Source organism: Neomonachus schauinslandi, chromosome 11 (assembly GCF_002201575.2).
Source record: "Neomonachus schauinslandi chromosome 11, ASM220157v2, whole genome shotgun sequence".
Lineage (NCBI taxonomy): Eukaryota > Metazoa > Chordata > Mammalia > Carnivora > Phocidae > Neomonachus > Neomonachus schauinslandi.
The window spans coordinates 56516989-56577936 of NC_058413.1; the positions used below are offsets into that span (position 1 = coordinate 56516989).

The 60948-nt window shown below is 56.9% G+C and overlaps 2 protein-coding genes across 3 annotated transcripts; both read left to right on the top strand.

The window, feature by feature from the left end:
* Window positions 1-8375: 8375 nt before the first annotated feature.
* On the top strand, window positions 8376-60733 carry CAPN5 (calpain 5). Of its 2 annotated transcripts, none has more exons than XM_021704665.1 (13): window positions 8376-8478; window positions 25675-25918; window positions 32351-32482; window positions 47925-48133; window positions 51079-51271; window positions 52042-52235; window positions 52761-52838; window positions 53324-53519; window positions 54136-54258; window positions 55485-55681; window positions 56610-56725; window positions 57282-57418; window positions 58196-60733. In XM_021704665.1, exons 2-13 carry the CDS (start codon window positions 25754-25756, stop codon window positions 58376-58378), a joined length of 1923 nt encoding a protein of 640 aa, XP_021560340.1. In that variant the 5' UTR covers window positions 8376-8478; window positions 25675-25753; the 3' UTR covers window positions 58379-60733. The 2 variants fall into 2 exon arrangements, with proteins under 2 accessions (XP_021560340.1, XP_021560339.1); XM_021704664.1 differs by lacking the exon at window positions 8376-8478 and adding an exon at window positions 9511-9680.
* Window positions 38139-38654, top strand: LOC110593389 (olfactory marker protein). The gene has a single exon (XM_021704666.1). It carries the CDS (start codon window positions 38139-38141, stop codon window positions 38628-38630), a length of 492 nt encoding a protein of 163 aa, XP_021560341.1. The 3' UTR covers window positions 38631-38654.
* Window positions 60734-60948: the final 215 nt, after the last annotated feature.

Genomic DNA, 60948 nt, shown 5'->3' on the forward strand with positions numbered 1-60948 from the left:
TGTCTTGCCTTTAGAGGGAGGAAAACCTCCTCAGACCCACCCATGTCAGTGGCACTGGGAGCTGGAGGCAGCAACCCTCCGAGGTAGGGGGGAGGGTGGAGCTCCAAGGTCAGGCCCACCTCAGCTTCCTCACCTGGGTGCCCCGCACCCCTGCCCCTGGAGGCTGCCAGGGGAAACTGCCAATCTCTCCGAGTTAAATCTACATTAGAACGATTTTTAGAGCTGGCCCCTCTCCATCCTGGGATGGTCATTTACAGAATTATTCTGTAGGGTTGGTGACCCTCTTCTTCCCTCCTGCCTAGACTCAGCCTGGCCTTTGAGTAATCAACAGGTTCATTAACATAATTTATCCAGTAGAAGAACAGTCTTTCCAGAAGGTGAATTCTGATGCTCCCCAAAACCCAGAAATGACATTAGTTTGTCAAATGTCATCCTTTATTCTTTTTTCCTGCTTTCAAGAGTTTGAAGCAATAGAGTAGGAGATTGGATGTGTATTTCAGAAAGTTCATTCGGCTGCAGGTGAAGGGATCTGAGGGGCAGGAGAGAGTCCTGGGGAGAGTGAGGAGATGGGGAGCAGGGGAGCAAGGGAGAGAGGAGTAGAGGGAGTCCAGAGGTCATGGCAGGTGGAATGGGGCTTGGAGCTTTAGAGTGCTAGCAGAAGGCATGAGAGGGAGCAGGGCTGGTTCAGGTCTCACCCAGGAACTTCAGCTTCACAGGCTTGATGGGGAGGGTCAAGGTTCTTATGAGGATGCCCTGGGCTTTTTGGGAAACAGTCTGGCCGTTCCTCAAAAAATGTCACTGGGCGCCTGGGTGGCTCAGTTGGTTAGGCGACTGCCTTCGGCTCAGGTCATGATCCTGGAGTCCCTGGATCGAGTCCCGCATCGGGCTCCCTGCTCGGCAGGGAGCCTGCTTCTCCCTCTGACCCTCCCCCCTGTCATGTGCTCTCTGTCTCTCATTCTCTCTGTCTCAAATAAATAAATAAAATCTTTAAAAAAAAAAATGTCACCTGGAGTTACTCTATGACCCAATAATTCCATTCCTAAGTATATACCCCAAAGAATTGAAGACGGGTTCATACAAATCCTTGTACGTGAATGTTCATAGCAGCATTATCCATAATAGTTCCAAAGTGGAAAAATACCAAAGGTCCATCAACAAATGAATGGATAAGGAAAATGCAGTATATACATACAGTGGAATATTATCCAGCCATAAAATGGAACGGGTATCCTGATCCATGCTACGACATGCATGAACCGTGAAAACATTCTGCTGGGCGAAAGCAGCCAGACACCAAAAGCCACCTGTTATTTGATTCTATTTGTATGAAATGTCCAGAACAGCAAATCCATAAACACATAAAGTAGTTTCATGGTCACCTGGAGCTGGGGGGAGGCAAGGGGGAGTGACTGCTAACGGGAAGATGAAAATATTCTGGAATGAGATCATGGTGATCACTGTACCATTTTGCAACAGACTAAAATCTTTGCAACAGACTAAAATCTTACATTTCAAAAGGGTGAATTGTATGGTTGTAAATTATATCTCAATAATACACATGTACAAAGATACAGCTGGAGACAAAGCACTCTCTCCACTTCCCTGCTCTCTGGTTCCCATTCCCTGTTCTCCCCACCCCTCCCCACCTGTGCCTCAGGAACCAGTCTCCCAGACTGTCTTGCCTGTATTTCCTTTGCCCAAATGAGCAGATCCCTGTGTGTGTTCTTATATTCTCTTCTTTCTGATATGAAGAGCAGCATACTATATAGACACTCTTTCAGCCTCTGCTTTTTTTCACTTAATGGTGTGTCTGGGGCACCTGGGTGGCTCAAGTTGGTTAAGCGGCTGCCTTCAGCTCAGGTCATGATCCCGGAGTCCTGGGATCGAGTCCCGCATCGGGCTCCCTGCTCGGCGGGGAGCCTGCTTCTCCCTCTGCCTGCTGCCCCCCCTGCTTGTGCTCTCTCTTTCTCTGTCAAGCAAATAAATAAAATCTTTTTTTTTAAAGATTCTATTTATTTATTTGACAGAGAGAGAGAGCACAAGTAGGCAGAGGGAGAGGGAGAAGCAGGCTCTCCGCCGAGCAGGGAGCCCGATGTGGGACTCGATCCCGGGACTCCGGGATCACGACCTGAGCTGAAGGCAGCCGCTTAACCAACTTGAGCCACCCAGGCACCCCCAAATAAATAAAATCTTTAAAAAAAAATAGTGTGTCTGGAATTCATGCCATATCAATTCAGAGATGGTCTTTTTAATTTAATTTTATTTTATTTTATTATTTTATTTTATTTTATTATTTTTACAACTGCCAAGTACTGCTTTGTATGGCTCAGCTATAGTTTAATCAACAGTCTCCCATGTATGGTAGATAGTTTCCAAGATTTTTCTTTTTATTTTAATTTTAATTTTTTAAATTAACATATTATGTATTATTTGTTTCAGGGGTTCAGGTCCGTGATTCATCAGTCTTACACAATTCACAGCGGTCACAATAGCGCATACCCTCCCCAATGTCCATCACCCGGCCACCCCATCCCTCCCACCCCGCTCCGCTCCAGCAACCCTCTGTTTCCTGAGATTAAGAGCCTCTTATGGTTCATCTCCCTCTCTGGTTTCGTCTTGTTTCATTTTTCCCTCTCTTCCCCTATGATCCTCTGCCTTGTTTCTCAAATTCCACATAAGTTTCCAAGATTTTGCAATTAAAAATAATGCTTCGATGAAAAACCTTTCACATATGTCTTTTCACATTGCTGGAGGCCTGTCTTCAAGAGAGATTCATGGAAGTGGGATTGTTGGGTGAAAGTGTAAGTGCATATTTAATTTTGTGAGGTATTGCCAAAGTTCTTTCCAGAGGGTTGGGTCAATTTGCATTCCCACCAGTGAGGTACACAAATGTATTCAAATGCTTGTTTCCCCACAACCTCGCCAACAGAATGTATTATGATATTTTTCATTTTTTGTCAGTCTGATAGGTGAGAAATGGAATCTTTCTCAGAGTTGTTTTAATTTGCCTCTCTCTAATTCTGAGTGTCCTTAAGCATTTTTTTCCATATGTTTGAAGGCCATTTTTTATTTTTAATTTAATTTATTTATCTTTTAAAGATTTTATTTATTTATTTGACAGAGAGAGAGACAGCGAGAGAGAGAACACAAGCAGGGTAAGCAAGAGTGGGAGAAGCAGACTCCCTGCCAAGCAGGGAGCCCGATGCGGGGCTTGATCCCAGGACCCTGGGATCATAACCTGGGCCGAAGGGAGATGCTTAACAACTGAGCCACCCAGGTGCCCCGAGGGTCATTTTTTAAAAGACTTTATTTATTTATTTGAGAGAAAGACAGAGCAGGGCAGGGGCGGGGGTGGGGGGTAGGGGCAGAGAGAGAGGGAGAAGCACTCAGCAGGGAGCCAGACATGGGACCAATGACCCTCAGGGCCATTTTTTATATCTTTTTTGGTAAATTGTCTGTCATGCCCTTCCCCTCATTTTACTATTGGATTTTTGGGTTTTGTCCCTCAACTTTTAAGAGTTCCTATGTATTAGGGAGATCTGCCCTTTGTCTGTGGTATAATGTTGGGAATATTTTCTTCCAGCTTGTCACTTGTCTATGGACTTACTTTATGGTGATTTGTGTCATGCAAAGTTTTTTTATTTCCATGTAGTCAAATTTATCCCTCTTTTCTTTTACAGCCTCTGGGCTTTGAATCATCATTGGAAAGCCTTTCCCAACATACACTCAAAGAGGAAGTTACTCATGTTTCCTTCTGATCCTTGTATGGTTTCAGTTTTACACTTAGAGCCCAAACCATGTAGTTTATTCTTTTGTTGGGTGTAACATATGGGTCTATTTATTTCCTTTTCCAAATGGCTACCCAGTAGCATTTATGACAAAGTCCTTCTTTAGTATGTAACAAAGGTGCATCTGAAATCACTGGGGTAATGATGTATTGGAGTCTATTTCTAAATTTTTTTAGTCTATTGCAATTTGTCTCTTCATGCACCAGTGCCACCCATTTTTAATTACAGAAGCTTTTATTGTTTTAATGTCTGGTAAACATTTTTCTTAAGTAAGCTCGATGTCCAATGGGGAACTCGAACTCACAACCCCTAGATCAAGAGTTGCATGCTAGTCAGGTGCTCTGACATTTTGAAGGTCTGGTAAAACCTCACAGTTTTTCTTTTCCAGTGTTTTCTTGCCTATTCTTGCATGTTTATTTTTCATATGCTCTTTGGCATCAACGCGTCTATCTTCATAAAATAGCTTGCCGTTATTTTTAATGGGCATATTTTTAATTTGCATTGAAATTGCAAATTAACATAGGAAGAACTAACATCTTTATAATGTTGACTCATCCTATCCGAGAGCAGGGGATGTATTTTCAATTATTCTTCTTTAGTGTCTTTCAAAAATGTTTCGATTTTTCCTCATATAGTTTTTTTTTTTTAAGAGTAGTTACATTTCAAAGACTTCTTTAAAAAAATATTTTATTTATTTATTGAGAGAGAGAGACACAGCGAGAGAGGGAACACAAGCAGGGGGAGTGGAAGAGGGAGAAGCAGGCGTCCCGCTGAGCAGGGAGCCCGATGTGGGGCTCGATCCCAGGACCCTGGGGTCATGACCTGAGCCGAGGGAAGACGCTTAACCGACTGAGGCATTCAGGTCTCCCTCCTCATATAGGTTTTATACATTTCTAATTAAAATTGTTCCTAAACATTTACACTACATCAAAAACTAATGATGTAATGTATGGTGATTAACATAACATAATAAAATAAAATAAAATAAAATTGTTCCTAAGCATTTAATCTTTTTTGTTGTTATCACAAATAGGGTTTTTCCTGTACTGTTAGGACCTCTGTTTATTGTTTGTATATATAAAGGCTATTGAATTTTATATTTTAATTTTACACCCTGCTACTTTCCTGAACTCTTTTACTGTTTGAATTAGTTTTATCATTGATTCTCTGTGGTTTTTCAGGTATCATATTTTGTCATCTGCAAATAGAGATAGTTTTATTTCCTCTTTACTTATTGTCAGGCCTCCATTTGATTGGTCTTGTCTAATGGCATTAGCTACCTATGTGGAATAGTGGTGGAGGAAGTGGCCATTCTTGTCTGGTTCCTGATCTTCATGGAAATATTTCCAGTGTTTCTTGATTAAATAAGATGTTGGCTTTAGGACTACATTTTATCATTTGAGAAAGTATCTCTCACTTCCTATTTCACTGAGTTTTTTTTTTTTTTTTTTTAAGATTTTATTTATTTATTTGACAGAGAGAGACATAGCGAGAGAGGGAACACAAGCAGGGGGAGAAGGAGGGGAGAAGCAGGCTTCCCGCAGAGCAGGGAGCCCGATGTGGGGCTCGATCCCAGGACCCTGGGGTCATGACCTGAGCCGAAGGCAGACGCTTAATGACTGAGCTACCCAGGCGCCCCTAACTGAGTATTTTTATCATAAATGGGTGTTGAATCTTGTTAAGGGCTTTCTTGGCATCCATAGAGAATATTATATGGTTTTTCTCTTAGATTCATTAATACAGCACATGCTTATTATCGGTTCACTTGTGTCCCCTAAAAGATGTTGCAGTCTAACCCCCAGTACCTCAGAATGTAACCTTACTTGGAAATAGGGTCGTTAAGGAGGTGATCAAGAAATGAGGTCATTAGGGTGGACCGTAATCCAATATGACTGGTGTCTTTATCAAAAGGGGAGTTTGGGACACAGAGATGGACACACACAAAGAGACAACACTTGTGAACATGAAAATATAGATCAGGGTGTTGTGTCTACAAGCCAAAAAATGCCAAAAATTGGGTGCCTGGGTGGCTCAGTTGGTTAAGCAACTGCCTTCAGCTCAGGTCATGATCCTGGAATCCTGGGATCGAGTCCCACATCGGGCTCCTGGCTCAGCGGGGAGCCTGCTTCTCCCTCTGGCCCTCTCCCCTCTCATGCTGTTTCTCTCTCTCTCTCTCTCAAATAAATAAATAAATAAATAAAATCTTTAAAAAAAATGCCAAAGATTGCCAGCCAACCACCAGAAACGAGGAGGAAGGCACAGAACAGATTCTCCCTCTCAGCCCTCAGAAGGACGCAACCCTAATGACACTTGATCTTGGATTTCTAGGCTCCAGAACTGTGAGACAATACGTTTCTGTTGTTTAAGCTGCCCTGTTTGGGGTACTTTGTGATGGCAGCCCTAGTAAGCTAATGCTATTAATGGATTCTCTAATGTTAAACCAAGCTTGCATTCCTGGAATGAATCCCACTTGGTTCTGGATGGTTTTTTTTTTTTTTTTTAAGATTTTATTTATTTATTTGAGAGAGAGAATGAGATAGAGAGAGAGAGCATGAGAGGAGGAGAGTCAGAGGGAGAAGCAGACACCCTGCTGAGCAGGGAGCCTGATGCGGGACTCGATCCTGAGACTCCAGGATCATGACCTGAGCCGTTGCTTAACCAACTGAGCCACCCAGGTGCCTGTTTCTGGATGGTTCTTAATAAAATCCAGGATACTAACAAAATACAGGCGATGTTTCAGAGAGTCATGGGATTAAGAGCAACTGAAAGGTAATCTTGTCCTCTGTATCACCATTTTCCATGTGTCTGCTGGAAGTCCATTGTGACCTTCCCATTTCCTGCACTCTCAGGAGAATACCATTAGCAACCTCTCCCAACCTGAAAGTTCTGAGTGTCTGACTCATCTCTCTCCCTATAATCCTTGGCTACAGTCCTCCCTACAGCCTCTTGGCTAGATGGGAGTAGGGGAACTTGTAGACATGGTTATTTGACTCTTTCCCCCAAGACACCAGCCACTCCCCATGCCGAGGGGCTTCCTTTAGGTTTCTCAAACAATAGCTAGCCAATTAGATTTCTGAGATTTTTGAAAGAAATTATTATTATTGTAAGAGTTTCACCTGGGAACCCTTGTTACTCACAGAAGCAGTCAAGATAAGGGTGTTCTGGACTGGAGCAGAGAAGATTCTGTGCCCAGGCTCTGGTGAGGTGGGGGGTATGGAGACCTGCAGAACTATGGAATGGGCGGTAGGTTAGCTTTGGGGGACAAAAGACTCTTCCAAGAGGAGTTGAAAGAGCTGCCCTGTGAGGGAATGAGCTCCCAGTTACAGGGGGATGCAAGCGGAGATTGGCTAGCCAGTCAAGGGGGCTACAGAGGTGGCTTTTCCCTGGGGGAGAGAAGAGGAGGAGGGGGAGGAAAAGGGCACAAGAGTGGGTAGGTGTGGATCCCAGTTCTGCCATTTTCTAATTGTGTGACTGGGGCATCTCCCTGAGGCTCATTTCTATCATCTGCGAAATGGGCCTAATGAGGGCTCCTGCAGAGGCTGGCTGTGAGAATTTAATGGGAAAAGCACCTACCCAGCAGGCCCTGGGACGGCACCAGCTGATGACCCAGTTTATGAAAAGTGAGTGCCACCAGAGCATCATTAGAGCCTCACCCCTTCCTCAAGCTTGCTGGGAGACCAGGTTCTTCCCGGCTTGTCTGCAGACGATGCACAACTCCCCCCCTCAACAAGAGTAGGGCCGGTGCCTCCCCACACCCCCAACCAGGATGGGTGCCCTGGACAGGTCACTGTCTCTCTCTAGGCCTCTCTCCTCATCTGTCAGAGAAGGTGGGTACTGATGGGCTCAGAGTGGGCCCTCGCAGTTCTGACCTTCTGGAATGCCTGGGCTTCTAACTAACCATGTGTACATGTACAAGACCCAGTGTCTTCACAAAATGAGGGGGTTGGACTGGATGAACATAGCATCAGCTGAACTGTGCCGAGCACTTACTCTGAGCCAGGGGCCCCTCTAGGGGCTTCACAGGGATGGCCCATTTAATTCCCACAACCCCATAATGTGAAGGCTACTAGATTGATTTTGTAGGAAGCAGAGAGGTTAGGTGACTTGCCCCGGGTCACACTGATAGGAGCCCAGGCAGTGAGTCCTGAGTTCATGCTTGGGATCACCATATGACACTCTTCTTGTGGTTCCAACATCTGAAAACAAAAGGGGCACCCAACATCCACTGTTTTTACAGGCTGAGGCAAATGTTTTCTCAGACATGACCCAACGCCCTGCATGATGGGGCCGTATCTGGCCCCACGATTTGCCTGTACCTGATCATCACGGAAAGGGGCTAGAGGACTTGCCTGGATCACACAGCCGGTAACGGGCAGAAGGAGCCCTGGAGCCAGACCCGCCTGGCTTCCCCCACTAGTACCGTCTTCCCCAGAATGAGCCTCAACCTCACAGGGACGGAGGCCAAGACTCCACCACTGGCTCTTAAGAGAGGCAGCGAGAATTCAGGGCCAGGGAGGAAACACAAACAACAGGGTGGGAACGCTGAAGAAGGGGGTGGGGCCTCGGAGTGGAGAGGTGGGGGTTGGGCTCGGGGATGGAGGCCCTGGCTCTAGAGGCCTGATTATCAGCACTTGCCTCCCGGAGAGGGCAGGAAGAGCCTTCCAGACAGCCGGAGAGCGGCGTGAACAAGGTCTGAGGGTGGGGGAGGCGGCGGCCTCGAGAGGAGCCTGGGGTCTGGGGAGGCTGCAGCCAGGGCACAGGCCGGGCAATGGGGTGTGAGTGGGGGAGTCAGGCACAGGGGCAGTTTTGGAACAACGTTCTGTGGGTGGCCGGTCATGGCTGCGTCTTTGAAAGTCTCCCTTGGCTGGAGAGGGACTGCGGGGGGTGGGGGGGGGGGGGGAGGAGGAGGAAATGGGGCTGGAGCTGCACCCAGCGGAGAAACATCTGGGAGGTCTGGGACAGAGACTGTGAGGTGGTGGCCCGGCGGTCTGAGTGCCTGAGAGGTTAATGAGATCATTAACCGAGACTGAGAACCCCGGTGAGCGGGCCGGAGTTTCTCCATCTGCCGAGTGGGCTGGCACAGATCAGAGAGGCAGGGCTATCCAGAGCCCTGCGCCCCTACTGTGTGCCGCGGTTGGTCATTGCACACACCTTCTCAACCTCACTGCAGACACACGCCACTGCTGTGGCAGGCCTATCAGAGCGCGCGGAAACGCTCACTATGGGCCTGGGGCCAGCTTTCCGCATCCGACCGGGGCCTTCCTGCGTGTGCCCCCACGGGGGCTCTAGGTTCCCCCTCCTCATCCCCAACCTCGGACATGGGGAAGAGATGGGCACTCGCCCCTTCAGGTTCCTCTTTTCTCAGCCCCCTGTTTTGGCCCCTGCAAGATGCATGCCCAAAGCTCGGCCGGCCTGCTAGCCTTCCGCGGCGCTGGCACACAACCCTCGGGCAGACGGGGGCTCGGCCCTGGGGGCGCTCTCGGAGATGCTCCATGGCGGACAGTGCGAGATTTGGGACGGAGGGAGGGAGAGCCGGGGCCTGATCGAGCCGAGAGGGGTCGGGCCGAGCCGCGCTGGCCCCGAGTCCCCCTCCTACCCCCCAGCGGGAACTCGGCGGCCACCTCCCCGCCGCTTCGCCCCTCGGCACGTAGCCAGTTCGCCTGCGCAGCAATCCGGGCCCGCCCGCCCCGCAGGAGACCACGCCTCTGTCCCCAAACGGGCGGAGGCCGCGGGGCGGGGCGGGCCGCTGCCCGGGAGTCCGAGCTCGCGCCCCCACCCCAGGCCAGCCCCAGAGGGGTCCCCGGCCCGAGCCGGAGGCCGGTGCTGCCCGGGTTCCCGTGCCCGCGCCGTGCCCTGAGTCCGAGTCCGGCCCGAGCCGCGGCGGCGCGGCAGGTAGGAGGCGCTGCGCAGAGGGAGGCGTGTGCGAGCGCGCGTGTTCGTGTGTGTTTCGGAGGTGTGTGTGCGGGTGCAGCGCCGGCCGGTGCGTGCCCGGTGAGCACGAATCGGTGTGCGGGTGCGCTGCCCGCAGGCGGGGGAGGAAGGAGGTGAGCGTGGGCCTTGAGGCCCGGGGCGGGGGCCGGGGATTTCGACGATCCGCCCCCGCCCCCGGGGCTACTGCCCACCCCATCCCCACCCCGCGGCCAGGGGCCTCTTCCAGCTCCCCCTGGGTGGGTGCTCCGGAGCCAGATTCTTAGTTCCGACGCGCTGAGGTTTCACCCTCGGGACTTGACTGTCTCTTCTCTTCCTCACAGTTCCCCTTTCCTGTTCTCTTCCCAGTCCTCCTCCATCCGTTCAGTTCCACCACCCCACCTGGATGTCCGCCCAACCCCCGCCCTGGAAGCTTGGGAAAGGGGCAGGGCCAAGGCGGATTCCCTCCCGACCCTCCTGCCAGGTTGGATAAGGGCCTTTTTTCTGGGCTGCTGGGCTTGGGTGAGTCAGAGGGGCCGGGGGAGGCGGGGAGCTCTGGGAGAGAAGGGATCTTGGGCTTCTCTGATCCTGCCTCCACCCCCAGAGTTGGGGACCCGGGGAGACCCGCCTGGGGTCCAGAGGTGAAGTAGAACAGAAGATCATGAACAGGTGCCAAGTCTGTCCAGGTTTCATTTCCTGTGGTGGGATTCAGCCCCAGCCCTCACTGGGATGTGAAGGGTGGGGCAGAGGGTGAAGTCAGCTACCTTGTCTCAGGGCTGCGGAGTCAGAATTTGAACCTGGGTCAGCTTGGTTCTCAAGTCAGAATCTTCTTCCGGTATCAGCGTTGGAGAGTGAAGTGCTGAGGCCAACTATTCCTAATATCCTAGGGAGAGAAAAATCTGGGAAGACTTCCTGGAAGAGAGGAGTTTGAGGGTAGGACTCAGCCAACCCTGAGTGTGAGGCCTCCTGGGGAAAGCCACTGTGTTCTCTTGCAAGGATTGAGACCTCTCAGGATCTTTGGGCCTGGTCCCTGCTCCTGGGGTAGGGGTGGGGAGGCCTGGCTGAGGAGACTGGGCAGGGTCGGGTGGACCCAGCTGCGGCTGCTTCAGGCCAGGCCAGAGCTGGGTGCTAGGACAATGAGGTGCGGTCACTGCCCCATGAGCCTCCCTTCTGACTGGTGAGGCAGATGGGTCAACAGATAAGCCCCAGCGCAGGAACCTGCCTGGGAACTGGGGGAGATTTCCCTGCAGATAGAGTGGTGCTGGGTCTCCAAGGCTGAAAAGTTCACCAAGCAGAAGAGAAAGGGCATTGCAGGTTCAGGGAAAAGGCCTGGAGGTGGGAAGCGGAATGATAGCCCCGTGGGGAGGGACAGTAAATGGTCAGTTGTGCGTCTGAGAAGTGTCACCCATCTCTGGCTCTGTGTTGGCTGGGTTGCTGTGGAGGCCAGTGAGGAGGAGGCCACAGCAGGCAGAGGCCCTCTCCCCCCTCCCCTGCCTCTCCTCTGCCCCCCACCCAGGATAGGTGATCTGATAGAGATTCCCCGTAGCAGGGGTGGTGTGAACGGGAAATGCGCTGGGGCCGCACAGGGACCTGGTGCAGGGGGCGCAGAGGGAGCATGGGTCGGGGAGCCCTTTTGAGATGGGGCCACCATTGGGGGAAGTCAGTGAGATGGAAGCTGGCGGTGGGAGGACTGTGGGCTCTTGGGGGTAACATCCAGGACACTGCTTCCAGGCCTCTGGCTGCTTCTGCCTTCCCCACAGGCTCTCAGGACAGCCCTGAAGCTCTGGTCCCTGAATAGGAGGCCCCCTCGGAGCCCTCAGAGGGCACCTAGAAGCCTCTTCCCACCACCTCTCCTACCTGCGGGGCCTGGCTTTGTTTGCAGGCTTCTCTGAGCCTGGCTCTGCCTTTGCCTGTGCCCAGGGATAAATGCTGCCTTATGACAGGGGTTCAGGGGACGACGATGATGATGAAGGTAGATCGTGTCGCTAAAAGTGCTGTACTAAGTACGCATAATGGCTATCAAACTGGTGTTTGATAGTTATTATAATTAACAGTACAGTTGATCCTTGAAAAACACGGGTTCGAACTGCACAGGTCTACTTGTACGAGGATTTTTTTACAGTACAGTACTGTAAGTGTATTTTCTCTTCCTTATGATTTTATTTTATTGTATTATTTTATTTTATTTTATTTTTTAATTTTATTTTATTTATTTTATTTTATTTTATTTTATTTTATTTTATTTATTTGACAGAGAGAGACACAGCGAGAGAGGGAACACAAGCAGCGGGAGTGGGAGAGGGAGAAGCAGGCTTCCTGCGGAGCAGGGAGCCCGATGCGCGGCTGGATCTCAGGACCCTGGGATCATGACCCGAGCCGAAGGCAGATGCTCAACGACTGAGCCACCCAGGCGCCCCCCTTATGATTTTCTTGATAACATTCTGTTTTCTCTAGCTTAGTTTATTTTAAGATTACAGTATATAACACATAACGACAAACAAGATACGTGTTAATCAACTGTTTATGCCATCGGTTAAGCTTCTGCTTAACAGTAGGCTATTAGTAGTAAAGTTTTGGGGGGAATCAAAAGTTATACGTGGGTTTTTGTCTGTGGGGGGATCGGCACCCCTAATGCCTGCCCCAGCCCCACTGTTGTTCAAGGTCAACTGTAATTAACAGTTGGTATCACTTAGTCCCTTCTTCCCTGCGGGATACAGCCCACAGTAAGGAGGGGCCAACTTTGGGAGAAGGGTAAAAGGAAAAAGGTTTTCTCCCATTGAAGTGGAAGTGCCCCCCCACCCTGCCCCCTTCACCAGGTGAGGAGAGCTGTGAATGGCTCCGAAGCCCTGAGTGGGTGGTCTTGCTGTCTATCTGCCCAACCAAGTCCCTGGGCCTCCCAAAGCCTCCTATCCCTGAAGGGTCATACAAAAAGCTTGGCAGAGGGCCTTGAGCTACCCCAACTGCAGAGGGCAGGTCTGCAACTCCCTGCCCCAAGCAGCTCCCCAGCTCCCCAGCTCCCCAGTTGGCTTGGGGCCTGCACAGACAGATGGGGAGTCTGTCCATCCAGAAGGGGAGTCAGTCCGACCTCAGCTGGTCTTCTCACCTCCCTCCCCCTGCGCGCATATCCTCAAGTGTTCTGAGTGCCTTTAGGGCCCCTTCCCTCCAGCCCTCAAGTCCCCCAGGGAGCTCTTTTGCCCCTTCGTGCCTCGCCCTTGCTGCTCAAAACAGTTCTTGACTGGCAGTGGTCCCCCAGGCCTCGGCTTCAAGGCCTCCCTGGTTTTGTAGCTTCTCCTCCCTGGGTTGATGGTGACACCCTGGGATTGCCTTCAGTTAGGCCAGGCTGGGCCGGGCTGCCGACTTCCCTTGGCCTCAGGCCCTGCTTTTCCCTGCTTACTAAAGGCAAAATGGGCTAAGTCCTTTTGGGGTTTTAATCCAGGATGTTGTAGGAAGGCAGCCCTCAGGCTCCGACACAGGAAGCTAATGGAATGTGAGCATTTGCTTGCTGTCGTGGCCTGAGTTACTGCTCCCCGTTCCACCTGCTGGGGGCCCCAGCTTTCGCAGGGCTCTGGGTATGAGGGTGCCAGCGGCTGAGGCCGCGGTGGCCTGTGGTTTTCTGCCACAGCGGGGCATGTGGCCTTGCGGGAGAAGGGGCTAGCGGCCAGAGCAGACGAAGCCCATGTATTGGTACTCAGCTCACCATCTCTCATGGGCTGTGCTCAGGGGCTGGCCACAGGGCCTTGCGTCCTGGGGGACAAAAGGCAGAGAGCCTGCCTGCCACTGGATGACTTGTGCCAGTCACGGTGAGGTGGGCCCCCAGTGGTTTGTGACCCCCAGCAGGAACTAAGACACCGAAGTTTGGGGTGACTTTGTTTTACGTTGAAGCAGTTCAGGGCATCATAACTTCATCCTCGCTTGCTGGTGCACTCACTCCCTTGAGCAGGAGAGAAGCCTGAGGCCACACATATGCCTGCCCACGGCCTTCTCCAGGATTAGGATTTGTTTCCTCTGGCTTGAAACAACACCAGGTTATTCTCTTAGAGTTTTGGAGATCAGCAGTCTGAATTGAGTCTCAGGGGACTAAAAGGGTGTGGGCAGGCCAGTTCCTTCCCGAGGCTCCACAGGAGACTTCTCCTTGTCTCTTCCAGTTTCTGGTGGCTGCCGGCATTCCTGGGACCGCATGACCCCAGTCTCTCTCTTGCGTTGTCCTCTTGCCTGGTCCTCTTCTGGGGTCACATCTCCCTCTGCCTCCCTTGTACAAGGACACCTGTGATCACATTTAGGGCCCGCCTGAATAATCCAGGATAATCTCCACAACTCGAAACCCTTAATCATATCTGCCGAGTCTCTTTTGCTGTATAATGTAACAGTCTCAGGTTCCTGCAGTTAGGACATTGGTATTGGGGGGTGGGGGCATTAGTCAGCCTGCCACACGGACCAACTGCACTGTCATTGCAGGCCATTCTGCGAGATCCCCCTCCTGGGAGCCCATGGCCGCTGGCTTTCTCCATGCGGTCCCCCTCAGTGTCAGTCCCCCTCCCTACTCCCACCCGCCACGGCCCAGGAGCTTTTGTGGGCGGAGTCTGGGGCAGCTGCACCTTTGGCCTTAGGGCTCAGCCTGAGACCATGGTAGCCAGAGCTCAGGGCTGTTTGGAAGAGGGGAACGTGCTGGCCTGTCCCCACAGGTTGCCCCAGTGACCGGACCCTGTCCTGCACTTGACAGTAGGTTAGGCCTTCCAGAGTTGTGTACAGCTCTTTGCAGACATTCATTCAACAAACCCAGTGCTGTGCAGGGTCACCTGATCCCCACCATCATCCTATGAGCGCTGGGGCCTGGTGGGGGCCCCATTTTGCAGATGAGTATGATAAGGCCAGTGAGGCTAAGTCCTGCCTGGAGCAGAGGTGTGTGGGGAGCTGGGCCAGGAGAGCAGAAGACCTTCGTTGTGCAGATGAGAACTCGGAGGCACACAGAGGGTAACTGTCTCCTCACCTGAGGATGAGGATGAGGATGTGGACGGGATGTTTGCAGGCTCAGATCCGTCCTCGGCCCGGGTGTTTGAGGCTGCCGTGGGTGGGAATATGACCGGGGGCAGAGCCGTGCCCTGATGCTGTGGGTGCCGCCAACTCCTTCCGCCCAGAGACACGGCTGCCGGTCCTAGAGGGGGGCGTGGGCCTCCCACTGCCCCAAGGAGAACCCCAGCCAGAGAGCCCCTGGCCTGCGTGCTGCACACCCTGCCTCAGTGTGGGTCTCCATATCCTCCCCACGGCCAAGGCCATGGCCCTATGGGTCCTGCGTCTCTCTCAGCCGCTGCCTGTGTCCTGGCCTTCTCGCCATCCCGCCCCGCCGAGAGCCATGCGGGAGCCCGGCTCACACCGCCGCACACTCCCGGGGACTCAGCCTGGCTTTCGGGCCTCTTGTAACTTGGCTACGGCAATGTTTCTATGCTAGCCCCCTCTTCTCTTCCTCTCCCCTGCTCCCCGTCCTCCAGCCTTGCCTAGATGGTTTCTTCCTCCCAGAGCGTTCCATCCTCCTCCCAACCTTCCATTTCCACCTCTTGAAATCACAGCCCCCCACTTGAGATCCTGCTTAGATGCCTTCTCCTCCACGAGCCTTTTCTGCCGTCTGAATGGACCCGTGCCCTTTTAGAGCACATCTCTCAACTTGGTACCGGGGGCCTTGTATCTCTCCTCCACCGGGCTGACCTCCAGGCAGAGCCCCGCCTGACCCGGCTGCCCCTTGACCAGGCACAGGGCAGGTGTGGGGGAAGGTTGGAACAGGAATGCCCACTGAGTGCAACTCCCAGGGGCTGATGAGCGGGTGGTCACTGTCATTGCTTGAGGGAGGGATGGAGGATCAGGCAGAGCAGAGCTCTGAGCTCACAGAGGCCCCTGGCTTGGTCCCAAATGCATCTCTTCCCTAGTCCCTCGGCCTCGTCTGCGGTGAAAATAGCTCATTTCTGAACTTGTGCAGGAGCTTGAGCTAGGAATCAAGCATCGCTTTCCCTGTCTGAGAAATGGATATCAGCTCGGCAGGTTTCCAGCTTGAATCTTGGAGGCATGTGGTGCTAGAAGCAGACTGGCTATTCGGGAAGCAGGAAAAGAGCCTGTCCTGGTGACAAATCCAGCAGATTGAAAAAAACAAGAAGTGTCCCTTTCCCCGACCACTCAACAGGGAGAACCTGTAGGCCAGAGAGGACAGGGCTTGCTTGCCTCGGGCCACGCAGCATAGTGGAGCCAGGTGGCTTCAGTAACTTGGTGGAGTCTCACTTTGTCAGGCTGTTTCCCTGTGGGGAGTGAGCTGTGCTCCCGAGTATCACCGCCCCCCCCGCCCCCGCACCCCCGCACCCCCGTAGGACAGGAAGCAGCCCCTGGCCTGGGGCGCTCCGCTGCATCTGCCCCTCCATCCAGCACCTTCTCGGTGGCATGTAGTTCAGGGCCTGGAGCTCCAAGGTAGGGTGGCCAGCTGCCCTGGGTTTCTCAGGATGCATGACCTTCAGTGCCCAGACCAGGTGAGCTCGCTGCTTGCCCTGCCTGGAGCCCATCCCCTGCCCAGGGAAGCCCCTGCCTGCATGAGTGTGGCTTCTTCCTCAGTCCCAGCTTCTTGCTGTCCCCGCCCTCGGCCCAGCAGAGCCCAGGCTAGAATGCCCCTTTTGGAGGTTCCTCTCCCAGGTATGCCTGCTTGCTGAGATTCTCGGCCTCCTCATGACACCCTGTGGAGGGACCCAAGGCCCAGTGAGGAACAGCTGGGGGGCAGAGGCCTCGGGACTCGGCCAGGACCACACAGCTAGCCAGCCCAAAGCTGGCTTTTCCCTCACATGCTCTGCTGGGGGTTTATCAGCACCCCAGGACCAGAGAGAGGCCCTGTGCCCCAAACGTGCCTGGCCCTGCTCTCCAGGTCTTCGACAGCTGCAAGCATTGGGCGGCTTGCTTGGGTGTATGTGTTCCAGAAGATCACTGCAGCTGGGTAGAGACTGGATTGGACACAGGAACGATATGGGGAGGGGAGTGGAGAGGAAAGACAGGATTTTCCAGCCCTGGTGCCAGGCCGCCTGGCGTTGGCTGGAGTGACTCACTGGGCCTGGCCCCCTGGCTCTGCCTGCTAGAGCCCGGAGCATGACCTGGAGTGTGAACCGGAGTGTGAACCGGATCGTGAACCAGTGGCCCAGCTCTCCCTCCTCACGCACTTTCCCTCCCCCAGTCCGCCATGCTTTTCTCAGCACCCAGTACATGCAGGAGGCCAAAAAACACCCACGGTGGCACAGAGATAGGCCTGGAGCTGGCTAGTGATATGGTAGCTGGGGGGGGTGGGCAAGAGGAGAATGGGGGTGGGCTGTGGGAGAAAAGGGGAGGCATACATTGACAGAGCCAAAACCACGCAGACAAGCAGGCAGTTGCCAAACTCTGGGGCCCTCTCTTTCCAGGGCCCTCCCAGGCATCTGGCCTGTCCCCGCCTGGGCCGTGGCCTCAGCCCCTTTCCTCAGCAGCCGCCCCTCAGTCTCACCCCTCCGCCCCTCCTTGGCCGCCCTGTGCCCTCAGTAAGAGCCCAAGCCCGGCAGCCTGGCGTCCCAGCCCGGCAGAGCTGGTCCCACCAGCGTCCCCCCCACCCCCAGCCCGCTCCACACCTGGGCCTCGCAGCCCTCTCCAGCATCCCTCCACCTGGAGTGGGCCCTGCCTGCGCTCCCCCTGCAGGTCTGGCCTGGCCTTCAAGCCCTGCTCTGGTGTCATCTTGAAGAGACACCACCGTTCTTCTTGTCCCTGTAAACCAGCATGCAACATGCCTTCCTCCTGGGAGTGCTGACTGCTGAGTATCTGGCTTCGTTCGTGGTCTGTGTCATGTCTGTCTGTTTGTGCTTCTCCTGAGACAGCCGTGAGGCTCTGACCCTCCTTGTCAGCTCAGGGCCAGCCCAGAACGGGGATGTCAGCATAGATCATGTTGGCATTGTCTGTGTCCCCTGAATTATGAGACGCAGCTGTGCGGCTGGTCCTTGACCATGTGGCGAAGGGGAGGGGGGGCCCTGTTGCTTGGCGTGGGGTGTAGTGGGAGGCCGAGGAGGGGAGATGGGGGGCTTTGGTTGCTGGGCTGTGGGTGTGGGGCATCCCTGGCTGCTTCGGCTGGCACTGGATGAAGCCCACTGTGCCGGGCCCGCGCTGTACGGTGGGCACCCACTGTGGCATGTGGGGAGTCGCAGCTCATAGGAGGGACCCTCAGCAGGCCTTCCTGTGTCCTCCCTTTCACCCCCACAACCGGCTGCTCACCAAGGAGAGTTGTCTCCCTCTCCCGCAGGTCTAGAACCTGCCTTCTCTCCATTTACACATGAGTCTGGTCATTTCAAGTCCTGTGGCCTGCCTTCTGGTTTTTCTGCTCTAGCCTTATACTTTGCTAGTGCATTCTCCGTGTGGCAGCCAGAGGGGTCTCACGTCCCTCACCTGCTCAGCACCCTTCTCACTTCTCTGTCACCTCAGAAGGAGCCCGGTCCCTGGCCGGTGTTCCAGGACCCCTGCTGGACTCGGTGAGCCTCACCCGTGACCTCTTCCCCACCCCCACTGCCGCTCTGGGTCAGCCCAGCTCCTTGCCCTGAGCACCATGCCTGCCCCTGGGGTCAAGAACATCTCCTGAGGTTCCTGGCTGGCACCCCCTTCTCAGAGAGGAAACTCTGGAGGTGTGTGCCCGGTTGGGATGTGGGGGGTACCACCCTCACCTTGTGGGACCCTCTTTTGGGTTGGAGCACTCCTGGTGTCAAAAGCACCGCGTTCTGGAAGAAGGAGGAGGAGGAGGCCCACAGAAGGTCACACAGCCTTTGTGTCCCAAGGCCAGGCCAGGACCGGGGCTCCCTCCCTGCTCCTCACCCTAGTTGTCCCACCCTGCGTGCCAGGCAGGACCCTCCAGAAACGGAGTGTCCGGCTTGACAGGGGCCCAGAACTGGCAGGATGGGCCTCACCAGATTCAGCCAGCCTTTCTTCCCAGGGCCATTGCGCTGGCTTTTTTGTTGAACATTTTTGAAAGCATAACTGCTCTGAGGAACAGCGCATAAATCACAGGCGCCCGGCCCAGTGAGCACAGCCTGGCAGCCTCCACCCAGATCCAGAAGCGGTGTTCTCAGATCCCCAGAAGGCGCCGCGGGCCCTGGCCGTCACTGCCCCCGAGGCTAGCCGCTGTCCTGCCTTGTATTCGGCACGGATGGGTTATGCCGGCTTTTCAGTTCACTCTAAGTGGGGCGGCCGTGTTCTCCGCTTGCTGATGGTTACGCGGGTGCACTCCACCCGTGACGCTGTGTGCGCAGTGGTTCGCGCATTTTCGTTGCAGGCTACTATTCCATCGCGACACCGAATTTATCCTGTCTTCTGTTGATGGCCGTTGGGGCTTTTTCTGATTTTCAGGTATGACAAACACTACTGTGATAAACATTCTTTTTTTTTTTTTTTTTAAAATTTTATTTATTTATTTGAGAGAGAGAATGAGATAGAGCATGAGAGGGTCAGAGGGAGAAGCAGACTCCCTGCCGAGCAGGGAGCCCGATGCGGGACTCGATCCCGGGACTCCAGGATCATGACCTGAGCCGAAGGCAGTCACTTAACCAACTGAGCCACCCAGGCGCCCTGTGATAAACATTCTTGTACATGTTTTTAAGTGACTGCGCATGCATTTCTGTTCAGTATATACGTAGGAGTAGAATTGCTGAACGACGCATTTTGTTCAGCTTTTTTTTTTTTTTAAGATTTTATTTATTTATTTGACAGAGAGAGAGAGACAGTGAGAGAGGGAACACAAGCAGGGGGAGTGGGAGAGGGAGAAGCAGGCTTCCTGCCGAGCAGGGAGCCCGATGCGGGGCTCGATCCCAGGACCCCGGGATCATGACCTGAGCCGAAGGCAGATGCTTAACGACTGAGCCACCCAGGTGCCCCGCGTTTTGTTCAGCTTTAATACGTATGGTCAAATGGTTGTGCAAAGGGGTTTTACCAATGTATACTTCCACCACCAGTGTCGAAGGGTGGTATACGTAGGGGAGAGTGTGTGTGTGTGTGTGTGCGTGTGCGTGTGTGGTGTGTGTGTGGTTTTCACTGTAGCCATCCTGGTGAGGGTGTAGCGGTATCTTCTCAGGGTTTTATTTTATTATTTTTTTAAGTAGGCTCCATGCCCATGTGGGGCTTGAACGCACGACCCTGAGATTAAGAGTCCCATGCTCTGCCAGCTGAGCCAGCTAGGCACCCCTCGTGTGGTGGTTTTAATTTGCATTTCTTTGACGAGTCGAGGGTTTTTTCTTCTTTATTGGTCATTTGGACATGCTCTTTTTCTCATGTTTTCTTCCAGAAGCTTTATTGTTTATCCGTTTGGTTAGATTTGCAATCTTTGTGGCATTGTTTTTTGTGTATAGTGGGAGGTAGGGGTCAAGGTGAGTCTTTTTCCATCTGGGTAAACCAGTCGACCCAGCACCATTCATTGAAAAGACCATCCTTTGCCCAGCGCACTGTGGTGTCACCCTTGCCATAAACCAGGTGTCCTACTTGTGGCCTTTTTCTGGACTTTCTCTTCTGTTCTATTCTGTTCCATTGGTCTGTTTGTCTCCCCTGGGCCAGTACCACACTGTCTAAATTATTAGAGCTTTATGATGGGTCTTGTTAACTGTAGTGTGCCCCCCACCCCTCCTCCTTCCTCCCCTGCACCCTGCCCTCCAGGGCTCCGGGTACCACCCAGGCTCCACCCATACCTCTGTGAACCTCATAGTTTTCTTTAAACCGACTTCCTTTTTCCTTAATATTTCTTAAAGGACACTGTGCCTCCACTAAATGGCAAGTCATTACTACTTTGCACAAGTACAAGGCCGCTGGTAGTAAAGTAAAAACAACAGAAAAGCCATTGACTCTGCCAGGTGCTGGTGTCTGGTGAGGCCTGCTCTTCTTTGGTCAAGCACTGGGCCGGGGCCACGAGGAATTAAAGGCCCGCTAGACCGAACCGAGCTCCCCCTCAGGGCAGTCCTGGAGAGAGCCCCGCACCGGCAACAGCTGTCTTCCTGACGGCTTCCCTGCCACGTCAGAGTACCCCCTCAAGTGCTCACGGCGTTAATCCGGGGCCCTGCTTTGGGAAGCCCCGGTGTGAGAGGGAGTCTGGAAGCTTGGGATCCAGCCAAGAGGCTGCAGATGTGGGGCACTTTCCTCAGTGTTCTCATCTATAGAATGGAACGAAAACTCTCTCTCCTGTGTCTCCCTAGCTGTGGTGGCTGTAGCATCCAGGGAAGGCCCAGTGCTCTCAGCCCCCTGCTGCCGTTGGCTCAGTGTGACCTGCTGCAGGATGAGCCCTTAGCCCACCCCGTGCATAGCCCGGTGGTCCACACTACCTCCCGCAGGCCCAGGGAACATCGGACTAGGTTCCTGGAGGTGGGTCCATACCATTTCCAAGGTGAGGACAGCGGGTCTTGCAGGGCAGGCCCAGGGCAGATGCCACTTTCTTTCCCTGTCACCTGAGAAGCTATAACCAGGTAGGGCTGACAGACAGCCGCTCACAGGGGTTCACGACTTACCCGGGGACGCACAGTGCTAGGTGGTGCAGTCAGGGCTGGAGCTCAAGTCCGACTGACCTGCCAGAAAGCTGGTTGCTCTGAGCTCCGTGGTGAGCACTCTCAGGCCCTTGTTCTGCACCCGGTCAGCAGCCCCGTGCTTAGTCCGCCGGCCCCACCGGGCCAGGCTGGGTCTGGATTACCTTGCACTTTCCTGCCACTGAGACTTGGCTCAAGCTGTTCCCTCTTTCTGGAATGGCCTTTGTCTTCTACTAAAGAACGGCCAGCTTCTGGGGCCAGGCCTTGCATCCCTCTTGGGGGAATCTCTGAATGACGTGTTCCGTGCTGCCTTGTGTCTTTTGGCCACATTAGACCATGAGGTTCCTTGGGGATGGGGACCCTGAATTGTCGTTGCCCTCCTGGCAGGGGTGTGGGAACGTGGTAGGTGTACCCCAGACGCCAGCAGTGACCCCCGTCAGGAGCGCAGTACATTCTGTGCGGCAGTGTCTCCTTTGATCCTCCCAAAGACCCGGGCCCGTGAGCTTTCCTTCCAGACAAGGACCACGCAGACCAGAGAGGGGATGGGGCCTGTCCAGGGTCACACAGCGTAGGAGGACATTGGGAACTAAAGCCAGCACTCCGTTAATAGCTGGAGAAGGGCTGGCTGCTGCGGAGAGAGCCAGGGCGGCGGCCGTGATGCCCCCGGGGATGGCAGGGGTGTGGGCACCCGTTGGCACCCAGCCAGCGGGAGTGGGAGGGAGGGGGAGAGCGAGAGGCCTGGAGGCCTGGCACAGCGGGAAGGGGCAGGCCCTGCCTTCAGGAGCCCAGAGCGCTGGTGCTGACCCCTTTGGTGGTCCCTGCCACTCTTTGAGCCTGTTTTTCCCACCCAGGAAGGGGTTCCTGCTTCGCCCCTGTCAGCTCTTTCAATACAGATTTACTTTGTCCGCCCCCCAGTGTTGGACCCTGGGGGTACAGAGAAGAGCCGGGGCGGGCCTTGCCCTGCAGGGGCCTAGGCTGGGCTGGGGGGATGGACAAGTCCTGTGCAGGTGGGGTACGATGTAATGGGTGTCGTCACAGGGGTTCCAGAATTGCGGAGGGGAGGGGGCGGGGGGGAGGTCCTTGGGCTGAGCTGCGAAAGGTGACAGGGAATGCACGTGCGGAAGGAACAGTGTTTACGGAGGCCCTGTGTACACAGCTTTAGGGAACTGCTGGGGCTCTTAGCTCTAACTTGGCGTGGAGAATGAATGGTAGGGGTGGGGTGAGCTGGGCGGGGGCGGAGGGAAGAGGGCAAGCTGAAGGCAGCCGGGAAGCTCGGACTTTCCCCTTAATGCTGGCTCGCACACAGTGTGAAGATGCTCAGAAAGGTGAACTGCCCTGCTACCAGCTCAGGCCCAGAGAGAAGAGCTCCCGGATTTGGAAGCTGGCTCTCCTGACTCTTGCTTGATCCACGGCCTTCCGTGGTGATGCCTGCAGCTACAGGGAGAGGGCAAAGCTCAGAGGCTCTTGACTCTGTGACCCCCATGGGGTTGTTGACCCAGTAGATGGAGTGGGAGGTGATCGTGGGGCCCTCGGAAGGTGTGGGAGGACAGTCACCATGAGGTGCCATGTGTACAAAGGCTGGGGCCAGAAGAGCCTGGCGTCAGCAGGCCAGGGGCAGCCTCGCTGACAGGGGTGCGGCTGGAGAGTGGCCAAGCTGGGGCAGACCTTCAGCCAGGCCTCGCCCCCGTTCTCCTGGCCCAGGCCCAGCCAAGCTTTCCTCTCTGCCCCCACGCCCCTTCTGTCCTCCTCCGGGGAGCGTTCACCTGGCCCAGAACCCTCATTCTCCACTGGTCTGGCTGTGCAACCTCGGCCAGCTAGTTCCCCCTCCCTGGGCCCTCTGGGTTCTGAACATGGAATTGCTAGAGCTGATTTTTGGGATCCTGTTCTCAGCTTCTTTGATCTAATTCTTGCAGCTTTGATTGCTTCCTGAGCAGGCCCTCCGGGAAACTGATGCTAATGACTCTCCTGGGTGGCCCCGTGCTGGAAGCCCAGGGGCTGGCTCTCTAGGCTCCCCTCTTCTCTTTCCCTCAGGCCTCCAAGGCTGGGAGGCTGGGTGGGAGGGGGCAGGGTTCTGGGCCTTCCTGCCAGAGAGGTTAAGTGGTTGGACTGAGGTCACACAGCAGCAGGAGCAGGCCCAGTGTGGATGTGGGGCAGAAGGTGCAGCTGTCTTGTGTCCCCTCTGCTTCTCCTGCTTCTCCCTTCCCTGTCGAATCCCTCTTCTTTCCCTTCCCGTGAGGCTGGCTCAGTCGGGGTGTGTGGCCTTAGCCCTTTCTCTGTGCCACACGGTCACTGGGCCAAGGTGGAGGCACCGAGGGATGTGGGTTCAAGTCCAGACTCTGCCATGGGACATGGGCAAGGCTCCTCCCTTCACCGAGCCTCAGTTTTCTTTTCTGAAAAATGGGAGCAATGAAAGATTTGCCCAGCACTGTTTGCAGATGCTGCACAGGACCCTCTTGCCCCCTGGTGTGCACGTGGCAGGTGCCAGAGGGGTGGAGCTTCTCTCTTGGTAGTGAGAGGGGCTTGTCTCCTCTTTTTTATTTATTTATTTATTTATTTATTTATTTATTTGAGATAGAGAATGAGACAGAGAGAAAGAGTATGAGAGGGGGGAGGGTCAGAGGGAGAAGCAGACTCCCCGCTGAGCAGGGAGCCCGATGCGGGACTCGATCCCGGGACTCCAGGATCATGACCCGAGCCGAAGGCAGTCGCTTAACCAACTGAGCCACCCAGGTGCCCTTGTCTCCTCTTCTTGTTCCCCTCCCTCTGGCCTGCTAAGCAGTCTTCTCAGCCTTTGGTTAATTATCACCACATCTTCCAGTTAGTAAAGCAACGTTGTGCCCATTGCAGAGCTGGGAAAATGGGGACTCAGAGAGGTTGAGTGACTTATTCAAGGCCACACAGCAGGTGAGAGGTGCAGCTGGGACTGGCACCCACATCAGACTTGCTGTCAAACTTGTGTTCACCCAGAGCCAGCCTACCTTGCCTTGGTTTCCCTCAGCGGGGCTGGGAAGCCAGGGCCTGTGGCCCGGTGGGGTTGCAGTGTTGCTGCCCTGGGCAGGCCCCAGGACCAGCAGACCCAGGGGGTGTGGAGCTCTGCCAGTGGCCCAGTTGGAGTCTGAGATACGGGGGTTTTCGGTCAGATGCCCGGCTGTCTGTCTGACACGGGGGCTGTCGGTCAGATGCCCGGCTGTCTGAGCACGAGTCAGGGCGCCTCATGTGTCAAGCTGGCTGCTGATCCCCACCCTGCGCCCTCCTCCCAAGGCCTTCCCTGGCCATGTCCAGCCCGTGTGCCTTGTGTTTGGTGAGCACTCGGCTCTGAGCCCGAGGGGGCTGCAGGGAGGCTGCAGACAGGAACAGCCTCCTTCTGTGTCGGGCTCTGTGTAGGGGCCGCATGCTCACAGGGAACCAAGCAAGCAGACCCTGCTCCTGGGGCTTCTGGTCTAATGGGTGCCTATGGTCCCGCGCCTCCTGGGACGGGGGTGTGGAGGGAGATGAGTTCAGTTTGGGATTGGTGCCTGTGGGTGCCTGGGCCCTCATCAGGGTGGGCGGGTTGGGGGCCCAGAAGAGGGGTCCAGGATGTATAATACAGGGAGATGGGAGTCATCAGGCAGGGAAGGTGAGCAGAACGCTGCTCGGTGCAGGGCCCCGGGCCCAAGAGGGAGAGGGAGGGCAGGGATGGGGGAAGGGCCAACCAGTGCCGCCGCCCCTTGGGGGCCCTGGATGAGACTGTTCAGGAGTGAGTCACGGTGAAGTCTGGGAAGCCTTCAGGGAGAGTCTGGCGTAGGAGATCTGGAGGCCATGGAGTGAGGGATGGGGGTGCCTCAGGGGAGGTTAGGTCACTAGAATTAAGGAGCCACGAGGAGATGTTTATTCCAGAAGCAACGGGAAGAAGGCAGTGCTGGAGAGTGGACCTGGGGAATGAGTGTGAACGATGGCCAGAGGGGGGCACCCTCCCCACGGGGCAGAAACAGGCCTCTAGATTAAGTGGGGAGGGTCCAGAGGAGGGGAGCTTGGAGGCAGTGCCCCTGCTGTCCTGTGTGTGTAGCACCAGCCAGGGAGCTGCTGAGTCGGCCAGGAGTCTGACTGGGCCCTAGGAGGTCTAGGGAGGGCTGGCGACAAAGGAAGGAGCGGGCGGGTGCGGCCCGGGAGCCCTGAGCGCCTTGCAGGGAGCCCTGGGCCTGTTGGCTTGCAGGCTGGCATCGCCTCCAAGCATCAGACATGGGAGCATTCAGGACGAGGCGTCAGGGCAGTCGGTTCCTGTCCCTGCGTGCATGTGGCAGCTGCGTCTGTCCCCGCCTCTGAGCCTCGGCTCCTGGCCCGTGCGACGCGGATGAGGGTGCCCGCCTCACAGGGCTGCAGGGAGGGGGGCACCCCAGGCTCCCCTGACTCAGCGGGCAGCAGGTCCTCCAGTCTCCTCAGTAAGTGATTATCTCCCCTTCCTGTCATCCCAGGGACGTCGGGAGCCGCCCGTGGCCCCACCTCGCTGTCTGCTGCCTTGTCTCGGCCTCACCTGCTGGGACAGCCGCCACCATGTTCTCGTGTGTGAAGCCCTACGAGGACCAGCACTACTCTGCCCTGAAGCGGGCCTGTCTGCGCAGGAAGGTGCTCTTCGAGGACCCCAACTTCCCGGCCACCGATGACTCGCTGTACTATAAGGGCACCCCAGGCCCCACGGTCAGGTGGAAGCGGCCCAAGGTCAGTGTCTGGTCACGGTTGGAGCTGAGGCGAGCAGGCCCAGACCCGCCCAGTCTCCAGGGGACGGGGCGGTGGCTGGTCATCCCGAGCCCCCAGGCGGCCGGGAAAGCGGAGGGCCCTCCTGCTGTGGGGTCTCGCCCGGATGAGGAGCCGGGGAATCGCCCTCATCCTCGGGCCACCGCTGCCCGGCCAAGACCTTGCCCCCTCTCTGGGCCTCAGCTTCCTCGCAGGGAAAATGGGGCCCTCTGCCCTGCCACCCAAAATAAAACCCGGAGTGGTTTGGGGCTAAAAACGAGGCGACCGTTCGACTCTCGTACAACATAGAGTGACATTCAGGTGCGAGCTGTTTGCCGATTGTTGTAACGATTTTGAGATGGTCGTTTGCTGCAAATGAAAAGTACTCATGATGATGGTTAATCAATACTAAGAACAGCAGTAAGAGGTGACAGTGCCTTCTCGGGTTGTTGGGAGCATTCCGAGAGATGGCAGGTGAGTAAGCGTGGCACCGCGCCCAGCACCCAGCCCCCCACGCCGGCAGCCACACCGTTACCGTTGAGGATGGCGAATCCGCGGCATCCGTCTGGCTGCTCGCCGTCCCGGCCTTGGTCGCTGACGCCAGAATGTGTCGAACAGAATTGTTTGGCCTCGTGACACGATTCCACCCTCTTTAACCCTGATCCCTGCGTGTGAGGCCCTGGGCCCCGGGCCACCGGGCGGCTGCTGGCTCTGAGCTGGTCACACAGGAGGGATGTTGGTGCAGGGCGCCGTGCTGTGCCCTCTGCCCATAGTCAGCGGAGGCATCTCAGGGTCGAAGGGGGGAGGAGGCACCGTGTGGAAAAGGCGGGAGACTTGAAACCCTCAGGCTTAGTTGGGACATGGCAGGAGCATCGGGGAAGAGGGAGCCTGGGTCCTGGGTTCGGTGGGGCTGGTGTGCCCTGGGGCAGTGGGAGCCCGGGAGGGTGGTGGTGCGGGGGGTGGGCGCGAGGTTTTCAGCAGGGTGTGACGGGGGCAGATTTGCATTTTATGAAGTTCGCTCCGACCTCCTAGACATTTTGGGAAAATGGGATTCAGTTTTCATGTTCCTCTCCTAGGCTGTGATCTCAAGTCCCTTCCAACTCAAAAAATTCTGTGTATTTTCTTGGACTGGGGTACTTGAGAGGTAGAGGCACTGAGGCCAAGGCGGGGAGGCGCATGCCCCGATTGCCCCGGGGAGCCAGTAATTGAGCCAGGCTGGGACCCAGGAGTCCTGCCTGCCCTGGCCCTCTGCCCGACACCTTGGTTCTCCGGAACTCCCAGGAGCCTCCTGGCCAGGCCACAAGATTCCTGCCTCTCAGGCCCCCTGCCCCCACGCCTTCCTCTCTCCTTTGTCTGGTGGGTGGGGAAGGAGGCCAGCCTCAAAGGACCTTTGTGAGGCCTTGGGTGTGCATGGGGGGGAGACACTCTCTGCCTTCCTCTCGTTCCACCCCCTTGCTGCCCCTGTCCTGCCCTCTGGCCAGCACGCAGACATTTTAGATCCGTGGCCCTGGAAGGACGCTGGCGAGGCATGGCTGGGGAAAGGTGGGTTTGGTGTGGTGAGAGGAGGAAATGCCAGTCTGCCTGGGCTCAGCAGCCCCCTGCTGTGTGATCCTGGAGGAGTCACCTGCCTTCTCTGGGCCCCTTTCCCTGCCAGTTTGGGAGTCCTGCCATGCTGCACCCTCCTTCATGGCCTTCCTCACTGGGCATGGTGTTTGGTCCTTTCTAGACGCTGGCAGAGGAGGAGCAGACCCTCCCTGCCCTGCCCGCGGAGGCCGGTGACAGGCGGCTGGTGGTGGTTGGTGCTGACAGGGAGACATCTGAGTGCAGCCCATGGGTGGCGGTGGGGGATGGGTTCTGGGTTTGGGAGGCAGAGTTCAAGGCTAGGCATAGCTGAGTGGGGTGGGATGAGGAGCTGAGATGGGGTGGACCAGGGTGTGTTGGACGGTGCGTGTGTAAGCAGCGCCTGCTGGGTGGTGTGGGGCTCGTGTACTGGGCAGGCCCTCACCCCACGGTCGGAACGGCTGGTTGGTGGGGCAGGAAGTCAGGCCTGGCTTGCCTCAGGCTGGCGGGGCGAGGCCAGCCTGGTGGGGTGACCATTAACTCCCAGCTGCTTGGTCCTTGGCCAGTGGGATGGAACTTTGTCCCGAGGCAGCTGTGTTTCCATGAAGTCTTACTTCCTGGGGCTTGTGACCGGACTGTTTATAAACAGAGCAAAAAACTCCTTCTGGACAGCCCCTGGGAAGGCCGCCTTCACTCCCATCACACCTCCAGCCCTTCTCTTTAAGTTGGTCAGTGTCATGGTCTCTTTGTTCTTGAGGATCTCCTCAGTCAGCCTCCCTCCCTGCTGGCCTTCCCTTTGCTTTCTCCCAAAATGGAATAAGAAGGCCGGTTTTTGAGCCAGATGGACTTGGCCCTACCTCCCAGGAGGGTCATGGGAGGTGTGACCTTGAACAAGCCACTTCCTCTCCCTTGGCCTCAGTTGCTTCATCTGTAAATGAGGAGACTAACTCTTGCTGATCATGGTTTCTGGAGGTTGAAATGACCTGAGGTATCTGTGGTGTTACATATGGGAGGCAGATGACAAACCGGCTCCCTCTCTCGCCCACCTGCTCCTTGCTAACCCTGTGCTGGGGACCCAGAGCTGGCCCTGCTGGAAAAGAGCCATCTCCTGTGGACTCTGCGGGTGGGGCCAGGCCTCGCCCACCTCTTCCCTCATCCAGGGCACCTGCCTTAGGCCCACACCCTCCTCTTTCCTCTGGGTTCATTGTTTCTTTTTTCCTTCCAGTTGGCTAAACGCAGCCTTCCCCACAGGCCTGGCCAGGGAGATAAGAGAAGGAGTCCGTCATCAAGGCCTGTGACTCAGGGGGAACCCTGAGGGTGTGGATGTTTGAGGGGCTTCCTCCTCTCTCAGGCCCGAGGCCTTTGCAGGAGCCCCTTTTCGTCTCTGTGGGGACCGAGTACTCCCTGTCCCATCCAGCACTCTGCCTCCCCCCATGTCTGGAAATAAGTTTGCAGGTCCTTTGGTGGAGCCAAGAAGGGAACAAGTAGGGGTTCTACAAACAGACGTTGGTTTTAGGAACCCCCCCTCCCCCCGGAATTTTCCCCCAGTGGCCTGGTGCTCCCCAGCCCCAAGTCCTGGGCTCACATTCATCATACCAGCATGTGGAGAAGACCCCACTCCTTGGCTGTGCTGGGATTTAGGCCCCTTTATGCCACAGAACAGGTAGTTTTGCTGGGGCCAGCCATCCGGGCCATTGTCGCGCCCAGGAACGATTCCCTTCTGGGCACATGCTCAGGCGGCCGTACAGGACGGGATTGGGGGTGGGGGCAGCACGGGATGGCTCTTACTCCTGAGAACCTGCCCTTTTTCCTGTCCCAGGCAGACGGACTGCTTTCTTCCTGGGCCTCACTGTCCCCGGTTGTGTGGTCCATTCCTGCTGGGATCTTAGATTGCTGGGGGGCGGTGACAGATGAGCAGGGGGCGGGAGAGAAATGTGCCCCGGATCCGCTGTCTTGCTGCATGCCTGTTTGTACACCGGGCCTGCAAACCTGAAATTCTCCTTGTGCCCCGGAGGGAGATGGTTCTGGGCTATGCCCTGTGTCCAGCGGAGCTGGTCTGACAGGCTGAGGGGCCAAGAGGTGAGAGGTGACTGTGGGTGTAGATGGCCGTGCCCCAGAGAGAGGTTCCTGGAGCAAAAGAGCCGTCACTTCCCAGCCCTGGGGGATGGCTTGGTCCGGGGCTCCCCACAGATGCCTGTCTGGCCCAGTCCTGCGAGCCACTTTGCCCTCCCTTGCTCCCGGGGAACCCACCTGCAGCCCCAGCAGCACCTGCCAAGGCCTGCTCCTGACGCTGGTAGTGGGCAGAGTCGGGCCTGGCCCTGTCCTGGAGCTTGCAGAGCTGGTGGGAGTGACCCAGAGTGTGGACAGTGATGGGAGGGAGCACAGGGGCCAGGAGCCCACGGGAGCATGGTGTCAGGGGTGGCATGTGTCTCAGTACTGTGGCTGGATCCCTTCTTGGGGTGAATTTGGAGTCCCTATTTCTTTCCAGAGACCTCCCTACCCATCGGCCCTCTCCACGCCTGCTCTGTTGGTGTCACTGCCTCCAGGCAGTCTCCTTTGATCTCTCCCTGGCTTCCTGCTGTCATAGCTGTGCTCACGTGGAGGGTCATAGTCAGGCTGGTCCTCCTCAGGGGCTGTGCCCTCAGGCTGGGAACTTCCCTGACTAGCTCTGTGCTCTGTGCCTGGGAGAGATGGAAGGACAAACACAGGTCTTGAGATCCTGGCCCTAAGGGTAGGTGAGCATCTGGGCTGCCCCGACCCCTCGGTCTCATTTTAGTATAGCGGCACCCCTAAGCTGGGCTGAGGACAGGTGCCAGGGGTGGGTTGGGGGGGAGGAAGCAGGGTGACTTTGTCTCTCGTGAGTCCTAGCCCCCTGGAGGCTGTGGTGCTGCCTGCCCGAATTTGGATCTCACTTCACCTTTTCCTCTGTGGCCCCAGGCAAATGACTTAACCTCTCTGTGCCTTAGTTTCCTCATCTGTGCCAGAGCCCTGTTCTGGGTGGCAGGGCCAGGCTGGGATGGTCGGACCTGCCCCACAGTTTGGCCCCCGCGGTCCCTGCTCAGCAGGGCGGAGGAGAGCCCTAGTCAGGGAGCCCAGCCGACCTGGGTTCTGTCCCATTGGCCCACTTACTGCCATGTGACCTTGGGCGTCACTGCCTCCTCCTGGCCTTGCCATCCTCCTCTGCGGACCACCGGGCAGTCATGTCTCTCCAGCGCCTTGGCCAGGAGGATCTGAAGGGGAGGGTACTAGGAGGTTACCTCTGCAGATCCTGGTGATGCCAGGCTGTGGCTGCCTCCCCTCCCATCTCAGGTGGGCATGTGGCTGGGATCCTCCAGATATGAAGCACCCCCCACTCCCGCCCTGCCTGCAGGGAGACGGATGCTAAGTCATGGCTCCCTCGGGCTCCAGTGCCGGTCTGCGTGCAGGCCAGGGCCTGGGAGAGAAGATAAGGAGGGCAGCAGGGAGGGAGGCGGGCTTCTTCCTGCCCTGCTTCCTGATAGCATGGCCTCTGCGTGTTTCCAGCCTCACTGGGTTCCCGTGACCCGGGGCAGTATTACTCAGACCTGGGGCATGCCACAGTCCATACTATGGGGAGCTCTTCACGCCCTCAGGAGGTTGGGCCTTCAATCTGGTCCTCCAAACACTGGTTTTCCTGGGCAGAGGTGGCAACAGGAGTCCCAGACGCCTTAGTGAGAACCCGTAGCCCTTTGCCCCATTTTCCCTGCGGAGTGCCCGGCTCCCGTAATCCGTGGAGTCCTTACAGAGCCCTGCAGGGAGAATGATCTGCCCCCTTTGCACAGGTGGGGAAACAGAGGCTGAGAGAGGTTGAGCCCCTGGCCCGAAGTTGCACAGCCATAAATGGGCCTTCCTGACTCTGCTACCTTCTGCTGGCTGCCTGTGGTAGGACCTCAGTAGCTCTCTGTGGTGGAGGCAGGCCCAGCTGTGTGTGGGGCATGTGGTTCAACCTCTCTGGGCCTCGGTCTGCTCACCTCTACAATGAGCACAGTGCCCACCTCTCAGGATCATGGTGAGGATGGATCATGGCACCAGCAGGATGCCAGGCACATGGAAGGCCTGTCTCAGTGTTCACCACCTCCCTCTCAGCTCTGTGGAGTGAAGATGCTTCGGGACACAGGTGGGCACCTGGGTGCCCCGAGCAGAGATCTGGACTGTGAAGGGGGAAGGCAACCGCCTTCATACCCAGCCCTGTCCCCGCCCGGCCCCTCTGGCCCACACTGGCCACACGAAAGGCCCTCCAGGAGCTCTGCTCGGCATTGCTTGCTATGTGTCCTTGACAAGTCACTGCCCTTCTCAGAACCTTCATTCCTCGTCCGTAAACTGGAATAACAACCCCACACTCCTCAGGTGGGTCGAGGGTCCAGTGAGACAGCCTGAGGCTGTGCCGGCCCCGGACGTGGCACGGTCAGCTCCCTGCTTCTCCCCTGCCCTTTGCCACTCATTCATTCCCTGAGTTTGTTCTTTGTTTCTGTCCAGGGCCCCCACCCTCTTTGTGACTGGGGGCCCCTGAGGGTGGGCTGGTGTGGGCACTGCAGGGTTGCTGCTGCTGGGGGAGGGTAGGAACTGACCCTTTGCTGGTTGGGGAAGAGCACAGAGGGCAGGAGGAAGGGGGTGCCCCGGGGCCAGTCCCCCTAAGTCCTTCCACAGCATCTTTTCATCATCGAACCTCTGGCCCTGAAGGGCAGACTTTTTCAGCCAGGGGAAGGGAGAAGGGCGTCCCAGGCAGCACCTGGGGGGAGCTGGATTTGGAGAAACCGGCCACACGGGGCCCCCAGTCTGCAAGGGGAGGCGGGCGAATCTCCACACTGACAGTGAGGTCTCCGCTTGGCTTCTCTGCAGGACATATGTGAGGACCCCCGCCTCTTTGTGGATGGCATCAGCTCCCACGACCTGCACCAGGGCCAAGTGGGCAACTGCTGGTTTGTGGCGGCCTGCTCGTCGCTTGCCTCCCGGGAGTCACTGTGGCAGAAGGTGAGGCCTGGGATGGGGCCCTCGCTGCTGGACAGGCGAGGTGCAGCCTGACTTTATGAACACCTGTGCGGTGGGGGGGGGGGGTGACACCACGGCTCCCGGCATTGGCTGAACAGCAGAATTGCTGGCCCCTCACCAGGGCCGGGTGCTGGGAATCTCTGTAGCTCCCAAGGGCATTCTCATGTGTCCCCACCTGAACACTGGGGGCCCACGGTGTCCCTGGAGCCACCTGGCAGAATCTGCACCTGTGAAATGTGGAAACTGCCTGAATCAGGTGCAGTGTGAGAAGACCCCACTAACTGGGGCTCAGGAGGCCCCCTGCCAGTACCTGCTGTAGAGACTTAGCCAGTCCTTGTCCTTGTCTTGGCCTCAGCTTTCTCACTTGTTCAGCGGGAGTAGTCCAGCTGGTTTTGTTTCATGATTCGTGGTTCCAAGTGCTGATGTTCTGGACCAGCACCAAGGGCTTAGGTTGGAAAGAACTGGCTCCGGTCGTGACACTTCGCCCTCTTGTGGTGGCACTCGGCAGTCCAGCCCTTTAATCCCACACTGAGAGCTCCCTTCCTGGGGAGGCGGGGAGGCTGGGGTAGAGGCTGGGGTAGAGGCTGGACTGCTGGTCTCTATAGAGTAATCCATCAGGACTGCATGCTGGGTTCCTGTGCTAGCAGATACCGGTCCCCTGCGCATCCCTGCCCTTCCTGCCCTTCCTCTGAGGAGCTAGCAGCAGGGCTTACAAGCTCTGGGCATGTCAGCCTTATGGCTTAGGTTGAAGCCCTTGCCTCACCATTTGGTAGCTTTATAATTAGCTCCGTTTACTCATCCGAAAAACCAGGATGTGAGGGTAGCTCATATCTGAGACACTTCTCAAAGGGCCTGTGCAGTGCAGTGCCCAGTGAATGGTGACAGCATTACCCGTGTTTTGATAATTAATATTCATAGAACATAATGGGTATTCCCAGGCAAGCAGGGAGCGTCCCTCAGCCATCAGAGGGAGCTGTGCCCTTAGCCGGGGCTGGGACTGTGTTAGGTGCCCTACTCTCATGTCTTCTGAATGGGGGTGTGACCTTTCAAAGCCACCCCAGGGTGGGTATCCCTGGGATCTGGCTCCTGATGGTCCTGTGGACACAGGTGCTGGAGGGCCCTAGCAAAGGTCACTGCTGCAGCCTATAGATGGGGGTGGTTGTAGGATGTCCAAGCTGGAAAGGCCTCAGAGTGCCACATGCGGGATCATTTCACTCATGGGCCTCAAGGACCAGAGAGGGTTGGGGCCTAGTGCTGTTCTCTGGATGCTGTTCTCTGTCCTCGCCCCCCTGTCTCCAGGTTCCAGGCTCCTTCTCTGGGCCCAGAACTAGGTCCCCCAGCCTCTGAGCCCGTCCGCAGCTAAGTCAGGGCTCAGTCTGGGGCTGACGGTGGCACTCAGGGATCCTGTGGGGCTGGCCCTGTACTTCCCACCCTGCCCTATAATCCCCTGTTTACCTGTGGTCTCCCGTCTTGAGGTGAGCTCCCCGTGGGCAAAGCTGGCCCAGCTATGTCTTCCCACTGAGCCCAGCAGGATCCTGGCCCAGAGAAGGCTCAAGAAAGTTTTGAGAACAGAGCCCCTCCCCAAACTGTTGGACCGAGCTGCTGGGCAGCAGCTCCACGGCCGGCCCTCCTACCCTGTGCCTCCTGGGGCCTTCAGTGGGGCCAGAGCCTGGCCCACCGTGTCCCCTCCCGGGGAATGGGCTCGCTGGTCATTTGTAGGGAGGAGGCTCCGCCTACCGTGTGTCCTGTCCTGGGCCTGGCCTTCGGCGGTGCCGCAGGTACCCCATCTAGTGAGTGGAAGAAGGGGCCCAGGACCCACAGGCAGGAGGACTGTCATTGATGCTGTGGCGGGTCTGTGTTTATTTGTCTCTGGGCCGAAGCTTCTGCCTGCAGGGTAACAGGACACCTGGCCTGGCTGGTCTGGAGGCTTCAAGGGCCTGGAAGCTGATCTCCAGGAGCTCGGGTCCCCGGGAGGCTGGAGCAGAGCAAGGTGCTCTTGGCTAATTGCACTCTGCCTCCTGGTGCTTCTTTGGTGACAGCTCCTGGGCCCTAGAAGGAGGTAGGGGGCCCTGGGGAGCTTATTACTGCCTTACCTCCCTTCCTGTCCCTGCTGACTGGGCCCTGTTTGTTGTCAGCCCTCGCTTTAGGGCCCATTGCCCTGCAGGGCCTCCCCTGCCCCGTCCTGTTTTCTCCATGGAACAGGGGTGCTCAGCCTGAGCTGCACCCCTACGCCCCCCAACCACTTCACTCTGGGGATGCTGAACCTCAGGATGCTGGTACACCATGCCCTCAACACACAGTACCCCCTCCTCCAGGAAGCCACCCCTTTACCTCTTGATGCAGCCTGGGGCTGATGGGCACAGGATTTGAAACCAGCCAGACCTGGGTTGGATGCTGGCTGGGTCCCTTGTTGTTGTGTGACACTGGGCAGGGAAGGTTCCTTCTGGGCCTTGGTGTGAACCTGACCTTTCTAGTCCCCAGAGTTGTAGGAGGATGAACGGAGCCTGTGGTGGGGGAGGGTAAGCCTGTGGCATTCAGTGACAATATACCCGTGTTAAATCCCCTCCCTCCCCGCCTCTGGGTTCCCCACCTGTCCCTCTGTTCTACAAGACACCTCTTGGCAGTGGGCCTCCCCCTCCTATGGGATCCCTGGTAGGGGCATTATGGTCTCCCCACCTCATCTGTCCATTCTGTGAGGGCGGGACAGTGGACTTCAGGTGACTGGGTTTTGTGGACCAGAAATCAGGATGTGACAGTGGGGCGGAGCATTTGCCATCAGGCCTGGTTCATTCTGGGCGCTCACCTCCCCCAGAGCCTGGTGCAGACCCTGGCATGGGGGCAGGCCCGATCCCTGCTCCGAGCCTCAGGCGCCCCTGGCCAGAGGAGGAAAGCTGAGTGGAAGTGAGTGCCTGGCTGTCTGAGAGGGAGTGTTGGGGGTTGGCCGGTCCTGGGGCACGGCCGGGGGAGGCACGTGGTGGCAGGACTCAGTTCCACTTAAAATACTCCCCCGCCCCTGTTATCCGCGCAGCTCATGCCCGTGAGCTACAGAGTTCATTCGGCCCTGGTAACTGAGCACCAGCTGTGCCCCACACCATTCCAGGCGCCGGGGACTGAAGATGTGCACAAGTACTATGTCGCTGAAGGCTTGCTTTAGCCAGAAAGAACCAGTGTTAGGGTTTGCTATGTTTCCTTCTAGACTGTTTCTCCAGTTGCGGTTAAAGAGGCGTTTGTTTTGCTTTTCAGTACACAGTTTTGCAATCACATATTGCTGCTCTTCTCTGTTCATTCCTACACCAGGCTTTAGTGGGTTTTCCCAAGGTGTCTGGTGGCCGAGCAGAGAGCTGTGGGTGGCACTGGGCCCAGCCCCACCCACAGCCTCCTGCCCCCTTCCTCTCCTCCCTTCCCACTCGGGCCTCTCCTGCCCCGCCTGTCTGAGGCCCAGGCCCCGGACGCCTTCCACCCTCAGCCTCCTCCTGCAGGTTGGCAGCCAGCCCAGGCTGAGCCCAGGCTCTCCTCAGGGGCGTGGAGCCCCTGGGTCTCCCCACCAGTAGAAACCGAACACCTCCCCCAGCATCCTGCAGGTCCGGAGATGGAGTGGGCGTTCTCTCTTTCCTCAGTGCTGCTTCCAGAACGCACCCTCAACTTGGAAGCCCCTACAGGCTCATGCCGTTGGCTCCCCACGCCCCACAGCCCTGCCCACCTTGTTGCCAACCCCTGTGGACCATCTTCCACTCGGTCACCAGGGACTTGGCACCTCTAATTTCCCGGCCTTTTCCACCCAAGTGCTGCTGTGTCCCAGGGATTACTGCGCCCGTGTGGCTGACGCCCTGCCCTCATCATCCTGGCCTCAGTTCCTGTTTGTGGCTCCATCAGACTTTACCATCAGCCGCCTCGGCCTCCTGCCTCCATGGCGGCCACAGCCCACGCCTACATCTGTCCTTCCCGCAGGTGTTCCGCCGAAGGACCCGTCTCCTTGGCCTCACCTTCCAGGCGTGTCCCTCATCCTGCACTTCGACACACACCTGCCCCTAAACCTCGTTTTGGCTTCAGTCAGTGTCTGTGTACTCTCCCCATCTGCACATCTTCCTCTGGTTGTCCTTGGCCTTGGGCCCTATCATCAGTTCTCTTCTCAGTGCCATTCATTCATTCATTCATTCATTCAACAAGCATCTTCTGAGGGCCTCCTATGTGGCAAGCTCTGTTCTAGGTGCCAGCTTAACTTAACAGTAATTCCTCAGCTGTGTTGTTCCCTCTCCTCTGCAGGTGCAGAGTGAAAGGTTCTGGGAGGGTCAGGCAGTTAGACATCTCGCATCCTCTCGAATGCCCTTGGGGGATTGCCACCCGCGACCCCCAGAACTGACCTCAGGGCTTGAGATATTATCTGCTCACATGCTCTGTCCCCGTTGGTGACCCCCTGCTGATCAGGTAGCCAAGATCTCACTGACTGATTTAGCCTCCATCTAGCAGTTACTGTGCTTGTGGTCCACTAGATCCTTTAGATTGTTTTCAGTTGTTACACTTTGGCCTGTGCCTCTGTCCTCCTTTCTGTGTGTGGCGTGTCATGGCAGCTTCCCCTCTCCTCTCTCCCACGCCCAGATACACTCACATATTCCAGTTCTTCCATTTACTGGAATATACTAGCCGAGCCCCCTGGTTCTGCCTCAGGCACTGCAGATGCAGACATCTGTCAGATTCTTCCTCAGCCTCAAGTCTCCTGGGGGAAACTGAGGCTTGATGTGGGTGGAATAAGTGCTGGGATTTTAGTGGGAGGAGACCCGGGCGTGTTGAGGCAGGGCCAGCGGGCAGGAATCCTGCAGGTCAGTGATTCTCACAGGCCCTGGGCCGGCAGCATCAGCATCCCCTGGGAGGCTGGTAGAAGTGCAGATGCCCAGGCCTCGTCAGCCCTATTAAATCAGAAGCGCTGGGGGTAGAGCCCAGTGATAGTGTTCTAAGTCCTGCAGGGGATTCTGATGAGGTCTAAACTTTGCGCAGGGGTTTAGGTGAGAGGTGGTGGTGGTGGCCAGGCCAGTCCTGGCAGTGGGGCTGGGCGGGAGGGCTCCCAGGGTCCCTGGGAGGCAGAACGAAGGCCTTGGCGGTTGAGTGTGGAGGGGTGAGGCTGAGGTGAGGGCGAGGTGGCTGCAGGCTCTGGCTGGGGTGACTGCACATCTCCAATCAGCAGGACCGCTCCGTTCCTTGTGCCCCCTACCTTCCCGCCAGGGGGTCTTCCAGTCTCTCCAGCCAGCACCTGCTCCCCACCCCCTTCCCCTTCTCACTGCCCCGTGCAGGCTCCCTTCTTCACAAACAAGCCCTTCCGAGGTCGTCAGGTAGTCAGGTAGTCAGGGCGGTTACCACAGCAGTTGACATCAGCAGCCTGGTCCCCGAGGAGCCTGTCGCCCTCCCGCCCGCGGGCCGTGCCTCCATGACTGCCTCTTGGAGGAGGAGAGAGGAGGCACTGGGGGCCTCCCACCCCCGTTTGAGGACTGGGCAGGGCAAGGAGGGGAGGGGCCGGGGGAGGGCCGAAGGGTAGGCGGGGCGTCCTCGGGGGCCCTCTGGCCCCGGCGGCGAGGCCCCGGCACACCGCGCTCCTAGGCAGCCGCGCAAGGAGCGGCGGCGGCGGCGGCGGCGGCGGCACCCGGGCATGGCGGAGGACGGGCCGAAGCAGCCGCAGCTCAGCATGCCCTTGGTCCTGGACCAGGACCTGACCAGGCAGATGCGGCTGCGCGTGGAGAGCCTGAAGCTGCGCGGGGGGAAGCGCCAGGACGGCGAGAAGCTGCTGCAGCCGGCCGAGGCCATGTACCGCCTGGACTTCGTCCGGCAGCAGAAGCTGCAGTTCGAGCGCTGGGACGTGGTGCTGGACAAGCCTGGCAAGGTCACCATCACGGGCACCTCCCAGAACTGGACGCCCGACCTCACCAACCTCATGACCCGCCAGCTGCTGGACCCCACTGCCATCTTCTGGCGCAGGGAGGACTCGGACGCCATGGATTGGAACGAGGCCGATGTCCTGGAGTTTGGGGAGCGCCTGGCGGATCTGGCGAAGATCCGCAAGGTCATGTACTTCCTCATCACCTTCGGCGAGGGCCTGGAGCCCGCCGACGTCAAGGCCTCTGTGGTCTTTAACCAGCTCTGACGGCAGCTCCTGGCTGCTGCCCCCTCCCCGTGCCCGCCCGCCCCGTCCCCTGCCCGTACCCCCTTCCCCGAGGCGTGTGTTTGAGGACATTCTTCTAGCTGCTGGCTGTACTCAGCTTGCCTGGGACCCGCTGAGCCTGTGTCCTTCTTCCTCTCCTTTCTCCGGTGCTGGCACTCCTGCTCATGGGAGGAAGATGCAGAGGCCCTGTAGTCTAGAAGCTGACCCGACTGCCGCTGCTTCTGCTGTAGACCATGGAGGCCCGGTCGGGGTCAAGCATCTGCCTTCTCTCTGCTTCATTGTCCGGAGAGCGACTCAGAACGAGAGAGACAGACACCGAGAGAGAGAGATCCAAAGCGCCAGCTGTCGGGCTTCCTCGGGAGACGGAGAGATGACAGAGCAGCCCCCCTGGGGAATCCACAAGCCTTTGCTGCCCTCCTGGCCGCAGCGCCCTTTGCTGAAGTCCAGAGGTGCACAGTGAGCCTGAGGACCCAGGAAGGCACTGCTCCTGGCCCGGGCCTGGCGCGGTCCCATGACGCCTCAGGGGCCTCAGGACTTCAGGCAGCGTTGCCGTGGGGGCTGATTTGGGGCGGTGGGGAGCGGCTGACAGGCTCGAGGCTGTGCTTGCCCGTTCTTGCTCCTCTGAGGACTCCAGGAGGGCGAAGTGACAGGGACGGGACAGATGAAAAAGTTACACAGAGATGCATCTGTCTATACATGTGCATATATATTGAGAGAGAGTGTGCAATATTCATGTGGCTGTGTTCCAGAGTCTGTACCTGCCCTGTGAGCAGTCTGATTTTAGATGATCTATTATGTATCGGCCAGCTGGCTCATGGATGGCCCTTAGCAGGGGCTTGGTCAGGATGACCTTGGGGAGGGGGGCCTCCTGAGCTGAGAGCCTTTGAGGTTCATACCGTGAAGCGGGGAACAGCACAGTGAAGGGGTTTCCCTCTGCCTGGGGGAAGCAGGGTAGAGGGGTCCAGAGCCCTGGAGCTGGAGACATTAGATTCTTTGGGGCCTCAGGTGTCCCTGCTGGGATGTCAGGTTTTTTCCAGGTCCCTGGGCAGGAAAGGCACAGGCCCAGGGGGCACCTCAGGAAGTGCCCCCAACACCCTGTCTCTAGGCCAGCCCTGTTTTTTTTCTTTTTTGTCAGGAACAGGCCCGTGACATTTTCCTCACGAAGCAGAGCCACTGAGCGCCGCGGGGCCCTACGAACTGAGAGACAGAGGGCGAGAGCCATCCTCAGTGGTTGGGGCTGCTGGGAGGGTGAGCTCCCACTCTGGAGGCATGCAGACAGGAGTGGGGTGTTGGAGTTGGGATTCTTTAGGTGGGGATTGGCTGTGGTCCTTTCTGACTCTCAGCTCTCGGGCCTGTTCCCGGCTGGGCTTGCCCGCCCATCTTCTCTGTTGACAGCTAGGGGTGTCCAGACTCCTGGAGATGGCCTTGCCCTTCGCCTCTCTGCTTGACCTCCCCCTGCAGCTCGGGGGGCCCTCTTGGTGCAGACTGCCTGTACCCCCACCCTGAGCCACCACATCCACCCCATGCACTGTGTGTCCCCAATAAAGCCTCTGTGTCCCCACCTCGTGGTGTGCAGTCTCTCACCGCGAGCCACCCCTGCCCCTTCAGGAGCTCTGACAGCCCTCTCGAGCCCTCAGAGCCCTGAGCATCCCCTCCCGGGCCTTCTCCCGCATTCCCTTCAACTCCTCCTGCTGCTTTCAGAGATGAGGCCTCGAGCAGTCCAGGGACTGGCCCAAGGTCAGACATCAGGATGGAGTTTAGAACCGGGTCTCCTGACACCCAACCAGGTATTAACACCCCTGACAGTTTTTCCCCCGTAGCCCCCAGACCAGCCTCTGTCTGGAGCGTGGAGCCATGCTGAGGCCCCAGGGAGGTGCCGTCTGGTCCAAGCCATGCACAATCTCCAGTCTCCCCCGACTTGTAGGGTGGCTGGGCAGGGGGCAGACGGGACGGGGAGTGGCATGGTTGGGGTGGGGTGGGGTTAGGCCCACGTCCAGGTTTCACTCAGCCTCTGTCACCAGTTGAACGCACGTCCTCAGGCGGCCCCCTGCTGACCACCACATCACCTTAACATCGCCTTAGTGCCCCACTTGGCCTTTCTCTAGAGCTCTTTCCCCTTGTCATCTCTCTGGAGCTCACTCAGTTTTTGGACAGAGACGAAGAGGCCCAGAAAATGAGGCCATCTGCCTGAAGTCACAGCAGGCCTGGAGGGGCCAAAGGAGGGGTACGTGTGTGGACCAGGCTCTGGGTCTGCGGCCCCCTGGGGTGGACAGGGGCAGTGCCCCACCCCTCCTGAGGGCCCAGGCCCGGGCGAGGCCAGCTTCTTCCCAGGGACTGAGGTCAGGTCCTGCTTCAGAGGCCACACTTGGGGTTTTGCTTGGGAATGACCCTTGCTTTGAAATGCTCTGCGCAGCCAGGTCTCCCTGCGCCGTCCTCCACTCCGAGCCCTCCCCAGAGCAGCTGCGGTTGCCTTGTTTCCCTTCCCCAAGCCCTGCCCTTCCAGCCCCGGCCTCCATCCACTCCTGAAGATGCCTTTGGAAGGGGTGGGGTAGCAGAGCCCAGCCCTTCCACCCCTGCTCTCCTCCCTGGCTCTGCATCCGAGACTGGCCGCGGGGAGTGCCGGGGGTGGGAAATGAGGACCCATTTTCCAGGAAACCCACAAGAAACCATAGAGTGAAGAGACCTATCGTCTCCTGAGCTTCTGCCTCCCACTGAGGCAGTGGGTGCCGTGCTGAGGGGCCCGCCACTGACCACCGATGTGACCCTAGGCAGCCTCCCTGGGCCTGTTGGCAGGGGCTAATGATGGTGCCTCCTTGTAGGGCCCATGTGAAGCTTAAATGAGTTAATGTTAGTGAAACACTCAGGGCGTCGGGAGCTGGCACACGGCACCCTCTCTCCATTTGCTCATCGTGACTCTCCCGGTCACTGTAGATGCATGGTCTTACTTTGCAGTTATTCTGAGAGGAGTGTCCGCAGCACTGATTTACAGAGCAGCAGCGCAGGGTTCAGAGAGGCGAAGTGAGTTGCCCGAGGTGGCACAGCAGCCCAGTGCTTCTGGGAGCGGGCAGTGTGGGGTGGAGGGACAGGCGAGGGCCCGGCTCTGGTTGGAGAGTGGACGAGAGGGCATGGATTCTCCTCCGCCATAATCACTGGGCTCAGAGTGGCCCAGCTGAGGGGATCTTTAGCCCCCACGGTGCAGCTGGGCAGCCCAGCAGGAGGGGGCCTGACCCAAGCCTGGGGTCCCACCGGGTCTCTGAGCATTTGGCTGTGCCCTGTGGACAGGAACCCCCAGGCCCCTGCAGATGCATCAGGTCCTCTCTCCAGGTGGTGAGCGACGGGGCTCTGCGCTCCCGAGGGTGTGCGGAGTAGGGGTGGGGGGCCCAAGCTTCCTGGCCTCTTCCCGTCGTGGCATCTGAAACCCAGGAATTTGAGACTCTTGGAATCAGAAGCTGAGAACTGAGGAACTTCAGATGCTTGGAACCAGGCACCCTCTAGTTTGGGGACTCACCCACCTGACTTGGGTAACACAGGAACTGCCCCCCTGCAGCCCTTCAGCCCTCAGCCCTGCTGGCCTTTTGCAGAAATGCCCCCAGCTGGCCCTCTGGGCTCCGGGGCAGAAATCAGCGAAAAGCTCCTTCCCCATGCCACACCTGCACACACACTGACCCTCACACACGATGCCCGTGTGCACACGCACGTACACATGCGTGCTGCGTACACCCACGTGCACTGACATTCACGCACTTGCACACTCACACGGGCGTGTCCCACTGGCCAGAGTCCCAGGAGGATTTGAGCCAGGAGCGTTCCAGGCACCAGGGCCCCATGGCGCCCGCATCGCCTGAGCTTTCTGGGCTGATTCTGCAGTGGGTGCTGGGGGGGCTTCCAAATCCCACACAATCCTTGCCTGGCTGCCAGCTCAGCCTAAGTAAGTGCGTCGATCCCTCAGGCCTCTCTTTTCCCATCTGCGTGGGGGGCTGTTGTTGAGGTTTTCCCCCAGGAGGGAGGCTGACCAGGTCACCTGAGCTGCCCACCAGCCCCAAGGTTTGCAGACTTGTGTGGGTGCACCTGCCTGTACTGTGTTCCCCAGCGGGATGACCCCTCACAGGTGCACAGCCCTCCGCGGTTAAGGCGGCACCCCCGAGGCCACTGTCCATCCTGGGTCTCCCAGCAGCCCTGGAGTAGGGGTGGCAGATGCCGACGCTGAGCAGCGGCCGGTCGGAAGCTGAGTCCGGGCCATGCGGTGCGGTTGGACACGTGTCCAGGAGTGGCTGCAAGGTCACCAGCCGGACAGGGCCTTGCTGCGGCTGGCACTTGGAGACTTTTCTTCCAGAAAGACTTGCCTGGCTGTGGAGCTGGCCTCCCATGATGGGGGGGGGGGAGGGCGGGATCTGGGCCTGAGAGTGGGGCTCAGCCCCGCCCTCCAGAAGCTCCGCTCAGTGATCAGGGAAAGAGCCTGGGGGAGGGGCTGCCCGCTCAGCTCGCCCCTGAGGGACAAGGAAGGGGACGGTACCGGAGAGGGAGCCAGGCGTGCAGATTTGCTTGGGGCCCGAGATGGGAGGCGGTGTTTGGGGGTGAGGCCGAGAGGGTCCACAGAGCCTCAGGGCTGTGAATGTGGGGACAGGGAGCTGGGGGCCGTGGGGATGGGGCGTTTCAACTGGAGACAACATGGGAGGAGAGAGATGGCTTAATGCGCTCCCTTGTACCCCTCTCTCTGCCTCAGCAACTGTCAACTCTCCCCCAGTCTTGTTTCCTCTTATCCGCCCCCCACGCCCTCCAGGCAACATGTCATTTCGTCTGTAAATATTTCCGGATGCATCTCTGGAGAATAAGGGGTCATCAAAAGCAAAACAAAACAGAAACAAAACTCTGTGACCACAATCCTGTAACACAACTAAAATAATTTCACATTTCACGATAATTCCCTCATTGCATCAAATGCCCAGGAGGAGTTTTGGTTTCCAATTTCTGCCATAAATGTGTGTATGTTTCTTTAAAAATTTTATTTATACCATTAGTTTCAAATGTAGAGTTCAGTAAATCATCAGTTGCAGATAGTACCCCGTGCTCATCACATCACGTGCCCTCTTTAATGCCCATCACCCAGTCACACCAGTCCCGCCACCCACCTCTCCTTCCTCAACCCTCAGTTTGTTTCCTAGGGTTAAGAGTTTCCATTGGTTTTTCTCCCTCTCTGATGACTTCCCATTCGGTTTTCCCTCCCTTCCCCTATGATCCTCTGCACTTTTTCTTATATTCCACATGTGAGTGAAACCATATAACTTTCTCTGATTGACTTATTTCACTTAGCAGTTCCATCCATATCGATGCAAATGGTAAATTCATCCTTTTTGATGGTTGAGTAATATTCCATTGTATATATATATCAGATCTTCTTTATGCATTCACCTGTCGATAGACATCTTGGTTCTTTCCAGTTTGGCTATTGTGGACATTGCTGCTATGAACCTTGGGGTGCTCGTGCCCCTTCGGGTCACTGCATATATTACAAAGCTGTGACCATCAAGACAGCATGGTACTGGCACAAAAACAGACACACAGATCAATGGAACAGATAGAGAGCCCAGAGATGGACCCTCATTTTCTCTATTTTTTGAGTGTCTTCTATTTTATTGATTCCTGCTATCTTTATTAATTTCTTCCCTTTACCTGGGGAAAAATTTTTTTCTAGATTCTTGAAGTAGAAACTTCCTCAATATTAAACCTTTCTTTCTTCCATCGTTGGCTTGGTTTTCATGCTGTTGTTTCAGGTGTTCTCCCTGCCACGCACTTCCTGTAAGCTCAGACTTACCTTAGTGGTTTCGTAAGGTTCAGGTACAAATTCTTGGCATGACTGCTTCATAGGAGACATTGTGTACTTCTCTCACGAGGCACGTGATATCTGGTCATCTCTCTTCTTCATGATGTTATAAGCCGCCGATGACCATTACTAAATCCATTATTTGCCAGTGGTCGTAAAATGGCGAGAGTCTAATATTCTAGTCTCTTCTTCATTTCTGCAACTCATCTCCAGATACAAACCTCCCTATTGGTTACCCACTGGGTACAGTTTGTATCGAAAAGGCAGGATAAATCCCGATTGTTTCCCTTAATTTTCCAGTTTTAAAAGAAACTGTCCTCCAGTCCCAGCTGTCTTCCAGGAGTGACTAATTATTTGTTTCTGTATCGTTGCGGTTTCATAGATTGGAACGTATTTGATGTGTTTTCATCCATTGCAGTAATTATCCTTACTGATGCTGAGCTTGGCCCGTCTTTGGCCAGTGAGAGCCTCTTTAGGTTGGTTCTGGAATTCTTTGATGTGGCCCGAGGGTCCTTGGTTGCTGCCTTGATTCCTGGTACACTGAACGTGGTGTGGGAAGGTTTGAGTTTGTGTGCCTGTGTGAGCACACCTTCCTGGAGAGTGTCTGCCTTCTCACTCAGGACCCTGCTGGTAGTAGAGGGGGTGTGGGATAAGAAGCCCACCGGCCATGTTGTAGAGGGGAAACTGAGGCCCACAGGGATCCCTGACTCAGGATCTCCAGGCCCTAGAGCCTCATTAGCTGCTTTCTGAGCCACAGAGGGCGCAGGGCCAAACCCCGGGTTTGGCTGATGATCCTCCTGCCTCCCCAGGAGTACATCCCAGCACCCTGCGAGGGCTCCTCTTCCTCCCTCCCCAGTCCCCGTGCAGTCCAGAGCTTTCAGAGCAGGAAGGAGTGGAGGAAGGTGCACTGGCCAGGCCAGTTTGCTCGGCTTCAGACTCCCTATCCTTCTGTGCCCTTGGGCAGCTTCTCGTTCCTCAGCCTTCCCATCTGTGCAGTGGGGATGATAAGCCACCGTGCATGTGCCCCATTTTTGATACAGCTTTCTGTCCTGAAAGCAAAGTGGGAGGGGATGCTGGGGGCTAGGGCAGAGACTGGCCCGGGAGGTTTTCGAAAGGACACAGAATTAACTGACAAGGGACCACGAGGCAGTATTGAATCCTTGCTGGGTTCCAGATGCTGTGTGGGCCCTGAAGCCTTGAGTGTGAATCCTGCCTCCCTCACCGGTCCTCATGGGCAACACTGGGCCAGCAGCTTCCCACAGTGTTGCCCCAAAAGGTGGTGGGAAGGGCCAGGGGCGGCCGAGCGAAGAGCCCGGTCTGTACCTGGCCCCGGGCACGCCTCGCTACTGGCATTGTGGCCCCTCTCATGGTGCTTGGCATTTTCATTTGCTTGGTCTCCAGTGTCTCCCAGGGACCATTTGTCTTTGCCAACATCCCTGTTGATGGTAGGAAGTGTGTAAACAAAAGCCTTCTTAATGAGTGTGGGGGTTGGGGAATGGCTTTAAGCTGAAGTATCATGCGCAGGCTTGTCTAGGCCTTGGGATTTACGGCCTCCTGATGCATCTCTGGCTCCTCGGCCTGGATGCCTAGGTGCCCACCCCCATCCCTGAGGGCGGGTTTTCTTCCAGAAGGAGCTGTCCATGGTCTCAGTGGGGTCAGCCCTCCCTTGCTCCCATGCTGGGGAGGGCCAGCAAGTTACCCTGACTCTAGGGTGAGGGGCTTTCCCTTGTCTGCCTGCCTCCTGCTGCCCAGATTTGCCTTGTCTGCTTGGGGGACGCCCACAGCCAGCTCTCAGGACACCTGCCAGGAAGCTGCTGCTGGCCCTGCAGGTCGGGCCCACCGCTCCCTTCTCTCCACGCTCCCCATGCTCCCCATGTCAGCCTCAGCATTTGCCTCTTGAACCAGACTGGGGGCCTCCTGGGGGCAGGGACTGTGGCTGATTCACCTGGGTCCTAAGTGTCAGCACAGGCCCAGGACGGGGCGGTCCGCAGGTCACAAGACCTGGCTTCAAACCCAGGTCTGCCTGACTCCACAGTGTGTGTGTTTTCTAGCTGTGTGACCCTGGGCAAGTTGCTTGCCCTCTCTGAGCCTTAGGGGTATTTAGCTGTGAAGGAGGGATGGGTGATAGTAATCTATGCATGGGATTATTGTGTGAATTAAACTGAGATAAGCCCTGGCAGTTATAGGCATGGCAACTGGCTTGTCCCAGATGTTCCATAAAATAATATGTAAAAATCAATGCCTGGGTGCCTGGGTGGCTCAGTTGGTTAAGCGACTGCCTTCAGCTCAGGTCATGATCCTGGAGTCCCTGGATCGAGTCCCGCATCAGGCTCCCTGCTCGGCAGGGAGTCTGCTTCTCCCTCTGACCCTCCCCCCTCTCATGTGCTCTCTCTCATTCTCTCTCTCTCAAATAAATAAATAAAATCTTAAAAAAAAAAAAATCAATGCCTGTGAATTTTAACACCTGTTTATCGAGCACCATCTCTGGGCCAGGCCCTGGACTAGGTGCCAGGCATACAGCAATGACCAGGCCCAATGCATCCCTGCCCTCAGAGAGCTAATGTTCCAGTGATAATAACAGAATTGAACAGAATGACACACACTTGTTTAATTATAATTGCGGTAATGGTCCCCGAGGAGAAGTGCCAGGGGCCATGAGTTGGACAGATGGGGGTCCTGGCCTGGTCTGAAGAGTCAAGGAGGGCTTCCTGGAGGAGGAGGTGGATCCTAAAGGGCAAGTGAGAATCAGCTGGATGAAGAGGAGAAGGAAGTGCAGGTGCAAAAAGTTCCTGAGCAGAGAAAGAGCCCAGAGCAGGGAGCAGGGGCCGAGGGGGGTAGAAAAGCTGTCCCAGGAGCTGGTGGCTGGGCAGCGCACATTAAGGGTTTGGACTCACTTCCCAGGGAAGTGACATGATTGGAAAGATCACTGCGCTGCTGTGTGGGGTGAGGGCACGTGTGGCGGCTGATGCTGTTACAGCGTTCTGGGGCCAGGAGATGGGGGCTGCCCAGGCTGGTGCCAGGGGACAGCTGGGAGATGGATTTTAGCAGAATGTAGGAGCTCAGATTGGCCTGATGGGATGGGGCGAGGGAAAGGGAGGGGCCGGTGTGGCTGCCAGCTTCAGACTCAGGCTGGACTGGGTGGCGGCAGCACCATGCGCCAGATGGGAACTGGCAGGGATGGGAGGATGCAGAGGGAGGCCCGAGGAAGGGGGTGGGAAGCTCCTAGAGTCTTAGAGTGACAGTTGGCAGGAGCCTACGCCTAACCACTGCAGAGAAGGGAAACTGAGGCCCAGAGATGAGAAGCGTGCGCCCTAGTCCCGCGCTCATTCATGGCAGAGATGGGGATGGAACCCAGTACTCCTTTCCGTTTTGATTCCCTCGAGGCAGGCGCCCCCATGTGCTCAGGAAGCCGGATGTGACCCGCACTGTGTTCCTGTCCTGTCCCCTCCACCCAGGTCATCCCAGACTGGAAGGAGCAGGAGTGGGACCCCGAGAAACCCAATGCCTATGCGGGCATCTTCCACTTCCACTTCTGGCGCTTTGGAGAGTGGGTGGACGTGGTCATTGATGACCGGCTGCCCACAGTCAACAACCAGCTCATCTACTGCCACTCCAGCTCCCGCAACGAGTTCTGGTGTGCCCTGGTGGAGAAGGCCTACGCCAAGTAGGTGCCGGTGGTGGGCCGGCGGGCGGGGGGCGGGGGGCCGGCTCCTTGCAGCTGCTCCTGCAGCCAGCGCTCCCTGCTCGGAGAGGCGAGGGGCTCTTCCGAGTCACACAGCGCTCTCAGAGCCTGAGAACCCAGGGCGTGGTGGGGGGAGACCCGGCCTGACTGGTACCTGGTGTCCCATTCTCAAAACCAACCCACACAGAGAGGAATGGTTTCTTCTTGTTCTACCTGGGAGGGCAGAGCCAGCACTCACATCCGGGTCGCTGGTTTTTTCCCACAGATCCAAGCTGCCAAGCCCTCCCTGGCAGCCTGGCTGGGATGTGGTATCTCAGAGCCCGGGCTGGTTGTGGAGGGTGGGCCCTCTCTGCCCCTTGGGCTCCCCTTCGTCCACTCATCCATCTCTCTACCTGACTGTCTGTCCATCCATTCTGTCTCCACCGACGCCTCCTCCTGCTCTGTGTCGGGCCCTGGGTCCCCAGCACGGGCCCGAGCAAGGGTTTGCTGAACTGTGGAGGGCTTTGGGGCAGAGTGACCTGCTCAGGCCTCTGCAGGGCAGGGGCAGACCTGGGGCAGGAGGGCCAGTGGGGTCGGAGCCCAGCCCACAAGCTCCGTGGGAGCCTCTCCCTGGTTCCGCCTCCCAGGCCCATCTGTTGCTTTCCTTGGACTGTGTGTGTGTGTGTGTGTGTGTGTGTGTGTGTGTGTGTGTGAAAGAGAGAGAGAGAGAGAGAAAGGAAAAGGAAAGACACCCAATTTTCAACATCAAAAACAAATTCGAGAAAACACAACATTGACAGATTCCATTTTCAGTCCGAAGAAAGCAAAACTCGCCCCCTGGTGGTCACTGAGTCTCCCTGGTCCCAGCTGCAGGCCCCCTCTCCCTTTCCAGGAGAGCCCCCCAGTAGCGCTTCTGCTCTGGTCTCTATGCATCTGCTTATTCCAGCTTGATCATATAAGTGGAATCGTACAGTATTTCCCCTTTCGTGTCTGGCTTATTTCTCGTAGCGTGACGTTCTTGGTGCTGATTTATGTTGTAGCATGTCAGCATGTCCTTCCTGTCTAGAGCGGCACAGAATTCCATTGCATGGATACGCCACATTTTGTTTCTCCATTCATCTGTCGATGGACTCGGGTCCTTTCCACCTTGGGCTGTGGCGAATGTACTGCTGTGAACCTTGGTGTGCAAGTATCCGTTCGAGTCTCTGCTCTCAGTTCTTTGGAATATATACCTGGGAGTGAATTGCTGGATCTTCTGGCAGTTCTATGTTTAAATTTTTGAGTGGCCACTGGACTGTCTTCCACAGCAGCTTCACTATTTGTGCTTGCTTGCTTTTTCATTTATTTACTTTTAAAATTGTAAAATGAATGCATGTGTGTTATAGCAAATCCAGAAAATGTAGAAACCCGGAAAGAAGGTAATAAAAGCCGCCTGTACTCCTGCATATTCTTCCAGGCCTTTCGACTCCCCTTCTCTGGTTGGGGCCACCTGGGTTAACCAGGCTGCTCCTCTTCGGGAACCTTCACTCCCCTCCCCTCCAAGGCCCCGCCACCCACTCCTGTCTCCCTCCCTTGTGCTCCCTGTGTCCTCTCCACACCCTCCCCGCCACGTAGCAACTCTTTTAACATCTTTGATGGCTCTTTTTGTTTGTAGGTTACCTTGCAAAACCTGTGTTGCTCTTTTGTAGGACACCGCAAAAGATAGATCAGTCGTAGATTTTCATAGATAGGTGCAGATTTTCAATTTATGTGATCTGTTTTGTTATATATCCCATTCTGCTGCTGACGTTCACCTTCAGCACTGCCTTTAAGACCCCCAGCCTTTTCCTAACATTCACAGAAGCCACAGTTGTGCTCCTAGCACCTGGTAGGTTACACATAGTTGATGCTTAGTATTTTTTATTTTTTATTTTTAGTTATTTACTAGTAATCTCTACACCCAATGTGGGACTTAATGTTATTTATTTATTTATTTATTTTTAATTTTTAAAAAGATTTTATTTATTTGAGAGAGAGAGAAAGAGAGCATGCGTGCAAGTGTGCCAGGTGGGGGGAAGGGGAGAGGGAGAGGGACAAGCAGACTCCCCGCTGAGCAGGCCTGATCCATGGGATCATGACCTGAGCCAAACGCAGACACTGATCTGATTGAGACACCCAGGTGCCCCCCCTTAATGTTTTTTAAATAAATTATTGCATACTTTTTTTCCCAAAAGTTTTATTTATTTATCTTTAGGGAGAGAGAGAGGGAGAGAGAGTGTGTGTGACAGGGCAGGGGCAGGGAGAGGGAGAGAATCTGCAAGCAGACTCCCCGCCGAGCACGGAGCCTGACACTGGGCGTGATCACACAACCCCGAGATCATCACCTGAGCTGAAACCGAGTCGGATGCTCAACCAACTGAGTCGCCCAGGCACCCCTGCATACATTTTAAACGTCACTGGAATCCAGCTGTATTGTTTTTTCAAACATACCAAGCGAGCACTAGCATTTCCTGCCATAGGAATTCCTTTACAAGGCTTCATTCAGCGGCCATCTCATGTCCCGGAGCACAGCTGCAGCGTTAGTTTCTAAAGTCAATTCCTTGTTGTTAGACATTTAGGTGATCTCTGGGTTTCTATTGTTATAAATAATGTGAATTATTTATAATTGATGTTTCAAAAACATACATGAGCTTTTAAGGCTTTTGAGAAGAATTGCTTGATTTCTGGACAGCTAATTTTGAGGACAGGCTGCTAGGGTGAAGGGGAATCTGGGTGATAAAATGGTGTGGTTCAGTGGGACAAGCGTTGGCCTGGAGACATGGATTCTAGTGTTGGCTCTGCTGTGACCTGCTGTGTGACCTTAGCAGTGTGCTTGACCTCTCTGAGTCCCCAAAATCCCCCCTGCAAGGTGAGGGATTGTGACTGGCTGGGGAGCATGAGCTGGGAATTCTGTCCACATTGCTCCCCAGGCTGGCGGGCTGTTACCAGGCCCTGGATGGAGGCAACACGGCGGATGCGTTGGTGGACTTCACAGGCGGCGTTTCCGAGCCCATTGACCTGACTGAGGGCGGCTTCGCCAACGATGAGGCCAAGAGGAACCAGCTCTTCGAGCGTGTGTTGAAGGTGCACAGCCGGGGAGGACTCATCAGTGCCTCCATCAAGGTGAGAACACAGAAGCAGCCCTCCCCTTCGCCAACCCTTACTGGGGTGGGAGCTGGCTGTGGTGTCCCCGGCAGAGCCCCGGCTCAGATTGGCTCCTAAATCTGCACCCTCAGCCTGAGGGGTGGAGGGGAGCCGTTGGGGGGTGCAGCTCTAACCTCTACGGTATGAAATGCCTTCCGGTTTGACCAGCATCCCCCCTTTTATGGGCATCTTGTACTGGGGCAATGGGTGTCTGTGCCTGTGAGGGTCCCTTCGTTGGGGTTTGAGGCATCACAAGCTACGAGGTGACCGGAAGAGGGGAGCGACCCCCCGCGGCTGGCACAGGCCCGAGTGCTTCAAGAGGATTTTCTTATTTCATTGACTGCTCCTATTTCAGGTGGGGAAGCTGGGGCTCAGTGCAGACACCAGTGGGGTGTTTGTTGATAGACCAGACCTCTGGAAAAATGAAAAGCCCTGATTTGTAGCATTTGCTGCTTTCTGTGGTGTCAATACTCCCAGCGTGTTGACTGCAAGCTAATGTTTTAACAGTTGCACAGCTGAGCCAGTGCCAGTGAACTCCAGTACACCCCTGGGCCAACCTCACTTTAGGTCCCTGCCTTGACCCCACACTGCGGCTCCCTGGCGGCTTTGCGAACCCTCAGCTCAGTCCCTAACCATGGCCTCTGCTTTGTGTGGGGCTGCCATGCCTTCCCCGTCCTATAGGGGGCGGTGTGGGCGCACTGCCCGCCTGCCCAGGCTCTCCCTGTCTGGGCAACTGTGTCCTCTTGCAGGCAGTGACAGCAGCAGACATGGAGGCCCGCCTGGCGTGTGGCCTGGTGAAGGGCCATGCGTATGCAGTCACTGAGGTGTGCAAGGTGCGCCTGGGCCACGGCCTGCTGGCCTTCTTCAAGTCGGAGAAGCTGGACATGATCCGCCTGCGTAACCCCTGGGGCGAGCGGGAATGGAACGGGCCCTGGAGTGACACGTGAGGCCCAGGGATGCGAGTGTGGGCACAGGACAGCCCCCGGCTGGGTGGGCCCCTGTATGAGAGCTTGGGCAAGGACAACGGTGGGCTCCCTGGAGGAGGGGGCTGGGCCTTGAAGGATTTGGGAGGAGGATGACAGTAGACTTACCTTGCAGCGGACGTGTGTGTGGGGGGGTGGGTGGGTGGAGGGTGGATTCTGCAGGGCAAGGACCTGGAGGTGGGGATAAGCTGATTCCTGTAGGGGACAGAGAGCCCCGCCTGGTGGTGAGTGGGGAAGAAAGCAGGGAGGGAGGCCACCAGGGGTGAGAATGGGGGTGACTGTTCTGTGTTCGGCTCATGGCCCTGGTGAAGCTAGGACAGGAGCAGAGCCAGGCCCCCAGTGAGGGAGCCCCCTCCCCTGAGGGTCATTCTGCCCTTGCCCCCAGCCTGTGGGCTTTGCTCTCAGACCTCTGGCCCCTGGCAGGGAGGCCCTGGTGGGGTCTCTCCTCTTACATCCCCCCTTCCCTCCCTGTGTCCACATTCCAGCTCGGAGGAGTGGCAGAAAGTGAGCAAGAGTGAGCGGGAAAAGATGGGTGTGACCGTGCAGGATGACGGGGAGTTCTGGTGAGTGTGCTCTTGCCCTGGGTGGGCATCTGGGGTGGGGGTGGGGGGCTCCCGTGGCAGGGAGCACCGGAAGGGGAGGCCGGAGCCAGGGCTCGAGCAGATGCCTCACTGTCAACTTGCTCTGTGGCCTTGGACAAGTCATGCCATCTCTGTGAAATGAGTCGGGCAGTAATGGGCCCATCGTCCCCATGGTCCCCACTGCCAACCTCAGGGGACCCTGAGCTGCTCCAGCGCCCAGCTCCTGTCTGCTGGAAATTGTACCACATGCTTTTATCGCTTTACTGAATTCCTACACTAACTGTGAGAGAGGCGGCTATTGTGAGATTCCTTCCCATCTTACACATCGGGAAACTGAGGCCAGAAGAGCTGTGAGGTGGCCAAGCGCCGCCGCGTCCTCACTCGCTCCCAGGGGTGGCGGCTCAGAGCACGCAGGGTGGGTGGGCCAGCCAGGGGACCTGGCCGGCTCAGCAGCCCGTCATGGCCAGGATGACCTTCGAGGACGTGTGCCGGCACTTCACTGACATCATCAAGTGCCGCTTGATCAATACCTCTTACCTGAGCGTCCACAAGACGTGGGAGGAGGCCCGGCTGCGGGGCGCCTGGACGCGGCACGAGGACCCCCAGAAGAACCGCAGTGGCGGCTGCATCAATCACAAGGACACCTTCTTTCAGAACCCACAAGTGAGTGTGCTCAGGGACACCCCCGGCCTTTGCACCGTCCTGCATGACCTTGGGTACCTCCCTGTCCCCCTGTGGGCTTCTGTGAGCCTGTTTAGTGGGGGGTGGATGGGCATGTTCGGGGGGTCCTGGGTGACCTGCAGATGGTAAAGACGAGGAACTAAGGCTCTGAGGACTCACAGGTGTCTCATCCAGAGTTACCGGGACGTTTAGGGGGAGGCTGAGGCGAGGACTCGAACCCCTTGTTTCTACACCCACAGTGCTGCTCTTTGGGGAGGAGCTTGGCCAGGCTGGCTCTTCCTCAGGGAGGACATCTCCCCTGCAGCCTCCTTAGTCATGACCCTGGCAGCTGTTTAGTTCTCATGTGTGGTGTGCCTTCATTTGGCACCGACTGCATGCAGGCTCGGAGCTGAGCATCCATGATGTCACCGAGTCCCCCCGCCCCTCCCGCAGGGTGGGCATCATAGGCCTGGGTCATAGATGAGGGACTGAGGCCCAGAGAGGTGCCGTGACTCACCCGGGCTCTCACTATTGAGCTGGGGCCTGGCTCCGGCCCAGCTTCTGGGAGCCAGCAAGCCCGTCTTATCGCAGTGTCTCTCTCCCTCGGCCATCCCTGCAGTACATCTTTGATGTCAAGAAGCCGGAAGATGAAGTGCTGATCTGCATCCAGCAGCGGCCGAAACAGTCTACCCGCCGGGATGGCAAGGGTGAAAATCTGGCCATTGGCTTTGACATCTACAAGGTGAGGCCAGCTGGGACCCCTGCTGTGGGTGAGGAGAGTGAGGGAGCTGGATTTTAGGCCACCTGGGCCTGGGGGAGAACACTCGAGAACACTCTGGTCACCGACCTCATCCCACCCTCTGGCCAGAGTGGCTGATGCCGCGGGCCTGCTGTAGCATGAGCCCTCTTTGGAACACCCACAGAGGGCCCGGCCTGCCTGGGATTGGCTGCCCTGGGAGCTCTCAGCTTGATTTCTTCCCGTCCCGGACCCACAGGCTGTCTGGTGGATGGGAAGGGGAAAATTGCCGGTGGTCAGGCCACGCGCTGGGAGGCCCCTGCTGCTCCCTCTCTCAGGGCTCTGGGTTCCCCTGAGTTGGAGGCCCTGCTGGGCCCTGGGAGGAAGCATCCTGGGCAGAGCCAGGCGGACTTACCCCTCGCCGCTCCCACTGGCCTGGGGCCCGCGGCCCTCCTCATGTTGCGACACCCGGGCTGTGACAGCACACATCGTAGCAGGATGCCACGGGCCCACCAGACACCCAGAACCCCACGAGATCACATGCGTGCACTAGGCACGTGGGCTGAGTTGAGCCCCCGCGTTAGACGTGCTCGGTCATGTCATTACCGTCTGCGCATGTCCTTGTGTCGGTACATCCGTTGTGTGCTGGAGTGTCGTGACTTTGACCTGTCGTGACTTCACGTGATATGGCTGTAGCTTATCCTGGCATTCGTTCCAGGAGTTGGCTAGCATGTCCTGGCAGCTGGTGACGTCATTTCATGGCCCCGGGCTGTCGTGTGGGCAGATAGTGATGCTTGGTCCCTCGTGAGTCAGAAACTCCCCGACGTTGTTACCAGGGGGAGTCCTGGTGTCCTCCTACTCCTAACAGCTCTGCTGAGATCTAATCCACACGCCACACAGTTCACTCATTCAGAGTGTACAGTGACTTTTAGTGTATTCGTAGAGCTGTGCGACCGTCGCCACCATTTCTGAGCATTTTCGTCACCCCAAAAAGAAACCTCGCCCCCTTCAGCCGCCACCACTGGGGCCCGTCCGCCTGCCCCGCCTGCCCGCGTCGCCCAGCGCCGGGCCTTGGGCAAGCACCCGTCCACCTCTGTCTCTGCAGATTTGCCTTTTCTGGGCACTGCACGTACGTGGATTCTGCCGCGCCTTTCACGGCGGCGCGACGCAGATGGGAGGCGGGGGCGCGCGGAGGGGGCGTGCGTGCGGCCCAGCCTCCCCTCTCCCCGCAGGTGGAGGAGAACCGCCGGTACCGCATGCACGGCCTGCAGCACAGGGCCGCCAGCTCCATCTACATCAACTCTCGCAGTGTCTTCCTACGGACCGACCAGCCCGAGGGCCGCTTTGTCATCATCCCCACCACCTTCGAGCCGGGCCACACGGGCGAGTTCCTGCTTCGGGTCTTCACTGACGTGCCCTCCAACTGCCGGTGCGTGGGGGCTGCTCAGGGCCGGGATTGGGAGGCCCGAGTCCCATACCAGGCTGACCCGGAATCTGCAGCCCAGGGATGCTACGTGTCTGCCCCAGGCGTGGGGCCCAGCCCTCCAGTCTCCCTGGGCTGACTCCGGCACCCATGGCCTTCCTTCTCCTCCCTTCCCCTGCTCCTCTGTCCCAGCCTCTCTTGGCTACATAAAGGCACAGTGTGTCATATGTGGATAGCACTTCACAGTTTACAAAGCTTTCACTCACTTCACAGTTTACAAAGCTTTCACTCGTTTTACAAACCCTAAGTGGGGGGGCCTGACCCCTCCATTTTACAGATCAGGGTTGGGGATCAAGGTTGGGGGGTGGTTTCCAAGGTCATGACGCCAGTGGTCGAGTTGGGCTAGGCAGACTGCTGGAGCCATGCCATCCCTGCTGGGGTGCAGACCCTGTGAGCCCCGCACTGCCCCCCCACCTTGGCAGGCAGTCCCGATTCAGTGCTCCTTGCACCTACGGCACACCGGGAGGCAGCATGTATGGTGGCCTCAGGGGACCCAAGTCCTGCCAGTCCATGTTCCACCTCTGTCCCGCTTTGGGGCAAATCCCTTCTGGTGAGCCCAGTGCTTCGTAATCTGTAAAATGGGCATGGTGATAGTCACCTATCACCCAGGGCTTTGGGAGGATTACAAATAATGCCTGTAATGCCCAGCAGAGGGCTTGACCCACAGCAGGTGCTCAGTAAATTGCTTTTCTCTCAGGGAGGATGGGGCACCCCTGAGAGAGAGCAGCAGGAAGCCCATGGCGGTTTGCCCAGGATGAGCAATGTCTGGACTAAATACTGCTCCCCTCCCCTTCCTCCCTCTTGAACCCCCTCCCCTTCCATCTCCCTCACCCCCTCCATCACCTCACCCCTCTCCCCCTCTGCCCCATCCCAGGGAGCTGCGCCTGGACGAGCCCCCCCACTCCTGCTGGAGCTCCTTGTGCGGCTACCCCCAGCAGGTGACCCAGGTGCACGTCCTAGGGGCTGCTGGGCTCAAGGACTCCTCGACAGGTGAGCTCACCTGGGGAAAGCTCTAGGACCCACCTCACCGAGGAGGTACCCCATGCCCTCTAGCAACAGACACCCAGCCTCTAGAACTCTCCTGCTCTCACTCATTGGGTGAGCAAACCTTTCCTAACATCCACACTGGGCCCAGCCTTGGAATGAAACTGGGTGCCTGGAGAGGAATGGGCTCTGCCACCTGCTCTGGGCAGCTTCCGGTGTGGGGGGACAGTCAGACACAGGGACAGACTGCTGGGAGGCATGGCTTAGGGAAGGCTTCCTGGAGGAGGTGGCCCTTCTCCAGGCTGAGGAAGCATTAAGATATGCTGGTGAAGTGGATTAGGGGAGAAGAGTGCTTGGGGCAGGGGGAACAGCATGGAGGCCAGGGATGGCCAGAGTGCCCCCTCCTGTCTCTGAAAGTTAGGAAGTGAGTCAGGCTCCCTTCTCCTGAGTATAGGAACTCTGGCTTCTGCTTTGGGGAGGGGAGCTCACCCCCCAGACATCTGTCCCTTTGGGTCCTGCCCCAGCCCCCACCATCACCCCATTGCCCCCTCAATTTCTCTAGGGGCCAACTCTTACGTGATCATTAAGTGTGAGGGGGACAAAGTCCGCTCGGCCGTGCAGAAAGGTACCTCGACGCCCGAGTACAACGTGAAAGGCATCTTCTACCGCAAGAAGCCAGGCCAGCCCATCACAGTCCAGGTGAGCCTGCCCTGTTCCAAAGGCCCCTCCTGGGCCCCCTGTCTGACGCTTCCCCACTCACAGGGGCTGTGCCCAGGAACACTACGTGCTGGTTCCCACTCTGTCCCTGACACAGTATGGCCTCGGGAATTCTCTTACCAGCCCTTTCCCGTGCCCCCGAGTCTGTGAGGTGGGTGCATTGGATTAGCTGGTGTGATTTAGAGACACAGCAGGGTCAGGCCAGGGACAGTGGTCACCTCTGCCAGTGGCTTGGGAGTTGCTCCTTAAATCCCTCTGGAGGTGGGTCTACCTGGAGAGCTTGCACTGAGATGAGATGCCCTGTGGAGGGGGTGGCTGTTTCCCTGAGAGCAAGGAACTAGAAAGCCAGGGTCCTGGGCATGGGATGATTCTGGGCTTGTTAGCGGGAAGTCCTCTGTCCCCCGGGCCCAGGACAGCCCCTCCCTGGCTGAGAAGCCACTATAGGATTTCCAAGTTTTGCTAACACTGGGTCACACTGGATCAAATCACAGACGCATAGATGTTGGGGCTGAAAGGACCCGTAGAGGCCATCGATCCAACCCTCGTATTGAAGATGGGGGATGTCAGGGCAGCAGGTGTTTCACTTGTCCAGTGTCACCTAAGGTCAGCGGCAGAACTAATAACACACTTAACTGTATACGTGGAAGGGAGTTGGACAGATGGGAGGAAGCCTGAGGCTCCAGAAGGGGTACGGCCAGACCTATACTCCTGCTCTTGAAGATGCCCTCCCCCACCCAATGATCCGCTGTCTCCTCCCAGATCTGGAACCACCGAGTCCTGAAGGACGAATTCCTGGGCCAGGTGCACCTGAAGGCTGACCCCGATAACCTCCAGGCCCTGCACACCCTGCACCTCCGGGACCGCAACAGCCGGCAGCCCAGTGACCTGCCCGGCACTGTTGCTGTGCGCATCTTCAGCAGTGTCTCCCTCACGGCCATCTGACACCTGCCCACCTGCCTGGCCTCCACAGTTTTACCATCTGCATGTCCCCAACCTGGCCAGGGACTAGCCTGGGAGCCAGGATGCTGGGGGCCTCTTCCCAGCTTTTCCACTGACTTGCTGGGTGACCTGGGGAGGCCTCTGCCTTTCTCAGGGCCTCAGTGTCCCCAGGCCCCCGCAGCGTTCCCTTGTCATGGAGGAGCCTTCCTTTGAGATTGACAATAGCTCTCCTTCCCCCAACTGTCACCACTGCGAAGGGACTCTATCCGTTGAAAACATTTCCCCAAGGCCCTGCTGTCTGCAGACGGACTGCCAAGATGCCACTTGTTTACACGCAATCTGCCACGTCCCCAAACCCCACCCTTGCCCCTTGTGTCCCGGGCCTGCCCCTGTGAACTAGACCTTGCTTTCTCTGTCACCGACACCTGGTTTTCCTAGCCACCTTGAAAGGACTCTCAGCTCTTGCTGGGTTCCTGCTTGGGCTGGAGTCAGGAAGATGGGCAGGTGACATATGTTCATCCTGTCCGCGTGCCCATCCATTTATTTATTCAACAGAGATTTGCCAAATGAATGAACGTTGGTGGTGCCAGGCACCTCCCTGCCACTCTGGAGACCTGGCGTCTGTCCTGGACCTCACCCCTGCTCTCAGGTCCTCTCCGAGGCCGAAGCCCAGATGCCCAGACGCCCAGATTCCCAGAGGAGTTATGGCCGCCATCTCACCCCAGGCTCTGATTTCATTCCTAGCCTCAGTGAAGGCCCCTAGTGGGATGGCGGCAGCGGTGGGGAGGAAGGGCATCTTCCTGCCTCTGCTACCTTCATGCCCGGAGGCGTGTGCCTGGTTTGGTGGGCCAGGAGGGTGTGGGGAGGCCTGGGGACCTGAAGGCCCCCTTCTGCTGCGAGACCTGGGATTTTCCCGGGAGGAGGGACCCTGGGGTGGTGGTCTCAGGCCCAAGGGGCTCAGGTCACTTGTCGGGCTTGGCAGGAGACAGGCAAATCCATCACCTGACCAGAGGCCCCTCTCCCAACATTCCCCGCCAGAATGCAGCCTTCCTCTTGCTGCGGGACCAAAATGTTCCTTGAGGCCTCAATGTTTTATATTCTTTATGTGTTACCGATTTTAACCAGGGGCTTTTAAAGGAAAACTGAAAGCCTGAACCCCTTTTTTCATCTTCCAACTCCAGCTCCTGCGGTCCTCTGATTTTATTTTGATTCTGCAAGGGGAGGGATGAGGAGAAATCCTGCCTTCTCAGAGGAGGCCCACAGTGGGGTGAAGAAGAGGGTGTTTTCTACTTGGATGTATCATCCCCTGGCCCCCCTGGGTTCTTGGTGAGTGTTGGCGCCACGACCTGCTTGGGTCTCTTCTGTGCCCTTCTCTGGCTCCAGCCCGGGCGACGTAAATGAAAAGCCCATGGGTTCAAGAACAGGAATTCCTGTGGCCTTGCTGGGGATTCCTTCTGGGCACCTGAATGTTTGGCTCCGGAGCTGGCTGTTCGGCGCCGTGTCCCGGCTGAAGGTGCTGGATTCTTGACCTCCCCTCCTCCAACCGGGCTGGCTCTGCTCGTGTGTCCTGGCGCCCGGCGCGTAAGGGGCTAGCACCTGAACAATGAGGACAAGAGGATTCCTTCTCGAAAAGCTGGGACTTCCCCTCCAGAGCCTGGGCCTGGGCCTGGGCCAGGACCACAGGATCACGAGCAAGTCACTGAAACCTCCTGTGCCTCGATTTCCCTTCTGCGAAGTTTGTCGGCACTCTTACTAACAAGTGCTGAATAAGGGCAAAACCACACCCTTCATGTATCTCTGTATGCGTGCACACTATACACCGTGTAATCACCCCTCAGTGTCTTTTCCAAGTGAAGACTCCCGACTTGGGGTGGAGAGGTGAGGGCCAGGTAAGCCGGCTTGGGGCCTCTGGGGCCGACACCTGGGTCTTTGCTCAGCCATGCCCACCTGGGCTAGGGGCAAACCAGGACCAACCGGCAGGCCTGTGTGGGCTTCGGTCTGGGGATTGGGCACTGCCTCCTCCCTCTGTCCACCCCCCCAAAAAAACCCCAGGATTGGCACCCCTGCCCTTGCTTGCTGCCCCTCTGAGTGGGCCAGGCTGGCTCTTGGCTGTGCAAAGGTCCCTGGTCCCTGGGCAGGTGAGGATGGAGTTCTTCCAGGCTGGGACTGGAGGGTTGGTGGGGAGAGCAAATGCTCCGTTCCCCTGATGCGCCCTTCAGCCCGTGGGGGCCTCAGAGTCCCCACTTGCCACTGGGCAGGGCTTCTGGTCATACCACCTGGATGTGGGCTTCACTCCCCTCGGCCAGCCGTGGGGTTAGAGAGGAGACCTGTTCTGTTCTCAGAATAAACATTATACCACAATCCCAGAGAGACTTTCTTGCATCTGTCTGTCTCTCTGGGGGTAAGGGACAATGGAGGGAATATTCCCAGCTGAGGTGGGGCCCTGCTGCTGGCTTGGTGCATCTGTGGGCAGAGATCATTCCATCATTTCTTCAGCTGGCCTTGTCCCAAGCCCCATCCTAGGCACTGGGGATGCAGGGAACCAGCCAGTCCCATCTGTGGGGCCGTCCACA

Bases quoted from the DNA above. Each gene is read 5' to 3' on its own strand.
- CAPN5 (XM_021704665.1), top strand. From the start codon at position 25,754: ATGTTCTCGTGTGTGAAGCCCTACGAGGACCAGCACTACTCTGCCCTG. The intron at 51,272-52,041 runs GTGAGAACACAG...GTCCTCTTGCAG, and splicing joins TCATCAGTGCCTCCATCAAG to GCAGTGACAGCAGCAGACAT. The intron at 52,236-52,760 runs GTGAGGCCCAGG...TCCACATTCCAG, and splicing joins AACGGGCCCTGGAGTGACAC to CTCGGAGGAGTGGCAGAAAG.
- LOC110593389 (XM_021704666.1), top strand. From the start codon at position 38,139: ATGGCGGAGGACGGGCCGAAGCAGCCGCAGCTCAGCATGCCCTTGGTC.